We start from the raw sequence: 72,089 nt of genomic DNA on the forward strand, positions 1-72,089 counted from the left end.
CATTGTCACTGGAAGTGCCATTGTAATGTATTTTTGAAAAGAAGAGGAGGTTTTATGTCTCTGGGAGAATGGATTCAAATGGACATTCCACTCCCAGGGGCTTTTCCCTGCTCCTAATAAAAAAGATAAAAAAAAATCCCCATTGCAAATAACATAGGAGAAAATACGACTCGATACAATCGGCAAAGACCCACGCGACGACGTTCGTGGGGCAATATCAGGCTGGATTCATGGGTGAACGCGCTACAACGGACCAGATGTTCGCCACCCGCCAGGTGTTGCAGAAATGCCGCAAATACAACGTGCCCACACATCACTTGTTCATCGATTTCAAATCGGCATATGATACGATCGATCGAGAACAGCTATGGCAGATTTATGCACGAATACGGATTCCCGGATAAACTGATACGATTGATCAAGGCGACGATGGATCGAGTGATGTGCGTAGTTCGAGTACCAGGGACTCTCTCGAGTCCCTTCGAATCTCGCAGAGGGTTACGGCAAGGTGATGGTCTTTCGTGCTTGCTGTTCAACATTGCATTAGAGGGTGTAATAAGGAGAGCGGGGATAAACACGAGTGGAACGATTTTCACGAAGTCCGTTCTGCCGCTTGGTTTCGCTGATGATGTTGATATTATAGCTCGTAAATTTGAAACGATGGCGGAAACGTACATCCGACTAAAGAGTGAAGCCAGGCGAATCGGATTAGTAATTAATGTGTCGAAGACAAAGTACATGATGGCAAAGGGCTCCAGGGAGGAATCACCGCGCCCGCCACCCCGAATTTATATCGACGGTGATGAAATCGAGGCGGTTGAAGAATTCGTGTACTTGGGCTCACTGGTGACCGCCGACAACGACGCCAGCAGAGAAATTCAGATGCGCATTGTGGCAGGAAATCGTGCTTACTTTGGACTCCGCAGAACTCTACGATCGAATAAAGTTCGCCGTAACACGAAGTCAACCATCTACAAATCGCTGATTAGACCGGTAGTCCTCTATGGGCACGAAACATGGACCCTACGTGCAGAGGACCAACGCGCCCTTGGAGTTTTCGAACGGAAGGTGTTGCGTACCATCTACGGCGGAGTGCAGATGGAAGACGGGACTTGGAGAAGGCGAATGAACCACGAGCTGCATCAGCTGCTGAGAGAACCAACCATCGTCCATACCGCGAAAATCGGGAGGCTACGGTGGACGGGTCACGTCATCAGGATGTTGGATAGCAACCCGACTAAAATGGTTCTCGAGAGTCATCGGTACAAGAAGACGTGGTGCACAGCGAGCTAGGTGGGTCGACCAAGTGGAGGACGATCTGCGGACCCTACGCAGAGTGCGGAACAGGAGACAAACAGCCATGGACCGAGTGGAATGGAGACGGCTACTATGTACACTGTACATTGTACAGCAGAGGCCACTCCGGCCTTAGCCTGATCGGTAAGTAAGATACGTGCAATTGAGATTTGGAGTGGAGTTCTTGATGATTTCAAAACATTCAATTCGTACGGTAGGTACCGGAAAGACAGCAACGACTAGTTAAATGAAGCAAATTAAACATGAACTACAAATCATTAGTTATTAGACAGTAAAAAAAATCTCTACTGATTCATTGCAAAATTTCTTGAATTCTTGACGAATTCCAACAGGAGTTTCAAAAGGAGTTTGTTCAATAATTTTGTGAAAAATTTCTCTAAGAATCCATGAAAAATTTCCCATGACAATCGTAGCAGAATTGTTCTAGATATGTCTTAACAAATTTACAATGAGTTTCTTCAGAAATTCCATTGGGAATTCTTCCAAAGTGCCTGGGAATGCCTTCAGAAAATCATGGGAAATTTCTATGGGTACATAATACAGATTTTTATTAAATTTCCTCCAGCTATTTCATCGGCAATTTATTCAAGTATTTCGTGTTATATTTCTCAAGTGACTCTGGAGAATTTTTCCAGGGATTTCATTGAGAATTCCCCCAAGTATTTCAACACAAATTTATCCATAAATTGGGGATTTCTCCAAAGATTGCCTACGAAGAAACTTCCTTCCAGGAGATCGTTGGAACCACCGATAATTTCTTCAAGAACTCTTCGAAGAATTTTTCCTTCTGGAATTTCATCGGGAATTCCTCTTTGGTTTTCAACTGGAATTTATCCAGGTGTTCCTTTGGGAATCCCTTCAGGAATCTCTCCACGCATTCTCTCTGGAATTATGTTCCAAAATTGAACGTTACTCCAAGATTTCATTAAGAAATTCCTCCAAAATGGCTTCTGCATTACTGATGATGATGATGATGATGGTCCCGCCACATATCCCTACAAAGGTTTGAGCTAGACGATATATCTTTAAGGTAATTATTAATAATAAACAATGTAATCAGATTTGCAAACTTAATACGGTCTGATTATTTTCACAGATATAAACAACTTTATAATTTGTCACACTATACAGCAAAAACATAAATTTCTAAAAACATAAAGTTCTAAAATTTTATCTCATGTGTGCAACATATTGATAGGACGAAACTCTTCGCAACTTTTTGAATAGGAATCACTAAAGATTCCTTCCAAACCTGTGGCACGTGCCCAGTTTGCAGTGATTCATTTATCAGGTCCAGCAGGTTGTGGCCGATGACATAAAAGCAATCTTGTATTACCTTTGCATTTACATTATCTACGCCAGCCGTTTTTCCCATAGAAAAGCAAGTATTCCTAAGTTCTTCAATCGTTATTGGGTGAAAACATTCAAATCTACAATTATTGTTTATCGGCTGTTTTATTTCATCAGGTTCATCAACTAACTCAATGGATTGGTTAATTGCTGAAACACTATTGATGAAATACTCATTAAATTTACATGCTATTATTTGTTCATTATCTTCTAATGTGCCGTTAAAAGTTATAGACCGCGGTTTACAATTACTAGGTTTAAGCAAAGATTTTAAAATTTTCCATAACTCTTAGCTGTTGTTTTGATGCTGATAAATTTTCCTCTGTACATATTCGCAACGCGTTTGTTTTAACGATTGCGAATATTTATTACGCGCAACACAGTACCTCTTCCAATTATAATTATTATTATTTCTACGTAACTTTTTGTACAATTTATCTCTTGTGCGTTTAAGACGCAGTAGATCTAAATTGTACCAGCTGTTAGAATTTTTCAAAAAAAACAATCTTCTGTTCAACTAATTCATTGGTACAGGTTTTCAAAACGTCGGTAAGAACAGCTGATTTCCTATCCAGGGAATCCGTTGTTTGAAAATCCATGTTTCTCTCGACAAGCCTTGCTTGCTTTGAGTATTTTTTCCAGCACTTCAATTTCACCGCATATTATCGCACGCATACCAGGAACCTAAGTATTATCGAACTTGCATGAACCTAAAATCTTTTTCCATGGGGTTTCAGCTTATGGTCTAACCTTTCAGAAAAGCCTAAGTTCAAAATATTCTATCGGTGAAAATTGAAATAAATCAAGTTTGAAGATTTTCTATCAAATGAGGTACATTCAGAGCATAATTTTGATAATCATCCAGAATTGCAAGCAACAAGGCATCGCGCGTGACCTGTCACAGACCCGAAGGCCTCTTCATAGTTTTCTGTACACTATATTCACTTGTCATTTCTCCGGTATCTGTGTTATATGTTCAGCCCAAGGGAGTCTGCCGTGATTAATTAGCTTAACTTTTTTTTAATTCGTTGGGCTTCGTGGTCGATAAACGTTCAGATGAATAGTTAGTCTTGGAGTGAGAGTCGGAAGAAACGTTTCAGAATTCTTGGAGAATCATACTCTCAGACTTGTGGCGAAATCCCGCCTTGAATTATGTGGGAATATTTCCTTGGATTCTGAGGGAACCCCACACAAGATTCTAGTGGTATCCTTCTAAGGATTCTGCGTAAGATCCTTTTAAGTTTCTGGGGGAATATCACCAAGTACCCTTTCCAAGACTCTCTGAAAATTCGGCTTTCTGGGGTAATGCTACCAGGGAAAATTTCTCTCAAGATTCTGGGGAATTTGCCTCACGATTCCGGAGAAATGATTGGGATACAGGGGCTATATTTTTCAAGATTCTAGGGCACTTTCTTTCAGAATTATCAATTATTGAAGAATATCTCACGAGATTCTGGGCAGAGTTCTCTATAGAAATTGGGATTTTGAAGAATCCCTCGCATAGATTTTGTGATTCCTCTTAAGGTTCGGAAGAAATCCTTCTCAGCATTTTACGAGAGTTCCAGTAGAATTCTGTTTTCTGTATTCTGGAGCAGTTGCTCCCAGAAATCCCTTTCATGAATCTGGGAGAATCCCTCTTAGTAATCAAGGAAAATCCCTGACTTGATTATAGGAAGATTCTCTTGAAATACTGGTGTAATAATTTAAAGTATTCTAGAGGAATCACTCTCAGAGTTCAGGGAGAATCCCTTTCAGGAGTTTAGGGGAATCCTTTTAAAGATTCTGAGCAATGTCTTTCAAGAATCTGCGGTATTTTTTCTGTTTTATGTGGGTATACCTTTCAGAATTCCAGAGAATCCTTCTCAGGATGCTGGAGAAGTCCATTCTAGAAGTTTTCGTTATCCCTTCCAGGTAGGATCCTCATCAGATTTTTGGAAAAATCCCTCTTAGGTTTCTAGATATATTTCTCTCAAGAATCTGGAAGAACCCTTCTTATGATCGAAGTCAGGATTCTGGAGGAATCACTTGTAGAATTCTAGAGAATACCTTTCGGGATTATGGCAGACTTATTCGCAGCATTCTAAAGGATTCCTCCCAGAATTTTGGGGGAATTCTGGGAGAATACTTGAAAGATTTCTGGAGGTATTCTTCTCAAGTTTCTGGGGGAATCCTATAGCTGAATTTATTTCAAGAATGGGAAAGAAAAGCTCTTGGAATTCCTCTCATGATTTTGGGAGGATTCATCTTAGGATTCTTGGATAATTCTAGGTGTTTACGTGTTTGGAACATTTTAAGAGAATTCCAAGGAAATGTTTCTCTTAGGATTCTGAGACTATCTATCACAGGATTCTGGGAGAGTTCCTCTCGGGACTCTGAGACAATCCGTCTCATAGATATGGAGAGATTACTCTCACAGGATTCTAGCAAAATCCTTAATAGAATTCAGAGTGAATTCCTTCCAAGATACCGGAAGAGTCTTGTTTTCTTTTCTAGATAACGTCGCTCAGGATTCTGATGTAATCATTTTCAGCATTCTGAAGAAATATCTCTTATAATTCTAGAGGAACTCCTTTCAGAATTCTGAAGGAGTGCCTGGAGGAATTTCTCTCAGCAGTCTGTGGGAATATATTTCAGTACTATATGGGACTTCTACACTTCTCAGAGTTCTGGGGATGTTTCTTTCGATTCAAAAATATTAAATCTCATTTTTTTCAGAATTCACTTTTTTAACGTTATATTTATTTTCAAATCAGAGTCGCGGAGTGTTCTAATATTTTGATATTTAATTTATTTAGCCAAATAATGCTAATGCTAATAAATTAATAGAATTATAAGAGATATTTCTTCAGAATGCTGAAAATGATTACATCAGAATCCTGAGCGACGTTATCTAGAAAAGAAAACAAGACTCTTCCGGTATCTTGGAAGGAATTCACTCTGAATTCTATTAAGGATTTTGCTAGAATCCTGTGAGAGTAATCTCTCCATATCTATGAGACGGATTGTCTCAGAGTCCCGAGAGGAACTCTCCCAGAATCCTGTGATAGATAGTCTCAGAATCCTAAGAGAAACTTTTCCTTGGAATTCTCTTAAAATGTTCCAAACACGTAAACACCTAGAATTATCCAAGAATCCTAAGATGAATCCTCCCAAAATCATGAGAGGAATTCCAAGAGCTTCTCTTTCACATTCTTGAAATAAATTCAGCTATAGGATTCCCCCAGAAACTTGAGAAGAATACCTCCAGAAATCTTTCAAGTATTCTCCCAGAATTCCCCCAAAATTCTGGGAGGAATCCTTTAGAATGCTGCGAATAAGTCTGCCATAATCCCGAAAGGTATTCTCTAGAATTCTACAAGTGATTCCTCCAGAATCCTGACTTCGATCATAAGAAGGGTTCTTCCAGATTCTTGAGAGAAATATATCTAGAAACCTAAGAGGGATTTTTCCAAAAATCTGATGAGGATCCTCTCTGGAAGGGATGACGAAAACCTCTAGAATGGACTTCTCCAGCATCCTGAGAAGGATTCTCTGGAATTCTGAAAGGTATTCCCACATAAAACAGAAAAAATACCGCAGATTCTTGAAAGACATTGCTCAGAATCTTTAAAAGGATTCCCCTAAACTCCTGAAAGGGATTCTCCCTGAACTCTGAGAGTGATTCCTCTAGAATACTTTAAATTATTACACCAGTATTTCAAGAGAATCTTCCTATAATCAAGTCAGGGATTTTCCTTGATTACTAAGAGGGATTCTCCCAGATTCATGAAAGGGATTTCTGGGAGCAACTGCTCCAGAATACAGAAAACAGAATTCTACTGGAACTCTCGTAAAATGCTAAGAAGGATTTCTTCCGAACCTTAAGAGGAATCACAAAATCTATGCGAGGGATTCTTCAAAATCCCAATTTCTATAGAGAACTCTGCCCAGAATCTTGAAAAATATAGCCCCTGTATCCCAATCATTTCTCCGGAATCGTGAGGCAAATTCCCCAGAATCTTGAGAGAAATTTTCCCTGGTAGCATTACCCCAGAAAGCCGAATTTTCAGAGAGTCTTGGAAAGGGTACTTGGTGATATTCCCCCAGAAACTTAAAAGGATCTTACGCAGAATCCTTAGAAGGATACCACTAGAATCTTGTGTGGGGTTCCCTCAGAATCCAAGGAAATATTCCCACATAATTCAAGGCGGGATTTCGCCACAAGTCTGAGAGTATGATTCTCCAAGAATTCTGAAACGTTTCTTCCGACTCTCACTCCAAGACTAACTATTCATCTGAACGTTTATCGACCACGAAGCCCAACGAATTAAAAAAAAAGTTAAGCTAATTAATCACGGCAGACTCCCTTGGGCTGAACATATAACACAGATACCGGAGAAATGACAAGTGAATATAGTGTACAGAAAACTATGAAGAGGCCTTCGGGTCTGTGACAGGTCACGCGCGATGCCTTGTTGCTTGCAATTCTGGATGATTATCAAAATTATGCTCTGAATGTACCTCATTTGATAGAAAATCTTCAAACTTGATTTATTTCAATTTTCACCGATAGAATATTTTGAACTTAGGCTTTTCTGAAAGGTTAGACCATAAGCTGAAACCCTATGGAAAAAGATTTTAGGTTCATGCAAGTTCGATAATACTTAGGTTCCTGGTATGCGTGTATCGTCTTCTTGAGTATCTTCAACGTGAATAACTAATGTTTCATGATCAGTTATTTTTAAATCTAAACACGTAACTGTACTAACAGAGTCAAAATTAGAATAAACATGATCAATCAAAGTTTTACTATGGCTGGAAATACGCGTATACTCATTTACTTTTTGTTTTAAAAAAAATTCCGATAATCGTTTCAACTGATTCGAATTATGAATGTCACACCAATTGATATTAAAATCACCAGCAAGTACGTTTAATTTACTAGGATCTACGAAACTCGCAAGCCAGTTTTCTAAAATAGCAATAAAATGGTGATCACTTGAACTGGGAGAATGATATAAACAACCATAATTACCCACCTTCATGCCTCGCACAACTGTAATGCCCAAAAACCAATTACCTTCACAAACTTCGTTCAATTGAAGCTTGAATTGAATTGATTCTTTGACATAAATAGCAACACCGCCAGTGTGTCTTGAATGTGACAAACAAGCAGCTATATTATATCCCGGATTACTGTACTGTTCAAACGCATCCATATCAACAATATGTGTTTCTGATAAAAATACTAAAAGTGGACGTTTAACTTCTACAATCTGACGTAGTGCAACGTAGTTTGTAGATAAACCTGCAATGTTAAAATATAAAATATCAAATTGTGTCACATTACTACCGGAACTTGGTTGCTATTCATTGAAATGCAAGCTGCTTTTTTTTTCTTTGAACAAGTCTCTTATAGACTTCACATTCACTAACATTGAAAGCTGCGTGGTTAACGTCCAAGTTAAGTTTACGTTCGTTATTCATTTTACAACAATTAACACATTTCAATACAGTTGACGTGCATTCAGATGTCTTGTGACTTTCACTGCACTTAGAGCACTTAGTGCCGTTCTTGCAATTAGTGCTCACGTGCCCAAATTCTCCACACTCGAAACATCGTACAATACTATTGTCTGGAACAACAAGGCACCGATCAAACCTTATATTTACCTTCCTAGCGGTCAACATGCAACTGTACGTATTTTTATCAACTTCAATCACCGCGTTGTACTTGTTCTACTTGAAACGTGGATTTTCAAACATACGGATGACTTTCACTTCATTGATAGCGATGTCTTCATTCTGGTCCTTTAGGATTTGAATGAATTCATCGGAAGAAAACTGATCGCACATGCCCATCACTTTAAGTCTTGGCACCGATGAGGGAACAACAGCTTTGTAGTTTTCACCCAATTCACTTTGAATGCCATCTTTAACAACATTTACGTTATATCCTGTTGCACATTCAGCAATAATAGAGCCATCTTTCCCGTTTCTAAAGTTACTGATCTTGTGCATTTTTGGATCCAGTTTAGTGTACAAAAATTTTCGAGTATCATCGCTACTCTGGCTGGACTCTTGCGGCTTTATCACAATGACTGGACGAGCCTTACGAGTCACCTCAACCTTCTTTGTGACATTAGCGTCATTAGACTTCACGCTTTTCTTTCTACTAGTTTTACCGTTAGTTTGATTCCCAGAGTTGTTCTTAGCAATATCCGCAAAACTAACTTTTTCAATGAAAACATCATCTGACGTATCGGCACCGTCATCCTGAACTCTACGCTTTTTACCTCTGGGATTCGAGTTCGGCTCCGAAGCCGTGCTAGAAGTACCTTGTCTTACATTCATTGCAGCCTTTCCCGAAATAAATTGAGAAAATGAACATTTCATATATTCCATTTTGTTTAAACTTTTCCGTAGTCCGAACGTAGCGCGACTCGACTGTAAATATATTTCATATTTATAAATGTTTATAATGGTATATGATTGTCACTTACAATTTAAGTTAACGGGTATTGAAACGTAATGAACCCTAATCCGAAAAACGATGCACTGCTGTCTGGACCCTTTTTTAGTTGATGCGTTATGTTGATTTAGTTATGCGTTAACTTCGTTTCTATTTATAATTTTGGAGATCTTGATACTTACAATCTATTGAACTGGATACCAGAAGCAGGGTTTTAAATTGATTGTTCGATAGAAGTAATCTAGTGTGCCTGATAAATTGAATACACAAAAGGATTGGTTACGATGGTAGATAAGCGAATAAATGTAAGAAGTTTGCCTATACCTATTCTGAACCGAACATATAATTCAGGTTATCGGTTTTTGTTGGAGCACATACGTTTATATAAATTCAAGATAAAATCAAGGAAACTGTAAGAAATTACTATTATTTTGGCTGCACAATTCGTCCAGATACAGGCTCCAATCGACGGCATACCTCTAAAGGGCCTATTCGTCCGTAAGGTGCGTCAACACATTTCTTTATTAACTAATTCCCCAAGTCCAAAAATTGCCTTCTCCAATGTACAATTTAGATTTCTCCCCAATTGTTCAATTTCGCATTTCATTGTCTCGTTTATCTGAGCAGCAATGTGCTCTCGAACGCCACTAAGCGAATCGCCAAGTGAAGAAATCTTCTTCATCTCCTCTTCGAACTTTTGTGCGTTAGACCAAGCCCACTCATGGGCTCCATCAAGCGTTTTAACGTCAAGTAGAGCCCCGAACAAAGAAGCGAACCGCACCGGTCGCTGCTAAGTAGGGCTCGAAAGCGAAAAGTTTACGTACGGTTTGTAGCAGGGCTTAGAATATAGAGACACGAAAAGTACGGTCTCTATCCATAGGCTCGTGCACTCTCTCGCGTTTAGCTCTCTGGGTAGCGTAAAGAGGAGACGAAAGAACATGAGTATGGATTTGTTGTCAGGTATATAGTTTCTAGAGAATGATTTTCTTGTTTTGTATAGGTAGCAATTTATTTTAGTTTGCATCAAATATTTAAAATTTTTATTTTTACTTGCTTTGAAATTTTCAACCAAATAATATCATAGATCGTTACAAGAATAACACAACAAATTGTCTGACATACAATTGTGAAAGAGTGACAATACAAACGCAGAAAAATAATAGGTTTAAATTGACAAGCTTTGCTTAAATATGTTAAATATGTATAAAGTTTTCCCTTCTTCCCCAATTTTAGGATCATGCATAACAAAAATGTATTGATTTTCTCTTAAAAATAGTTACGATTGTAGTAGAGTAGTTACGATTTTTCAAAGATGCTTTGACTGTACCTAACTTAATTCAGATATCATAGAAACACTACAGTTATTTTTTTTTTTTTTGTAAAAACAAACTTAACCATACCGACAAAAATCTAAAAAAATGTAGTGGAGCTGCCAAGTTTCATCATTTAAAATAGGCGGAGTGCAGGACTGCCATATTGTAGGTTCCTCGTTATAGAAAAAGCAAGGTGTTGGATGTTAAAATACAACAATTGTTGTTTGAAGTGCCAAAAAGGAGAGTGGGCTCATTATGTACTTTGACAAATACGCAGTCTACTTCAAGCGCATTGAATCTGCTTCCAACAAAATATTCATATACCAGCATCCAAAGGATCGGAATGTATATTAAGATTTACGATTGATGCTTTGGAACTAAAAGGTTGTGACTGAGTATAGAATTAGCTGATGTTAAAATACACGTTGATGGAAAAAGGTTGCGCAAACTTATCGCAGACTGTCAGAAGACAGCTTCTACTATGACCAGGATTCAAGAATCTTGATCTACGCGAAGTTGTAAAGGAGACAACTACGTTATAAATGTGTTGGAAATGCAAGGGATGTAATTATTCAATAAACCTAATTATTAAAACCCCAGATTAATCCACCTAGTGGTGATAGAGCCTTTCTCGTCGAATATGTACTCAATTTTTTTTCCGGCCATAAGCCGAAGTGTTCCTGAATTTTGAGAATACTCTAGAACGGAATAAATCTCATTTTCTTCTTTTGTCACAATGCTCGTTGACTCGTCAATGGGGGTGGAGTTGATAAATGATAAATGTATTTATTTAATAAAATTCTTAAAAAAAAATTAGCAAACCGCTTAACTCATCGGTTTTGATAAAAAAAAACTTCTGGAAGACTCTAATTTCACTTTAAAATTAAAAAATTTATTGGTTTATTTATTTGTGCCCTTCTTCAAAATGTTGAATTCCGACCAAAATTTCCAAGGGCCCTCTGGACTTAAGAGTAAATCGAAATTTGTGTCAGCCTTATTCAGAACAGCAGAATTTTATCAAAGCCATAATTGAATTTGGAAACTTATTGATGGCTCATATTCCGACGCTATGTTAAACGTATAGGCTGAGCTGAAAAATATCAAATCTTTCAGTTGACTGCTTGACCACCTTCACTAGCACTGGATGCCGATTATTATCAAGACATTTCGGCAATTTTTTTCTGCGCACTTTATCCTATATTTTATTATCATTAGTTATAAGATTCATGTAAAATTTGACAAAAACAAAGTGCAAGCAAGCGAAATTCCCCATATTAAAGCCCATTCAAATTTCAAGCGTGTTACAGAGCGCGTGGGTTCAACCAGTTGCATCAAAATTGTTCGCAGTAATTTTAGATGTAAAAGGGGATTGGTGCTATAAAATTTAAATTTTTCCATACAACGTTAATCCTCAGGAATCTAAAATGATGTAATTTGACAAGATCGCTTAAATTTTTATCGAGATTTTGTTCTTTTACACATATTTATCGCTTGCATCGATTTTGTTCACCTGCGTTGTTCCAGCAATGGATCCAATCCTGATTCTGCAACACTGCCGGTAATCTTAAGTGTGGTCAGAGACTATTTTCTTTCTGCCCGTTTATCTGGTTAACAAACATTTTTAATGATTTGATGTTTCGCATGCATGGGTTTGGTTTAGTTTTTTAATTGCCCACTTCCGGCAGGACATCCGGAACCGGTTCCGGAACACAACCGGATCAAACATGGTCTGAAACTATTTTCCTGCTTACCGTTCATCTGGTTATCGAAAAAGCCGCTCTTTGATGTGTCGCATGTCTGGGTTTGGTTCACTTTTTTAATTGGCAACTTCCGACAGGACATCCGGAACCGGTTCCGGAACACTACCCGTTCAAACATGGTCTGAAACTATTTTCCTGCTTACCATTCAACTGGTTATCAAAAAAGCCGCTATTTGGCGTGTCACATGCATGGGTTTGGTTTACTTTCTTATTTGGCCACTTCCGGCGGGACACCCGGAACCGGTTCCGGAACACCTCCGGTTCAGATGTAGTCAGAGACTATTTTCTTGCTTTCCGTTCATCAGATAATCAAAAATGCCGTGGTTTGATGGGTCGCATGCATGGGTTTGTTGCATTTTCATGTCTGGCCCCTTCCTGGGGTACCGGTCCGGAACACCTAAATGGCCATAACTCCGGAACGGCTGGACCGATCTGAACCATTTTCAATAGGAAACAATGGGACAATGTACCCCGTCGAATGAACCATCGGTCGTTGAAATCGGTTCATATTTACTATCAAAAAATTAGGTGACCTTTTTGTACACATACACACACACACATACATACATACACACACACACACACACACACACATACATACACACAGACATCATCTCAACTCGTCCAGCTGAGTCGATTGGTATATAACACTTGACCCCTCCGGAGGCTCTATCAAATTTTCGTTTTTGGAGTGAACATATAGCCTTTCGGTACACCTTGGTGTACGAGAAAGGCAAAAAGATGCTCAAAATCTCAAATTCAGATAAATTTCTTGCGAGAAAGGCAACATGGATATCGAAGAGATGGATATTATTTTAGATAAAAATTCAGCCTACAAGTCGTAGAGTAAGCAACAAACATATAATTTAAAAAAAGATTGCTTGAATTGAAAGGGATTAAATACAATCATACATTATTGAGAAAATGATATCTTTAAACGCACCAAAACTGGTACAAATCTCCAAGGGAATTATTTATTTGAGTTCAATTTTTACTAACTGTTTTCAGTCTTATCCAAAACCCCTTCTTTCAAAATATGAGCACAGATTATTTTACTGAATAAGATTTGCTATAACACTAGAGAAATACACAAAATATGGCGATGATTTACAGAAGTGCAAAAACCGATGGTACGGATAGAATAGAGACCACCGGTGCGCAAAGGCGACCGATCATTATTTTACTCACATGGAAACGAACGACCGGTGCGAAAATGGGTGGATAACGAAATTAAAAATCGTTAACGACGTGCTGTTGCGTGTGTAGTATGAAGCCCATGAGTGGGCTTGGTCTTAGAAAGCAGTACATTCTGCTCGCCACAACACTGGCTTGATAAACAATCATCACATTTGAACGCTACATTTTCGTTCTCCGTTATTACCTTTGCCACTGCTTTGGTCAGAGATGTGCATTTGTAGTGGACTACTTTTGCACATCCACATCCCGAACAGCACAAGGGTAAATCGCTTGGAAGCACATTACCACCACATAGACCAGTGGTGCTCATCCTGCGGCCCGCGGGCCGCATGCGGCCCTCCAAGCCTTAAGATGCGGCCCGCGGAGTACTTTAAGACGAATCGAAGTTTTTGAAAGATTACTTGAAATAACTCGTTAAATTCATTAGGAAATCAAACAAAAAAAAATTGCTGATCAATTTCACAGTGTTGAACACAAAAAGAACAATCCGTTCTGGTTAGTTTCGAAATCGCAACTCCGAAATATTTCGGTATTTCAGTCACGAAGCCAGCTTACAGTTATTTATAAGTGGTACGAATCAAATAAAAGTTTGTTAAAAATGTAATCTTGAATCATTTAAAAATTAGTTGCAGTTTTTAAGCGCAGTCAATGCAATGCTGAGCAAATATTTCGCATTTCGCCTTTCCGAAGAACATTCAAACACAAAACACGAAGTTTTTGACAAAATTCTCAACAAATCTCAACTTCATTGCCAATATTGTTTCATTTTCACTGTTTGTTTAAATTTCTATTCTTACGAATTCAATTTGAATTGTCCAAGCGAAACACCTGAACGAACCTAAAGAAAAAAATCTCAGGCGAGATTCATACCGACTCATAGTAACAACCTGTGGGAGAATTGAACACGTTATTAGAAATACGGATGTTGGAGGATACAATTATGTTTCGATGGTGCTGATCGCCATTTTTCCAAATCACATTCAGCCAGACCGAACCAAATCCACTGCATTTTAGAATCTATTTATTCTCAACAATACAAAAATCAACTGGTTTTAAATACCTGCGTTATGTCGACACACCTCATACTGATAATTTAACACAGAAGCCGTCATTGAACAACAAGGCTAATAAGAATAATAAAGCTTGAAAAAAAAATCAAACATTTGGTTCGCTTTGGCTGATCGAAAAATGGCGTTTTCACGGAAACCATGCTAGAGAAGAATGTTTAAAACTTGATTCAGACTTAACGACTGACCTTCAGCTAGGCAAAATGACCTAGAGGTAGCGTGCTTGGTTATCACTTAAAGGACCCAAGTTCGAATCTCTTTAATATTTTCGATTTTTTTTGTCTTAGTTCACTTTGGCAGATCATTTTCATGGTTTTCTTCGACCAGTATAAATTTGAAGTACACAAATTGCTCCATTTTCACATCTCAGGACCTCAGGACATGCGAGGACATCATTTTATATAATCACTCTTGCTCTGTGTCTGCACATGTACCGCCTATAAAAAAAAACATAGGCGGGAAGGGCTGTTCTGGGAGGGCTTCCGCCGTTCATATTTCAAACTATTTTGAAACCTCCATGCCTCCATAATATACGCGTCCTCTCTGATTCATGTAAAGAATTGTGAGTGATAGACGATGAAAAATCGAGTTTTTTTTTCACAATTCGAATGGTTTTCTATGAAACTAAGAAACACAGTCAGCCACACTGAACTATAAACCATATTCCAATGTTTTTGTTCAGCCAGAGTGAACTGAGTGCGAAGTACTGAAAAATTAAATGTAATTATATCAATGATTTCAAATAATTTACATGTATTCTTCGTCTCTGATGATTAATAAAGGCTTGTAAGTTGCATGTGTGTTGAAAAGCTTCAAATAATCTTAGCTGTTGTTTATTTGTGAGTGGTTGAACTTAAAGCCTTATTATCTCGGAATAAAGTTTTTGGCGCTTAGTTCGGTTTAGCAGAACCCCGGCCAATTGTTAATTGTTAATTCCATCAACTATAGAAGAGACTTATGGAAAGAATTTACTAAAATCTTCAAGAAACTCCTGGAAAAGTTTCGGGAAAATCTGGAAGCTATTCTAGGAGAAATTCTTGGAAACGATTAATGAGGAATTTCTGAAGTAACTTCAGGGCAGTTCCAAAGGCAAATCTAAGAGGAGTTCTTGGAGATGTTCCTAGAGAATTCTAGAAAAACTAAAAGAAACTTCAAGAAATTTCTCGAAAACCTTCTGGAACAACTCCCCAAGAATTTTCAGGAGAAAATCCAGCAATCCTTTTTGGAGCGATTCAGAAGAAATTCTTGTAAAAGCTTCTTGACAAGTTCTTGAAATGGCTTCAAGGCAATTCTAGGGGCAACTTCTAAATTATTTGTTTAAATTTCAATTTGAAGTTCAAACGTTTTTCTCAACCAAACTTATGAATCTAAATTGAACAGTTCAGATTTTTAATAAATATGCTTTAGAATTGTTCTTTTTATTGTTTTTGTGCATCGATGTTTTATGCGGCCCGCAGGTCGATCCCGAATTGCGAATTTGGCCCGCGGTATCCTCCAGCATGAGCACCACTGACATAGACTACACTCAACTATCGCTGGAGCCTATACACAAATGCAAAACCATGCACACAACACAACACAGAACACAGAGAAGCAATAAAAAATGCCAAATTTGCTTTGCCGCCCGCCAGCAATTACTGCTGCTGGGGTGGCAGAAAAACACAAATTAAAGGCGAACAAACCCCACCGACAATTGGTCACCTGGTGTCGTCGTCGCAATTATCCAATTGGCACACGGTAAAACACTATTTCCCGCGGCACTTGCACTATTTCACAAGTAAATTAATTAATTTTGAAGCTGCACGGCAGAAACAAACTGCACTGTCCACCATTACATCAATCAGGTATTTTCTGTAAGATTCAAGAAAACTGCCAAGAATTTATTTAGTTTTTCTTTATTATCTTTCAGGAATGGTTAACGATTCGCTTGGGTTGTTTTCTGAAGATTCCAAGAACCACATTGAATTTTTATTCTAAAACATTCCAAAAGAAGTTCCAGAAGCATTGCTCAGATGAATCAAACATTCCCTGAATTATTTTGGGATTTTATTGAGAGATTTGAAAGAAATCCTAAGGATTTAATATCCTGACGGGATTCCAGAACAGTTCTATGAAGTAATTCTCCGCAGCATAATTAATAAAGAAATCTAGAAGGAATCCTTGCAGATATTCTCTAAACAATTCCTGTTCGTGTATGAATTTGGTCATAAAAGATCTTCTGGAGCAATCTATGCAGAAATTACTGAAGAAAATCATAAAAAAAAACATCCCCGAGCAGAGAATAATAACAAATTAATAACTTGTTAACAAATTTACATAACTTATCTCCATACCTTGTTTTGTTATTATTTACTTATCAAAGCATTTTCTTTTTTTAAACATGTTTTATTATGATCAAGCTATTGATTAATTGATTGATTTATCTTTATTGTAGAGACTTTCAGCGAAGCTATTGGTATACAAACATCCATTTAATAACATTTCAATAATATGTGCTGTTTGTTGTAGAACAAATTTAGTTATTATTGTATTGTACTGTACTATTGAGAGTGTAAAAATATGTGCCAACAATAACACAAACATAACAAGTTTCCAGTCTTAATGTAGATGGTAGCCTGGTTTCAGCTAAAATTCCACTTCTTTTGTCCTCAACTAAACGAATGGCAATCACTGTAAAGCTCCTAATATAAATCTACCTGTGCATCAATGCTTATTTATGTCATGTTTACCGAATTATTTACTTTTATTTTCTCCATTTTTATATTTCAGGTAACGCGTATCTCAAACGGAAAAAGGACACTTGTGGTATGTAATTGGAATATCGACTGAGTATGATTGCGAGATTGAATGCATATATGATGATCAAGTCAAGCTTCCTGATTGCCACAGCTCCGAAATATGAAAAAAACCATTTGCGTTAAAAAGTAATTTCAAAATGCCATAAACAACACGTGTTCTCATTACCGTTCGGGCTTGATTAAATAACGGTGCACCATGCTGAATTGTCCAAATTACGGTCAACAAATGCAATTAATGTAACTGTGCGGTTGGATATTGACCGAATCTCATCAGTATGACACACAACTGGACAACAAAAAAAAAAGAAATGCACATCCACCCACTTATCAGTGCGTGTGATGCACAATACAACGCACTTTGATGCAAAATGCTCGAGCAAAAAAACCAACATCATGTAAAGCAACGCGTAGGGTCCAATCGGGTGCCACCTTTAACCTTTTTTTTTTGGAGCGTTTTTATCGTCGCCCTCAGCGACACGCGGCTCATCATATTCACGCTGCACTTTTCCGATGGTGTGACACGCCGGTACGTGACAAAATACGAAACACCTGTGCTCGTGCTTCGATCCGACCACCAGCAACAACAACAACAACAACAACGACGTCGACGTGCGTGTAATGTTGAGCCCAATAAAAAAACGCAGGATAATCCCACGCCTTCAAAACAGAGGAAAGTGCTTTAAATGGTGGGATATAATGGGTTTTTGTGAGAAATTATGCTGGAAGTGTTTACCGTTTAGCGTAAATGTTGGAAGCGATTTATTTAGTACTGGGTCGCAGTATTCTTGGACTAAAGCTTTAAGAATGGGCTTGTTCTTGTGAATAGCACAAGGACTCCATCACGCTGACCTATAACATCTCAGCGTGATGCAAGTGGCACATCTATTGTTAAGGATTAATGTGATTCCACATCAGCATTAAAAAAATCGAGTAATTAGTGGATAAGCCGACATATCAGCAAAATGTTATGTTACAAAACATTCAGCATTTTAAAATTATAAATTTTGGCAGTAATAACTTTTAAGATTTGAACAGAAATAGACATTCTCACAAAAAAAATATCTAAATCTAATATTTTCCGCATTTTTTGGCTTTTCAGTCCGATTGTGAGATCAAAAACAACCTTATATTCTCTTACTCCAACGTTTCGATCCGTATCGGATCTTCCTCAAGGATTCTGTTAATTGATTATAATTATTTTCACAAATTACATTTATTTCGACAAGACACTTTACAAACATTTAACACATTACCGAGTTATCGATTGTTTTCTCGTCATTTGGCTTTTTCAATCTCTCAACCGTCATTTAATTTGGTCTACAAATATAATTAACTGTCAGTGTTTTCTAGAATTAAAAATTAAAACCACAATTTTAAATTCAGTTATCGGGATTTGGGCCGCTTTTATGAATATTTCAAAATGACGGTTGGCGATTTAAATCTTCGTGTGTTATGTGTTCGGTTCGTAGTCTGTTCGAGTGACTAGCTTGTGTTGTATTTACATTCGTTCTGTTTTAATTACTCACTTTCATCATCTCTATGTTTTTATTATTGTGTGCAGTAAGGCAGCGTACACACCAATTTTTTTGAAACGCTTCCAGCACAAAAAAATCAGCAAAATAAATTGCTGAGTTTCAGCAAAATTTTTGCTGAATTTCAGCACAACGATGCTGATCAACTGTCAAAAATGCTGGATGGTTCAGCAAGTTGAAAAATAATTGCTGATATTCAGTAAATTCGCATTGCTGAATGAAATCAGCACAAAAAAAAATCAGCAAAGTTTGCTGAATACCAGTAAACAAAATTTGCAGTGTAGAGTACGTGAAGGTTGTCTGTGTCTGTACGTTTGTTCCAAGGAGAATACATTTTACTAAGGTGGCGCAGATAAACATTGCAAACCACTGGTTGTCTCTTCCATTCTTCTGGTGTTCTTATGGAACTGAAATAGTGACGTCACTATTTTAGTTGCATAAGAACACCAGAAGAGTGGAAGAGACAACCAGTGGTTTGCAATGTTTATCTGCTCCACCTTAGTAAAATGTATTCTCCTTGCGTTTGTTCCTCGTGTGTGGCGTGTTTTTGATGTAGCAACTTTTCAAAATGATCAGTCGCTGATCAGTCGAGTAATTAAACGAACACAACAAAACAGACAAATAGATACAGCTATGGAAGCGAACGAACACAGAACAGATAAGAGTGAGACAGTATTTTGTTCGCTCATCAATATTGAAGGCCTTTCACTCTCGATAATAACATCGATAGGACATCGCAGCAGAGGTAGACCCAGGCCCAGGCCCAGGATGGAGATCTTTCAATTCAGCCCTCTGCATCACCATAGTGGCTTATTTCAAACGAAAAAACGGACGCATTTCAGAAACGTGTTTTCAATTTATGGAAAATAGTGTATCTTATGTAAAAAAAAATGCGGGGAATCCATTGGTGCCAACCCCTTTTCCGAAAAATGTCAGGATGAATCCCATTTTGCCCTTTTTCCCCTATAAATTAGGCATATTTTGATATATTGGGCCATATAGAAGCTTGAACTAGATAAAAACATGCAACAAATATGCTACTTTACGTAAAAAAAAGTCCAAGGTATCGAATGCCGTTATCCCCTTTCTTGTCAAACATCGATAAGTGGCCCAATTCACCCCTACTCCTCTATAAGCTCGTCTTTTTCGAAATATTTATTCAAAATAATGCACAACTTTGATAAAGGCATTCGAAATGATGGTTTTATGTAGAAATGTCCAAGGAATCGAATGCCGGATACCCTTTATTGTCCAACATCGATAAGTGGCCCAACTCGCCCCTATTCCCCAATAAGTTGATCTCTTTACAAATATTGATTAAAGAAAGGTAGAATCTTGATTGTTGCAATAAAAAATGATGGCACCTTATGTAGAAAAAACTAAGAAATAGAATGCCAGCATCCCCTTTATTGGCAAATATCGACAAATGGTCCAATTCACCCCTATTCCCCTGTTCGGGAAAATACTTGCCGTTCCACGTGGCAAGTCACACCGATAACTTCAAACGAAAAAGTTGGGATTTCGGAGTAGCGTAGAAAAGGTGTTTCTTGTTTGCTGGTCGTTCTATAACTAATTTATTTCTCCTACCGTTTTACAATTCTACTGTGAGATCGTATTTGCGAAAGGTGAGTGAATGTTGAGAGTGAGTGTAGTACATTAGGGTGTTATGGGTATAAACTAAGTATGCAGGAACATGCCGCCCCCCGTTGAAACGTCCCTAGTTTCAACCAACAAAGTAGGTCGTTAGTTAGATCCGATGGCTACCTTATGATTGTCCGATTGTTCTTCATCGGTTGGAAGAACTGACACTTCTGTTATTGCTCGTTTATACTGACCACTTGAAGTTTTTACGATGACAACTCGGATGTGCCCGTCTTTCCCAGGGATTGTCTCAACGATACGACCCAATGGCCAATGGAGCGGTGGAGTGTTTTCCTTTAAGAGAACGAGTTGTCCCACTTGCACTTCATCCTGTTGCTTCTTCCACTTAGTCCGTTGGTGTAGATGGCTTACATAATCTCGTGACCACCGGGCCCAAAGGTCTTGTAACGTCTTCTTCATATCCTGTAAGCGACTCAGACGTCCAGGATTAATGTGGCTTAAATCGGGCTCGGGAATAGCGACAAGTGGCTCGCCAATCAAAAAATGACCTGGAGTTAGAGCAGCCAAGTCATCAGGAGAGTCGGTTAGTGGTGATAGCGGGCGAGAATTCAAAACCGCTTCCACTTGCGTTACGATTGTATGGAACTGATCTATCGAAAATGCCTTCAATCCCATGATGCGACGGAAGTGGTGTTTAAATGACTTAATTCCGGCTTCCCAGATTCCACCAAAATGAGGCGAGCGAGCAGGGATGAAACAGAATTTAATTCCGCTATCAAGGCAATAGTTTCTCCATTCGCCTTCTTTGAATTGTTGAAGAAACTGTTTACGCGAAACTGAGAGCTCACGGTCCGCTCCGACGAAAGCGGTTGCGTTATCGCAATAGAGCTCTTGAATTCGACCGCGGCGCCCGACGATGCGCTTAACTGCATTTACACACGACACGGCGGTTAAATCAGCGACGATTTCTAAATGAACGGCCTTCACCACTAGACATATGAACAACGCGACGTACATCTTTACCGAGGCTCCCCTCCCATTGAGCGGACGAATAAAGAACGGTCCGCAGTAATCCATTCCCGAGAACAGAAAAGGTCGTGCTTGGGTAAGGCGTACCGCTGGTAATGGTGCCATTATCTGCGTTGTCGATTTAGGCTGGCATCGGAAGCACGTTACACATCTGCGAACTGTTCTACGCGCTAGATCACGCCCACGCAGTGGCCAGAAGCGTTGACGCATAGTTGCCAAAACTAGCGACGGTCCTCCATGAAGAGCTTTGATATGGATCGACCGTGCTATCAGCAGACTTAGCTTGTGGTCGGATGGAAGCAGGATTGGAAAACGAGTATCATAAGGAATGTTGGCGTAACGTACCCGACCATCAATACGAAGCAACCCATTTTCATCCATGAAAATATTCAATCCTCGAAGTGGTGACTTCGGACTAGGGAGAGTTGATGGACGCTGCTGGCGAGTGTAACTGTTCACTTCTATTGGAAATGAGGAGCGTTGTGCAAGACGTACTAGAGCCTTCAAAGCACGATCACATTCGTCCGGAGAAAGCGGACCAAATGAGCGTTGTGCTCTTGGCAGTTGGCAGTTTGTGCTAAATCTGAAGCAATAAGCCAAACATTTCAACAGCTTAGCAAGTTCCGAAAAGCGGCTGAACAATGTATCTTCCTCACTACTAACATGTAGCGCGACCACACTACGCGTTTTTTCTTGGACATCTTGATCTGCTGGTTCTGGAAATGCCGAATCTGGCCAGAGTTCTTTCGATAACTTTAGGAAATGTGGACCGTGGCACCAAAGGTCGTCCTTTATGATGCGACTCGCTGGACAACCTCTGGAAATCCGATCCGCTGGATTAGCGTCTGTAGGAACATGTCGCCACTGAAGTTCCTTAGTTAACCTCTGAACCTCGGCTACACGGTTCGAAACGAAAACCTTCCAATTACTGCTTCTAGATCGAAGCCAGTGCAGCACTATGGTGCTGTCGGTCCACATAGTAGCTGATATATTATATTCTGTCGTATTACGAAGATTGTCGATGCACTGACTTCCAAGTAGCGCTGCACAAAGTTCTAATCTAGGAACCGAATGTCCTCGAAGGGGTGCAACGCGTGATTTGGAGGTCAACAAATGGCAATGGAGCTCTCCGTTCGCGTCAGGCGACACAAGGTAGATGCAACAACCATACCCTTTGGTGGAAGCGTCACAAAAACAATGAAGACTGTATCGGTGATTAGAGTTAGCGAGAATTCTTCTGGGGATCTGCAACGGGTACAATTGTTGAATATCCGTCCTGTAAGCTTTCCACCACATTTGTGCGCTTTCTGGAAGCTCCTGGTCCCAAGGCAAATGTTCCGCCCACAATGTTTGTACAAATATTTTGGCATTTAAAACGACTGGTCCAAGAAAGCCGATGGGGTCAAACAAGCGAGACATTTCGGATACAACCACTCTTTTCGTTATAGCTGTCGTATCAAGGAACTCTGGTATCTTGAACATAAACATGTCCGCTTGAGGAACCCATATGAGTCCAAGAGCTTTGACGGTAGTTGGCCGATCTATTTCAAGACTATTTGACGTTTCCCACATTTCCGATGGAACGTTCGCCAACACTGCTTTATCATTTGCTGCCCACTTACGCAATACGAATCCTGCACCGCCGAGTAAGGCAATGAGCTGAGCACAAGTTTCCTGAATGGTACACAGATCATCATCCCCCGTCAACACATCATCGACGTATGTTCCTTTGCGAATGACCGGAACTGCAAGAGGGTAATTAGCTCCATCATCAGTTGCTAGTTGATTGAGCACCCTAGTTGCGAGGTAAGGTGAACTGGCTAGACCGTACATAACTGTTTTCATCTGATATATTCGAATCGGTTCGGCCGGATGGTCCCTCCACAAGGTTTGTTGAAACTTGCGGTCCTCCGGATGCACCCAAATTTGCTGAAACATTTTCTGTGCGTCAGCTGAGACAACGTAACGTGGCATTCGAAAATTAAGGATGATAGCTTGCAGTGAGGGTTGAACTGTGGGTCCGATCATCAGAATATCGTTTAAAGAAACGCCGTTGATGCCGCGACTAGATGCATCAAATACAACTCGAGTTTTTGTTGTCGTGCTATCCGGACGAAGGATGGCATGATGGGGAAGGAAAAACTGGGGACCATTCAACACACGCGAGTTCACCTCCATATGCCCTAGCCTTTGATACTCCTCCATCACCTTTCGATATTCTTGCCGAAAGTTTTCATTACAGCAAAATTTCTTCTCAATAGACAAAAATCGACGAAGGGCAGGGGTATACGAATCTCCTATGCGCGGAACCAACTCTTCTCTCATTGGTAAACGCACTACGTAACGACCGCTGTCGTCTCTAGAAACGGTCCGTCGGAAATGCCCTTCGCATAACTGCTCTTCTTCGGTATACGCCTTTGTGCTGTCGAAATTCTCTATTTCCCAAAATCTTTCTAATTGAGAGTCCAACGATTCTTCAGTACAAACGTGGCTAGATTGCACAACAACCGAGTTTGCTGACTCTGCCACTTTACCACAAACGACGAAACCGAAAACCGTTTTTTGGAGAAGCGGAGACCCAATACCCAAGCTGATCTGTTGATTTTCGAGTAGGGAATAGAATAGTTCGGCTCCAATGATGACATCAACTCCCTGACTAACGTTGAATTGGGGATCCGCAAGAAGTAGATGGCGTGGAATTTGCCAGCAGGTGACATCTATGTGATAGCTGGGAAGTGCAACGGTAAGTTTTGGTAATACCAAGCAATCTAGATTGGCAGCAAAATCCCCAAAACGAGATGCGATGGATACAGTTACACTATAGCGTACGTTGACCATGGATTGTCCAATTCCGCTGACTGGAGAGTGCACTTTCGTCCGCTTCAAATTAAGGCGTTGGCAAAGCGCCTCCGAAATAAAGCTGGGTTGAGATCCGCTATCCAAAAGTGCTCGCGCGTAATGATAGTTGTTGTCCGCGTCCAAGACTCGGATCACGGCTGTAGAAAGCAGCACTGAACTTGGATTTTGTTGTTGAGATACTTTGGCGGCTTGGTGGGCAGTGGGAGGCAAACTTTGAACGGACGAGACAACCGACGACGAAGGAGGGGAGTAACCGAACGACGAGGATGGTTCGAAAGACGACGAGACGAGTGGTGAGGCATTTCGAAGCTCACCCGACCGAGAGCTTTTTACAGAAACGTATGGCGGGTTGTTTTGCGGATTGTTCGAATCCGCGAAGAAGCTATGTTGGGACGGTTCCTCAGGGTTGTTAACGTTAATCAACGATTAACGCCGTTTCGTTAATTCGTTAACGTTAATTGTAACGTTCAACGATTCTTCCGTTGATTTTTTGAAAGCGTTGATCAACGTTAACGTTAACGCGGAGCGTTGATTTAACGTTAACGACTCCGTTAATTTTACGTTAATTGTAGTACATATTTAATTGATACTAGACTGTACATTTAAGTGAATCTACTTGGGTCCAATCAAATATTTCGGTAAATTTGTCGGAAAGGTGTGCAAAATCGAATAATTCAATCGAATTTTCAATTTAATTCTCTAAGTAATCTGGATCCTGAGATATATGGGATGGAAATTTTGTCAGTGTTTCATCTGCTTGTCTAAGATATCAAATAAATCACAGACTAATAGATGTGACACTAACGAAATTTCAATCTCATATATCTCATGATCCTGGTTACTTAGAGAGTTGGTGTCTTCTGCTAAGTTGTTTGGCTGGTTAAGGACTAACCGATAATAAGACTAATGTTTCAAAATTCCACCGCTAGGCGGTGCTAGTGAGCTAACAAATTTTGTTTTTCATATATATCAGGAAAATTTGCAAAAAATTGCAACTAGCGCCGCCTAGCTGCAGAAACTTGAACCAAACGGTAATTATTCTGAAAGCCCTTAATCTACCAAACAATATTGCCGAAAACACCATCTTTCTACAAAATCAGGATGCTGAGATATGCGAAATTTAAAATTTGTTTGCTCTCTAGCGCCGCCTAGTGGTGGAATTTTGAATCTTAAGTCTTATTATCGGTTAGTCCTTAACCAGCCAAACAACTTTGCCGAAGACACCAACTCTCTAAGTAATCAGGATCGAGAGATACATGAGATTGAAATTTCGTTAGTGTCACATCTATTTGTCTGTGATTTATGTAATATCTTAGACAAGCAGATGCAACACTGACAAAATGTCCATTCCATATATCTCAGGATCCTGATTACTTAGAGAGTTGGTGTCTTTGGCAAAGTTGTTCAGCTGGTCAAGGGCTTTCAGAATATGGGCCGTATGATTCGTGATTTCACTGCTAGGCGGCGCTAGAGAGCGTACAAATTTTACATTTCACATATCTCAGCATTCTGATTTTTTAGAAAGATGGTGTCTTCGGCAAAATTGTTTGGTAGATTAAGGGCTTTCAGAATAATTATCGTTTGGTTCGAGTTTCTGCAGCTAGGCGGCGCTAGTTGCAATTTTTTTGCAAATTTTCCTAATATATATGAAAAACAAAATTTGTTAGCTCACTAGCACCGCCTAGCGGTGGAATTTGGAAACATAAGTCTTATTATCGGTAAGTCCTTGACCAGCCATACAACTTTGCCGAAGACACCAACTCTCTAAGTAATCAGGATCATGAGATATATGAGATTGAAATTTCGTTAGTGTCACATCTATTGGTCTGTGATTTATGTGATATCTTAGACAAGCAGATAAAACACTGACAATAGGGCACTACATGAAATTCTCGCCTTCTCTTTCACTCGTACAGAAATTTTGTAAACAACAAGGCCAAGAAACGTCAAAATCCCATACAAAATCAAAACAATGCAGTGCCTTTTTTGCTAGGAAAATTTTTGACATTTGCATGGATGGCTACTGTGATCAACTCAATAGCTACTTAAGATGAGTCACGTTTTATAATTGTCCACAAACAACATGTGGACAGCCTAAAAACACCGGGGAAAAGTCATGGACGAAATTAGAGCGCTTTGAACAATTCCAGTCCCAAAGACGAGCGCGCTGGGTGTATTGCATAACAAGCGCGCTCAGTTTCACAGCTGAAGGTTCATAATGCACCAACACCATTACTTCCGAAGCATAAACTCACGCATCCTGAGTAAGTCGGCAATGCATTTTGCAGGTTCTTAACGTTGACGATATAGATTCAATTATGACACTGTAGGTCAAATGCCGGTGCACAAGTTTCTAAAAAAAAAATTCTTGCTAGTGAGTAATGAAAAAAAAAATTGTCAAACACAAATAATAATCTACCCAAAAATTGAAAAAAAAACACAAGTGTCACACAGATCACAAAGCATATCACATCAATTAACGCCAAAATTAACGGCATTCGTTGACGTTAATTTAACGCATTCCGTTGACGTTAACGTTAACTGGCTAGAAAATTAACGCAACGCCGTTGACGTTGATTCGGAAGAAAATTAACGTTAACGGCGTTAATCGTTGATTAACGTTAACAACCCTGGTTCCTGATGATCACTTGTTGAAACTAGCGAAGTCAAATGCAGCAACGTATGATGCCGTTTGGAGCAAGTTTTACACGTTCCACTCGTACAATCCTTGGCCAAATGCGTTCCCTTCATACAGTTGATGCATAATCCGTTTTTCTTTACTACATCGAACCTTTCAGGTGGCGTAAGGGAAATGAATTGGTCACACTGAAACAACATGTGTTGCTGCTTGCAACAAGCGCACTTTGTAGAACTTGTTGAGCTCACATGAGCTGTTGCAGCGCGTGGCTTTTGCTTGTTTTCAATAGTCGGAGCTGTGATTCGGAGCTGAAGAATTCGGGACCTTTTGCGGATGAAATCGAGAATTTTCTTGTAGTCAGGCTTGACTTCGCCCGCCGATTGAGTTTCCCACTCTCGCAGCGACGCAGGGTCTAAGTACGAGCTAAGCCGCTCCACCAAAAACGAATTCCAGTGGTCTTCGGCATTTTCTAGCTTGTCCAAAAGTTGGACATGACGGTCGAATTCATCCGCCAAGTCTAAAAGGCCTGTGGCAGATTCTTTCTTCAACGGAGAAATCAATAGCAAGCCGGCCATGTGACGCTTAATCAGCATGTGCTTGTTTTCATAGCGTTCTTTCAACAAGTTCCACGCGACCAAATAATTGTTAGCAGTGAGATCGAGAGGAGCGATCATACGTGCTGCTTCACCTGTAACTGAAGCACGTAAGTAGTGCAATTTCTGCACCATCGTCAACTGTGGATTTGAATGGATCAGTGATACGAAAAGGTCACTGAATGATTCCCATTCATCGTAATTTCCAGAAAACTCTTTAAGTTTTATTTCCGGTAGTCGAAGATTCGGAATTGAATGCGGTACGAGATTAGAAACATCTCGTGATGCTGAAGGGATAATCGGTGGGGGAACCTTACTTGTCAACGATGCCTTCAGTGTGTAGTAGAGGTTTTGGAACTCCCTTCTATCTTCACTAAACCCTTCCTCATCTTCCAAATCTTCAATTTTGTCTTGAATGCCCTCAAATTCCCGCCACAATTCATCCAGATGCTGGATACGAATTGGAAGTTGGTTAGCTTGACCTATGACGTACTCGGCATCAAACGTCTGGATCAGAGCCGCGGAATGTAATATGTTCGACCGCTTACGATAAAGAGTCTTCAATTTGGTCGCCTTGCCAATTCGCTTTGACGGCGCCATCTTCAGGTATCCCTCGGAAAATAAAAGGAAAATTGTTACCTTATAACGGCGGGCTCACGTGCCGTTCAAAAGATGGACTTCCAGCGAAGGCGTTATCTTCCGGAACGTACTGGTGTGACCAGCGGTAGCAGCACGTAGCCACAAGAGTCGTGAGTGAGCTACTACTCGGTGGATGGTCCGGAGAGTGATGAGCACCTATCGTATATCACAGCACTCAAATCGAGTTATTCGCCTATTGGATGTATTTGTAGCGACTCTTGTCGTTGATATCGAGACACTCTTTTTAGTTCGAGCTCAATGCTCACTGTTCGATTCTCACTACGAGAGCAACGATAACGACGCGGCGGCAGCAACAACGACGAGAGCGATAGTACCGACGACGACGGCAACGCTGGCTAAGTAGCGACGCGGGTGGCGGGTATGACGACCGGAAGGGGTATAACACAAGATTTCAAAATAAAACGAAAGTCGTGAACTTCTGTCAACGACCAAAATTTTTGAAGTATAATTTAGCACTGATTTCGAAACCGTGCTTCAAAAAATTTTAAGTAGAGCAGTTTTTGAGTTTTAGCTCAATATTGAGTTTTACAACTTTTAAAAATATGAAATTTACCAAAATTCAAATATCTTGCGTTTTGTTCAACAAATTTCTAATCTTTTTCCATAAATTAAAAGCTGAATACAATACCATTCGATCATCTGAATGCAGGTTTTGCGTCAGATTGATGAAATTCAAGATATTGGCGAGCTTTAGGGGCGATCTCCTTAAATTTTAGCCAAATTTCCAAAAATATATGAAGAAATGTATTTTTTTCAATAAGAAAAAAACAGTCTAAAAATTCTTTCTCAACGTTTATTTGACATATCATATGTAGACGAGTTACAGTAAAAAAAATCAGCTCAATCGGAGCATTGATTACGGAGAATGAGATGTGTGAAGTGAGCGACGTTGCTTAAAAATAGAACAAAAATCAATTTCAAATCATCAACCTTGTATGGAAAGTCGAAAAAGTTTCCGCTCAACTGTAATTTTTTTCCTTCGCGTTTTCGAACTTAGGGCATGATTCTACACCAAAAATGGTCATCAGCTTACCGAGTTCAAAAATGCTGTAAACTAGTGTAACCAACGTGGTTGGTATTTCACAACGCGGCAACTGACAATAGAACACAATCGGCTTCGGTTTCTGGATTATTCTTCTATCGTTTTCACTTTTTTGAATTCGAATGCACTGAAACAAGGCTTGTATCTGTGTACAATGCGATGACCATGAATATTTGCGCAACGTGGTTGCGTGAGCACGTGTTTGCTTTCTTCGTGTCTTGGACACCACAGAACTGAATGTTGCGACAATTTACGACACTTGCTGTTAAGCTGCGCACTAGTAACCGGTAACGCGACGACGCGACAAAAAACTGGGACCGGTATTTCCGGGTTTCGGCACCAAAAAATGTTCGGGAAAATACTTGCCGTTCCACGTGGCAAGTCACACCGATAACTTCAAACGAAAAAGTTGGGATTTCGGAGTAGCGTAGAAAAGGTCTTTCTTGTTTGCTGGTCGTTCTATAACTAATTTATTTCTCCTACCGTTTTACAATTCTACTGTGAGATCGTATTTGCGAAAGGTGAGTGAATGTTGAGAGTGAGTGTAGTACATTAGGGTGTTATGGGTATAAACTAAGTATGCGGGAACATCCCCTATAAGTTCATCTTTTCCAAAATATCGATGCAAAACAACGCACAACTTTGATACAGACATTCAAAAATGATGCTACCTTATACATATAAAAATGTCCAAGAAATCAAATCCCGGTATCTTCTTTATTGTCGAACATCGATAAGTGGCCCAATTCGCCCCTATTCCCCTACAAGATGATCTTTTTAATAATATTGTTTCAAAATACTGCACAACTTCGATAAAGACGTCCAAAAATGATGGTACATTATGTAAGAACGCCCAAGGAAGCGAATGCCGATATCTCCTTTATTACCAAACATCGATAAGTGAACCAATTCACCCTCATTCCCCTATAAGTAGAATTACTTGAAAATGTCGATCTATTACAATGCACAACTTCGATAAAGATATTCAAAAATGATTCTATCTTATGAAAAAAAGTCTAAGCAGTAAAATGCCGCATCCTTTTTATTGTCCAATATCGATAAGTGGCTCAATTCGCCCCTATTCTTCTATAAGTTCATCTCTTTACAAATATCGGTTGAAAAAAAAGGTTCAACTTTGATTAATGCAATCAAAAATGATGTTACCTTATGTAGAAGAGACCAAGAAATCGAATGCTGGCATCCCGGCATCGTATACAGCGCGAGCGCGGTGCAGTTTCAGCTGCTTGATGACCTGCGTCCTTAAAGGTTAAGAGGATACCGGCATTCGATTCCTTGACTTTTCTACTTAAGGTAGCATCATTTTTGGATATCTATCAAAGTTGTGCATGTTTTTGATTCGATATTTAAAAAAAAGATCAACTTATAGGGGAAGAGGGGTGAATTATGCCATTTTTCGATGTTCGATAATTAAGGGGATACCGGCATTCGATTCCTTGGACTTTTTACGTAAGGTATCATCAAAATGATGGCATTAAACAAAGTTGAACTTTTTTTGAATAGATATTTTTAAAAAAGATTAACTTATGGGGGAATAGGGGCCAATTAGGCTACTTGTCTATGTTGGACAACAAAGGGGATACCGGTATTTTATTCCTTGGACGTTTTTACATAATGAAGCATCATTTTTGGACGTCTTTATCGAAGTTGTGTATTATAGTAGATCGATATTTCCAAGTTATTCAACTTATAGGGGAGTAGGTCTGAATTGGGCCACTTATCGATGTTTGGCAATAAAGGGGATACCGGCATTCGATTCTTTGGACATGTTTACTTAAGGTAGCATTATTTTTGAATGTTTTTATCAAAATTGTGCATTGTTTTGAATCGATATTTTGATAAAGATGAAATTAAAGGGGAATAGTAGTGAATTGGACCACTTATCGATGTTTGTCAATAAAGGGGATGCCGGCATTCTATTTCTTGTTTTTTTCTACATCAGGTGACATCATTTTGGATTGCAATAATCAAAGTTGTACCTTTTTCATTCGATATTTTGTAAAGAGATCAACTTACAGGGGAATAGGGGCAAATTGGGCCACTTGTCGATGTTGGACAATTAAGGGGATATCGGCATTTTACTGCTTAGACTTTTTTCCATAAAGTTCCATCATTTTTGAATGTCTTGATCGAAGTTGTGCATTGTAATAGATAAATATGTTTAAGTAATTCTACGTATAGGGGAGTAGGAGTGAATTGGGCCACTTATCGATGTTTGGCAATGAAGGGAATACCGGCATTCGATTCCTTGGACATTTTTATATCTATATATATAAAAATGAATTTCTGTCTGTCTGTCTGTCTGTCTGTCTGTCTGTCTGTCTGTCTGTCTGTCTGACCGCTATGGATTCGAAAACTACTGGACCGACCGGTGTGAAATTTTGTATGTGGGTGCTGTCGGGGCCGGGGAAGGTTCTTAGCTTGGTGCGGGACCTCTCCGGTCTCTGGAACGGGGGGCTCCCATACAGATGACTTCGCCAGGACGTCTACATGGAGCTGCATGTCAAAAAACACAGTAGGCAGGCAGAACGACGTTTGCCGGGACAGCTAGTAAATTATAAAATAAATTTATAAAATTATGCTACATTTTGAAAGTCTTTATCAAAGTTGTGCATTGTTTAGCATCGATATTTTGAAAAAGATGAACTTATAAGGGAATAGGGGTGAATTGGAACACTTATCGATGTTTACCAAAAAAGGTGATGCCAGCATTCAATTTCTTGGTGTTTTCTACATAAGGTGCCATCATTTTTGATTGCAATAATCAAGATTCTATCTTTTTTTAATCAATATTTGTAAAGAGATCAACTTATAGTGGAATAGGGGCGAATTGGCCACTTATCAATGTTGGACAATACAGGGTTTACCGGCATTATATTCCTTGCACTATTTTTTCATAAGGTGTCATCATTTTTGAATGTCTTATTCAAAGTTGTGCATTGTAATAGATCGATATTTTCAAATAATTCTACTTATAGGGGAATAGGGGTGAATTGGGCCACTTATCGATGTTTGGAAATAAATGGGATACCGGCATTCGATTCCTTGGACATTTCAACATAAAATACCATAATTTTTGAATGTCTTTATCAAAATTGTGCATTATTTTGAATAAATATTTCGAAATAGACGAGCTTATAGGGGAATAGGGGTGAATTGTGCCACTTATCGATGTTTGACAAGAAAAGGGATAACGGCATTCGATTCCTTGGACTTTTTTACGTAAAGTAGCATATGTGTTGCATGTTTTTATCTTTTTGCAATCTTCTATATGGCGTAATATATCAAAATATGTCTTATTTATAGGGGAAAAGGGCAAAATGGGATACTTCCTGTCATTTTTCGGGAAAGGGGTTGGCACCATTGGATTCCCGGCAATTTTTTACATATGATACACTATTTTCCATAAACTGAAAACGCGTTTCTGAAATGCGTCCGTTTTTTTTCGTTTGAAATAAGCCACTGTGATGGGTGCTCAGGACTGAAAGTAGTAAGTAGTCTACTGAAAATTTACTGAAAATTTCTCTGGAAGGTTCATCAGAAGTCTTTTCAAAGATTGTTTTCGAAATATCTTCGAAAACTGCACTAGGAAATGCAAAAAAACCCTGTATGGTTTTTGGCAGAAATTTTCTCATGAATTGCAGCATTTTATTTTTAAGAAGCACCGCTTAGAGTAGTACGGTACCCGAGCAGAAGGTCATACCTTACAAATACCATGCGAAGAGCAACATATGCTCTAATAGGGCACTTGCTGGCTTTGTTTAGTGTCCCCAACAGACCCAATTGATTTTGCTGTGAAACGTTTCGTAACGCGATTCTTATTACAAAGCGTTACCAGCAAAATCAAAGGGTCTGTTGGGCACACTAAACAAAGCCAGCAAGTGCCCTATACCGAAAATTGTTATTGCTGCGGTATTCTACGAAATGTTATGAGAACATTGTTTGTTTGTTTGTGAAAATTTGTTGGTTTAGCAGTGAAAATAATCGAAGAGCAAGATTGGCCATTGCATCATGAAGTCATCGAGCAAATGAAGCATTTAATAACAAGAAATGTTATTAGTTTGTTACTTAATAACTTTGGGATAACTAACACAGCACTTGAATTTTTAGGTATGTAATTCATTATTGAAAAAACAAGACTTGTTATTTCCTAGGTGTTATTTATACAAAATTTTGGTATTCGTTTTTGTTATTTTGCCTCTTATTACCACCTAATGAAGGGCATATCAAGGTATGGTAGTATTTAAGATGGCACTCTATCTAACAGGCGTCACTTTGAGGTCTCCGACAAAATTGTTTGGCATATAGTTATCTACAAGAATACCAAAGGCTTAGACCATTGAACGCTTACAGCGCCACCTAGCGGCCAAAATCGAAAATTTAAGATTTCTGCATACATTTAGCCAAGTTTTCCCATACATACTTGAAGCTTGATGAGCGTCCCCTTTGACTTAAGGAAAAACTGGAAGGATTCCTCATTTTTTGGGTTTTTAATATTTTATTAAACAACGAAGCAATATTCGCAAAATCGGTTCTCGTACACATGTAAAGTATGGGTCAAGGTATCTCCTGATTTTTTTTTCCTGGTGGAAAATGTTTTCGTTTTGAAAAAAACATTTTTAAACAAAATTTCACAAAAAAATGGTTTCTGCAAAAATGGAAAACATTTTCCACAACGAAAAAACAGGAGATGCCTTGATCCATACTCTGCATGTGTACGAAAAGCGATTTAGACAATATTGCTTCGTTTTTTAATAAAAATCCAAAAACCTTAAAAATGAGAAAATGCTTCCAGTTTTGCCTTAACCGATTTCATTCATATTTTGAACGTAGCTTCTTGTAGTGCAAAACAACTGATTTTGGAAGTAAAACTTGGAATTTTTCGAATTTTTGGTTTTCCATATAAGTGTGGGTCACCCCAATGCTGGGTCATTAGGCAGAAGGAAATTAGGCCGAATTATAATTGGGCTGAACTGCCGTAATTCTGCAAAGTGACGTAAGCGCCATTCAAAATGTCGATATTTTATGGTATATTATATACAGGGTGTTAGGTTCCTGAGTGCAAACTTTTTAAAGGGCGATAGAGGACCATAAATGGTGAAAAAAAATGTTCTACGCATATGGTCAAATCTCAACCGTTACGTAGTTATTGAACTCCCCATGTTTTTGACTCTTATTGCCTTAACTGGCTATAACTTTAAAATGGTCAAACTTATCGCTGTTTTTTTACCCTTATTCGAAAGATTATTGAATTTTCTATCAAATGACATCTTTCAATCGATTGGTTAAGTTAAATAACTAAGTTTTCTAGAGCAAGTAGCCTTAAAGTTGTGTGTTTTAATTTGTTTTTGTCAATTATCTTTGAAAAATGCGTAATAAATTAAAATTCTTTCTTTGGCAAAGTTGTGGCCCCTGTTCCACTCTACAATTCGTTTTTTGACATCAAACTTCTTTCTCTTATCGTTTTCTTGCAATTTTGATTTGAACGTCGCATTTCAGATAATAAATTTGCAATCGTCATGGTAAGCACCTTTTTGCGCACTGTGCCGCACATTTAAATCAAAATTGCAAGAAAATGATAAGAGTAAGAAGTTTGGCATCAAAGAACGAATTGTAGAGTGGAACAGGGGCCACAACTTTGCCAAAGAAAGAATTTCAATTTATTACGCATTTTTCAAAGATAATTGACAAAAACAAATTAAAACACGTTATTTTTAGCTATTTTGCTCTAGAAAACTTAGTTATTTAACTTAACCAATCGGTTGAAAGATGCCATTTGATAGAACATTCAATAATCTTTCGAAAAAGGGTAAAAAAACAGCGATAAGTTTGACCATTTTAAAGTTATAGCCAGCTAAGGCAATAAGAGTCAAAAACATGGGGAATTCAATAACTACGTAACGGTTGAGATTTGACCATATACGTAGAACAATTTTTTTCACCATTTCTGGTCCTCTATCACCCTTTAAAAAGTTTACACTCATGAACCTAACACCCTGTATAATATCTGGTGTAAAAATAACTCTGCGGTATGCCTGCTGTATTAGAATGCAAGATCTAGTCGTAATCTATCATCTATGGAAAGACAATTAGAGGATGGGCAAAAATTGTATGCATAATAACCAAAAAATGTGCCAAAACTATCAATGTCGCTTACGTCACTTTGCAGAATTACGGCAGTGAATAGATGTTAAATCCTGTTAGACCGATCGGATAATGGGCTTCGAAAGATCTGGCTATTTTAAGAAAAAGTAGAAAGATCAGAAGAATGAATAATCAGTTCACCTATTATAAAAAGGAAAACAATCTATGGAGTTAGCAGTAAGACCACCAATAACAGTGCAGGGGCTGGTTCATAACGCATTTGGGGCCATACTGCCCCAGTCCTTTTGACGCATTTCCATACGAAATAAAGTTCAAAACCGTGTGCCTTTGATTGTATGTCATTCCCCAGAAACCCATTTCCCAGAACGACATTCCCCAGAATGGAATTCTCCAGATTGACCCAATCCCCAGAATGGGACATTCCCCAGAACATCAGAAGTTTTAAGGGAAGACAGATGAATTGTTAGTTTGCATGGCTCTTCTAGGTCATTCGACCGAACACAATCGCCAGCGGAAAACTAATACTTCAGCTAGGTCCATATCACTCATACTTGCTAAAAAATAAATTATCATAGAATGAAATAACTTTCGAATGAGAATGGTTTTATGAAGTAACAAGCTGTCCCGGCAACCCAAGCAACACGACTTGTTTCCAAGTCAGTAGCAACAACCTTAGTGCAATTTATTCACTGTCCGTATTATAGACGATAGAACACAATTGCTTCTTCTTTGAAACCCAAAAAGTGCAGATTCTGAATCGTCATGCAACTTGAATGAGAGAGAATGATAAAAAAAAATGAAAAATCAGATTTTGTCCAGACTCGAACCATGGACCCCAGGAGTTTTAACTACTCACCTTACATACTACACCAAACGCTCTGTGAGAGAATTGCTGCTCAACACATCATAAAAGCTACTGAAGTTACTTGTTACTTTATTGCACCTTCTTTGTCACAAATTAGAGAACTGTCAAATGGAAAGACGCGCATGTTTTTCGCAACACATTTGAAACATAATCTGAACAAGCAAACCAGAGTTAGATGATGCATAACTGTAACATAGCACGCACATTTAATGCAAGCTAACTGTTTCATCACTTGTGAGGAATATGTAAGCTCTGCCTTCACGAATCGATGTCAAACACAAGGTATTTGGTGATTTCTATGAAACAAAGCCGAAACTTTACGAAATTCGGAGTTTAAATGCAACTCAATTGACAAGATGGAAGTTGCGTGTGCTTTCAGTGCAACTCATTTAGACCAAAGCATAGAAAGCCACATTTTGGATGATTGTGCAGGTGCTGCTTGGGAAACGTCGTACTGCCTGCCTACTATGTTTTTTGACAAACTCCATAGAGAAGTTCCTTGCAAATGCATCTGTAAGGGAGCCCCCCTTTCCAGAGGGGGAGGGCTCTCAGACCATGCTAAGAACCTTCACCTTCCCAAAAAAAAACCGGTATACAAAATTTCACAGTCTTGTAGTTTCTTAATCCATAAGGGTCAGACAGACAGACAGAAATTAATTTATACATATATAATATACTGCCATTCCATAAAAAAACGATATAGTGCAACTCCGAATGTCGCGAAACTTGGTATGTTCGTAGTTCTTCGAAAATATTTATTTCGTCATTAGGGTGACCAATTTTCATATAGGGTGGTCCTAAAAATCAAGGTTTTTAAAAACTAAATTTTTTCAAAAAATCATAACTTTTGAACCAGTTAACCGGTTATTAACTTCTTTTTTTTTGTTTTGAAGCTATTCAAAATCATATCTCATAAACTAAAAAACATACATCTCTGATTTTTTGATATGTTTCGCCAAATTTCCTGAATATTCTGATAAAAAAATAAAACCAGGGTGCCTCTTTGTTCCCGAGGCCATAAAAACGTAAAAAAAACTAATATATTTGCATATTTTTTGCACAAAAAGATAATTTATCCTATTCAACGTATTTTTCCTAAAAACAACAATTCAACAGCTTTCAAACAAAAAATGGAAGTTTAAAATCGGTTAACCGGTTCAAAAGTTATGATTTTTTTTGAAAATTTTTAGTTTTTTAAAACCTTTATTTTTAGGACCACCCTATCTGAAAATTGGTCACCCTAATGACGAAATAAAAAAATACGAGTCTAATTATTTTTGAAAAACTACGAACCCACCAAGTTCCGCGACAATCGGAGTTGCACTATATCGTTTTTCTATGGAATGGCTATATATATAGATTCCTTTTTCAGTGTATCTGAACATTATAATTAGTTAAGAAAAAGAAGCGCGGAAGTTTTTCTCAGAAGAAGGGTGTATTTTTGTAGGACTATAATCATTATGATGATGTCAGTCACTGTATTAGTAAGATCAATTTTAAAAAAATATCCATTGAAAAAAAAAACTGAATTTAATTTGTCGGACAATTGTCAACATTCAAAAATAACCCAAAAGAACAGCCTATTAGTTAAGGAAGGGAAATTTCCTATGAAAAAAGTCAGCCTCACCTCTCAATGATGGTTATTATTATTATTATTATTATTTTTACTGATTATTATTATTGTGAAATTATTTATTGATCTATTTTATTCTATTCATTTTAAATGTTGAATAAAAAATTACACAAAGAGCTAAAAAAATACCTTTTCACATTTTTTATGGGTCATACTGTACCTTGGTTATATCTTTTCCTATGCTTGAAATAACAGCCTACCCTACCATAAAAAGAGGGAGGAGTCTTTTATGGAATAAGCAGTTTGCCCGCCAATAAACTACATAATATTGCACCTCGACATAACAGCCATTGATGATAAGAATGAACGATCTCTGATATAAATTTAGGCAGTTTGACCGCCAAAGAACTCCCCAACAATCAAACTATAAATAACAGCTTATTTCAAAAAGAAGGGAAATTCACAGATGAAGTTAGTAGCTAGGCCACCAAATAGTTCTGTAATGGTATATGTAGCCGAACACCAGTGCCTACCCAAGTAACAATTCCATTGCTGATTGGTTTCATTCGATTTTTGTTTTATGACTACTTTTATGAAAACCATTGATGAAATATTTTATAGTATACTTGAAGATATCCATAAAGCCAAGTTTTAAGAGTAAACAAAACTCTCCGATATGTAAACCTTCTGGCATTCATTATTACCACAATAAAACAGTTCAAACTCTCAACAGATGGCGATCCGTTCGATTAGTAACGACATCTGTTGGTGAAAAATCAGAAACTACGACACTGCTAAGTTTATCGCGGTCATCATAAAAGTAAACTTGCTTTCGTTTTATTTTCGCTAATTATGGTCGTCGCCATATTGAAGAATAGCTAACGCGAATGTAAAATAGTTAATTTTGCTCAAATTAGCATTGAATTGATAGTTTGCCGCCATTTCCATAACATGCTCACATAAATAAACTGTCTCAGCTGAGTTTTACAAAATCAACAAATTGATTATTTCATTCCAAGATGATAATATTCACCATTTTCGAAGCGCATTAATTTTATGTTTCTGCAACCCCAATATTCACAGGTAAAATTTAATGCGCATAAGCCTACCAACACAATAACTACTAAAATATTACTTAGAAATGATCGCTTTCTACTTAAGAATGATGTATCCTCATGAACTTTACGTGCCATCGAAGAAGCTTCTCTGCATCTTGAGCTGTCATAGTTTTTGTTAAAAAAAAAACAACAAAAAACATCATAACCTCTTTTCGAGAATGGGAAATTTTTCAACTAGGTTTTAAAACGGTTTTATTGTTTCTCTTAATGCAGTTTGCAAAACCTCTCCGAGAGTGGTCCACTTAGCCGGTAGATGCTCTTAAAGAGGTTATCAAGAGGTTTTGATGTATAAATCAGTTTTATTGCAAGTTATATAAAATAGGTCATGAAGATCTCTTATAGAGCCGAACAAAACTTAAAATGTTACTTGGGTAATACTGCTTAATCTATCTCAAATTTATTTTTGCAATATGACCTTCGGATGGCATTCAAACATAAGACCTCAACGATTTCATTTACCTCCTAGACAATGACAGTGTACTAAACCGCCGAACCCTTCATTTCCCCTATGTCATTGATATTCAAATTTGATCCCGATATTTGAAAAAAAAAGATCAGAAATAATTCTGGGGAATATCAAGTTCTGGGAAACGGCTTTCTGGGAAATGGGTCATTCTGGGGATTTCTCTTCTGGGGAATGTGCTGTTCTGGGAAATGTCCCATTCTTGGGAATGGGATTCTGGGGAAAGGCATTCTGGGGAATGGGATTCTGGGAAATGACCTACAACCGTACCTTTTCCTAGGACTATTAGGAGGTATGGAGCAGAGTAAAACGCGTCCAGTAAGTTTGAGCGATTAACAACTAATGAACATTTATTATGTGGAAAAATCATGGCTAGCTTAGTCGGTTCTTGATGTTGCTAAGCATCGGCATCGCTTCAAGGACTACGTGACGCATTTGAATGTTTGGACGTTACCGTCAGTGGGGGTGTCATTGGGCCAAAATTGCATAGTACATCTCTTTGTAGGTCGTTACAACAATGTTTTAGCTCTAAATGAATGTTGTATTCGGTAGACACGTTCATTTTTATACTGTTTAGGATTGTTTAAAGTGAAAATGCTTTAACTTTAATTTTGACAATGATATAGCTTAAATGAAATTGGCCCAATTCCACCCCTTCTAGGGGGTGACAAAATTCAAACAAAACAGTTCAATGTGAGATAATATCGCTTGAAAATCGAAACTATCAAATATATAGATACTTGCCCACAACTTATCAGTGTCTAGTCACTTCAAAATAACATCACAGACAAACAAACGTGACAATTTTACCACATTCATTGTAAACGATCAACGTTCCTACACTATTATCCGCTATCCCATAAATATAACTCCAACTAACATTCTCAAAAGACGAAAGTAATGTTTCTTTATCATCTGCCTAGCAACTGATATGCGTGAATTTTAATTTTGCATGAATCTAACATTTGTTTCCAAAATTTTACACCGTATTATGCATAAAAAAATGTGAATACTCTCAGTCGATTTAATTCACATTTGTAAGGTTCTCGTACTGATTGCATTGCTTTTATATGGCCCAAAGTCACCCCCAAAACGAAGTATTTGTACTACAGCTTGAGTAAATAAGTTTTTCATGCAAAATAGCATACAAAACCAAGAAAATTTATTATACTTTTTAAAACAACTACCCAACACACCGAGAAAACAGTAATTCATTACATGTTCGGTTTTCAGCTGTTTTCTGCTGGGCATTTTAAAACAACGATATTGTACAGTACGCCTAACCATAAAATTCACATCAAGTTTTCTTAATAGAAAATTGACTAAATGTGACTTTTTTCTATATCGGATGGTCAACGCAAGTTATATTTACCGTTTACCATCCACTTTTTGATAATCACTTTGATAAATTTTAGTATTTTGAGCGAAACATCTTTCTTGATTTTTGGCCCAAAGTTACCCCCCAGGCCCAATGTCACCCCGATTGGCGGTATGTCACGGAATGCTTCGTCAAAAAGACCTGAGACTTTATGGCCGCGAACGATTATGATACTGCGCCAAAGCAACTCTCGAAAGAACAATCTTTGATTAAAAGATGGAAGCGTCTTTTATGAGAGGGATAAATAGCAGTTTCAAAATTGAATCACTGTGCCAGAATGGCTCATTTTTGAAAGAAGGGAAATCTCAGATGAAGTCAACAGTTTTGTCGCTTCCCAAATCTTTAACAGCGTGATTTGAAAGAATATGGTATTATCAAAAGAAGGGCAAACCTCCTACAGAGCAGCTTGAGCAGTTTGAACGGCACAATACAACAATTACAGAAAAAAAACATCCTTTGATGAAAAAAAGGAAAATCGTCTAATGGAAAACTTATCAGTTCGACTGCCAAACAACAATGTCATGATAAGAAAACCTTTTTCATAAGAAGATAAAATCGCATATGGAGTTAACAATATAAATACTACATGTGTGACAAATGTGGCTTGATCACCGTTTTGTCATATGTTCATTCAGCCTGATGACCTTCTGGCTTTTAGTCTGCTACCAAAATGGTTTAGGTGTCTGTATTAGAGAGGTTTTCCGTGCAAGGCTGGTTCATCTCTCAGGTGACACCAAAATATCAGTAACTCAAAGATAACTATTGGTCTTTACGATTAACACTCTTTTCTAGAACAGCCCCCGCTTAAAAGAAGGGAAATGTCGTGATTAGAACAGTTTTAACTCCAACAGTGATTTTAAACAAAGAACAGCCTAAACAAAGATGTATAATTTACTTTTGTAGCTTTTACACTACTGTCAGAGACTAAATAAAAATGAAAAATAAAACTTTTGCCAATACGCAATGAGGTGAGCTCACTACTGATTGTAAACTAGAATGTGATCATGATTTTCAGTCATTACTATAACTAAAGCCTGTATCCGCAATAATCGGGACACAGAAGTACGGCTGTAGCTCTGTAATGAATCGGTAAAATTGCCCAAATAATTGGCTGAGAACTATTTGGTGTATGTTTATTATTTGTGCCAAATTTCATAAAAATCGATGCATTACTTTTAACTGCAGATTAAAAAAAACAAGCAGACGTGGTTTCAAACATTTTGTACAATCATGACCAATTTTCATTCGCATTATAGATGGTTCTTTACCGATACAGTTCAAAGTTCTGTGATGATAATTATGAAATTTCGTTAGCAGTTATGATACTTGTGGAGACACTTTCTTGTAAAATTTCATCAACTTTGATCATTTGGTTTGAAAGCTACTGGTGTTAATAGGGGTGATGGTTAGTTAAAATATTTCGTAATTTTTATGTGCGATGTTTGCCTATTCACAACTTTAGAATTTCTCTGCCAATTTTCATGAAATTTTCACAGAAGGTAGTTGATAATGTGTATATTATGCCAGCAAAATTTTATGATTCGTTATATAGTACTATCAATAGTACAATCGAAACAACAAAGGGTGCTGACTAATTGCTGTCTGAGGCAAGGTGTTTTTAAGAAAGGTGTTAGCGTATAAGCAGTAAGTGGATGCGGGGAGTGCGGTACACTGCGGGGGATGGAGATGACAGCTGGCCAGTGTGTGTGCTACGGAACGCTACAGAAGCGTTGCTTCGCCGCATCGGCTACAACATTCTCAACACGGATAACCAATGTTGGCATATTTCCATGGCACTCATAAAATGAGTAATGTTCCCCCAGGTTTAAAATTAGCTCATGCCCCCGCATTTTTGTGAATTATGAATACAATAGTGATTTCTTAACCAAAAGATATTGCTATGCCGAAAATATTGCAAAATATTTGCTTAAGTGGGTGTACGAGCTAATATGCAATCTGTATTAGTAGGAAACACTCGATGGATGTCATGGAGTTTGTCCGATTTTAGTGCTGAGAAAGTTAAGCGTGAATGGTTTCTGTGGGGTTGCTACGTTACTAGGGCTGAAAGTTTTTGTTTGTTATCTCACTAGTGAAAAAAAATATACACAAACTTGCCAGCTGTCGTTAGGTTTTCCAATATGGCGGATGGTGCAATCTGACATATTGGATTACCTTCCTTTTACTTACCTTTGTCTGAGGGGCTAAAATCACGTTCAGTCCCAATACATGTTTCCACTATAAAATTGATGATAGTGTATTGATTTTTTTGAAATTTTGTCTATACAACAAATGTAGATTGAGAGTTTTGTGTTCAAAATTTCAGCAATTTTCTTTGCCAAACTCAAAAGTTACAGCGCTGACAAGCAAAACTTGGTGCTGTACAAAATTCAATGGCGCACATTCAACTCTTTCATCGCTACAACAAAAAGTACTGCACCGATTAACATGAAATTTTGTAGGTGACATGAACACATCATCAGATGTTATTAGGCCAAGTTTGAGTAATTTTATTGTAACTATTGCAGAGTTACAGCTGTATTTCTGTGTCCCGATTATTGCGGATACAGGCTTTATTCCTGGAATCAACGAGCATCAAATACTGTTCAAACAGAACTTTGTTGAGCCAATGTCAAGGCTAATAATCTGGCCAAACATAAAATTAATATTTATTCTGATTAATACAACTTTTCTGGGGAATGTCCTTTCTGGGGAATGGTTTTCTGGCGAATGGTGCATTCTGGCTAACTGATTCTGGCATGTGGTATTCTGGCAAGTGGCGTTCTGGAAAATGTCATACAACCGTTCAGATGTTCTAGGTTGTCAATGAAGTCCTGATGATGATGAAAAGGTCTCCATTTATTGTAGCACGGTAACTAAGCCCGATAGCAGTGGAATGTCCACCCAATGTGACTTGACCAAGCAAAACATTATTACTATACTCAACTTGATATTTTTTTTAAATCAAGATCATACAATTATATATAATGCAAGCCATCGCATTGGAGGATGCCCCAATGAATGTGAAGAAGAAGAGCACGCCATTCTCTACATAATGGTTTTAAAGGGAAGTTGGATTCTCCACTCTTCCAATCGGCGGATCTGATTACCCTCCTCCCCCAAAATATGTTATGTAATGTTTAATATAATAATTTCATAATACGTAAAATCGCCAATTGAATAAATATAAAAGGAAAGATCTCACCAAATTAGAAACAGTTTCGTCATCTACGGTTGTCTTAGCTTGCCCTTTCCAGTCTCCGGAAAGAAGTTGGGGTCAATGCCCAGGCATTGTTAAGCGTCACGAGCAGCCGTCGGATGTTCGCCCGACGTTCAACTTGAGCTCTTCGTTGCCCATCAGCTTTTTCCACTTTTCCTCCTTAAGCCGCATCGTCTTCAGGACGTAGCCCCCGGTGAACGCGCCACACGGATCTTCCTTCTTCTCTGTCGGCCATCATTCATTCATTTATTTAGTATTACATCAAATTCAAGATAAAACTGAATCAACAATATTTTCCCATAGATAATACACGGTTCGTGGCTGCCGCTCTCCATCCTCGGTCGCGTCCGATGCTCGCCAAGTCACGCTCCACCTGATCCGCCCATCGTGCTCTCTGCGCTCCACGCCTTCTTGTGCCAACCGGATCAGTTGCAAACACCAGCTTTGCAGGGTTGTTGTCCGGCATTCTTGCAACATGCCCTGCCCACCGTATCCTTCCGGCTTTGGCCACCTTCTGGATGCTGGGTTCGCCGTAACGTGCAGCGAGCTCGTGGTTCATTCTTCTCCGCCACACACCGTTCTCCTGCACACCGCCGAAGATCGTCCTTAGCACGCGTCGCTCGAAAACTCCGAGTGCTTGCAGGTCCTCCTCGAGCATGGTCCATGTCTCGTGCCCGTAGAGGATTACCGGTCTTATTAGCGTTTTGTACATGGTGCATTTGGTGCGTGGGTGAATCTTTTTCGACCGCAGTTTCTTCTGGAGCCCGTAGTAGGCCCGACTTCCGCTGATGATGCGCCTCCGAATTTCACGGCTCATGTTGTTGTCAGCCGTCAGTAAGGATCCGAGGTAGACGAATTCCTCCACCACCTCGAAAGTATCCCCGTCTATCGTAACATTACTACCCAGACGGATCCGGTCGTTTTCGGTTCCGCCTACCAGCATGTACTTTGTTTTTGAGGCATTCACCACCAGTCTGACCTTTGCTGCTTCGCGTTTCAGGCGGGTGTACAGCTCTGCCACCATTTCAAATGTTCTGGCAATAATGTCCATGTCGTCCGCAAAGCACACAAATTGTCCGGATTTTGTGAAAATCGTTCCCCGGCTGTTGAGCCCGGCTCGTCGCAACACACCTTCCAGAGCGATGTTGAAGAGTAGGCATGAGAGGCCATCACCTTGTCGCAGTCCCCGGCGAGATTCGAATGACCTAGATAGTTCACCCGAAACCCTTACGCAGTTTTGCACACCGTCCATCGTTGCTTTAATCAGTCTAGTCAGCTTCCCAGGAAAGCCGTTTTCGTCCATGATTCTCCATAGCTCTGCGCGGTCAATACTGTCGTATGCCGCTTTGAAGTCGATGAACAGGTGATGCGTTGGGACCTGGTATTCACGGCATTTCTGGAGGATTTGCCGTACGGTAAAGATCTGGTCCGTTGTCGACCGGCCGTCGATGAAGCCGGCTTGATAACTTCCCACGAACTCATTTGTTTTAGGTGACAGACGACGGAAGATGATCTGGCAGCATTCAAAATAGTGATCGCCCTGAAGTTCTTACATTCCAAATGGTCGCCTTTCTTGTGAATGGGGCAGATTACCCCTTCCTTTCACTCCTCCGGTAGCTGTTCGGTTTCCCAGATCCTGACTATCAGCCGATGCAGACAGGTGGCCAACTTTTCTGGGCCCATCTTGATGAGTTCAGCTGTGATACCATCCTTACCAGCTGCTTTGTTGGTTTTGAGCTGGTGAATGGCATCCTTAACTTCCCTCAGCGTGGGAGTTGGTTCATTTCCGGCCTCCGCTGCACTGACGTCGTCGTTTCCTCCGTTGCCGTGGGCTCCCGTGCCTACGTTCTGCACGCCGTTCAGGTGCTGATCGAAGTGCTGCTTCCACCTTTCGATCACCTCACGTCCGTCCGTCAAGAGGCCTCCGGCTTTATCCCTGCATATTTCGGCTCGCGGCACTAAGCCGTTGCGGGATGCGTTGAGCTTCTGATAGAACTTCCGTGTTTCTTGGGAACGGCACAGCAGTTCCATTTCTTCACACTCCGCTTCTTCCAGACGGCGCTTTTTCTCCCGAAATTGGCGGGTCTGCTGTTTCCGCTTCTGTTTATAACGTTCCACGCTCTGTCGAGTCCCTTGCTGCAGCATTACCGCCCTCGTTGCATTCTTCTCCTCCAAAACCGTTCTGCACTCTTCGTCGAACCATTCGTTCCGTCGATTCCTTTCCACGTACCCGATGGTGCTCTCGGCTGCATAGTTGATGGCTGCTTTCACTGTACTCCAGCAGTCCTCTAGAGGGGCCTCATCGAGCTCGCCCTCGTCTGGCAACGCGGCCTCGAGATTCTGCGCGTATGCTGAGGCGACATCCGATTGCTTCAGTCGCTCTAGGTTGTCTGTCGGCCATCATTGGACACAAAAATGGTCCGGGTTGACCTGAACACACCAGAGTTCATATGCACTTGCTCTGGCTGGCACCTTCGTCCGGGAGTACGAAATATTATGCCTCTCGAGAAAAATCAGAATATGGCGATTATCTCCCTTCGGCTTCTGATATAAGCGCGGGAGTTACTAACCATAACAGCGTCACCAGTTTCCAATAGAGTTCGATCTCATTACATGGGATTTGACAGCAAGCACACTCATCACACTGAGCCACTCTTGCCGATCATCACAAATTCAATCAAAAACATCTGTCACTTCGCGAAACCCACGTGCTTTTGTGTTGGGCGGGAACATATTTCCCTTTGTTTTGCCTTGCGAGGGTCACTGCGACGATATGCCTTGCGAGCGTACGACCGCCGCCGGACTCTAAAAAAAGATAGGCGCGACAATATCTCCACGATTCGGAGTAAAACTTCTAACGACGTCGGATATCGGTCAACAAATTCACTTCACTTTAACAAATATTTCACGCTTTCACGGAAAAAAAAAATCCAACTAATAATCTTCATCGTAAACATATAGTTCATTTCAAAATTCTTGTGCATTCGATAACCTCAAAATCTGATACTATCATCGTCGATGTGTATAATGAATAGGCAAAGAAAATGGATTTGTATCATCCATTTTAGTAAAAAATATCCTCCAACCCCTTTCAATTCATCCAACATTGCATTGGGATGAGAAGGAAACACAAAACCAGTAATGAGCAAACTTTCGGTACTTTGAGGAGAGAAAAAAAATATCAAACCAACCATGCAGTGGAGGTACGCGCGGGAGCCTGTGAACGTGAATAAGCTGTCGGTATATGTACTGATTCAATAGAGAACCCTCATGGTAAACAATTTTCGAGAACTAGGAGCTGTGCACCACGAAGCTAGGCGCAATGGAGGAACGGAAAAACGGGTTGAACGAGGGCGAAGGTAGAAATTAATTAGACAAGTTTGACTTTGTGGAAAATGTTACGCGCGGGTTGTGCATCAACCGAAGTGTTTAACGCTTTTTCATCCAACCTAACAACGGTGACTGGTGGAAAGTGAGTGTGAAACCAAATATGCCGACATTATCATTATCACCAACAACGACGTCGTCAATTATAACCGAAGAGTTAGGAGAATGTGAGCTTGACGGTTGGGGAGTGTGGGTTGGTGGGAAGGTATTCAAAAGTTTGGAGTATATGTTTAATGAGAAACTTGACACTGTAATTGAATGCGGAATGTTATTAATAAATATTGGGATGACCTTTCGCAAGGAGATGGATTTTTTTTTTCATTAAAACTAAATGAAAAACTTACAACCAAAGACTTCGAAATGAAAACCGTGTTATTTTTTTTTAAGGATACACTCAAACAGCAGCTTTGTGGAAGAACAGCTGTGTCAGAGCATTTTGTGTGATACGAATGCCAAATAATAATTGGCAGAGGAAGCTCTCCCAAGTAACATTTTTTAGTCAAATAGACTACAAGAGTTTCTTAAAACCACCACATAGCCAAAATAAATGAAATTTGGTTTTATTGCGGTTTTCAAAACCTCTACAAGATTAATTGGTCATCAAAATAAAATGTTACTGGACAAGTGCTCAAAGAGCACCAAGCTGAGTATAGCAGAGTCTATTCCACTGAAGCGGGGATGCTACGTCAGGTATCAGTGGGTCGACTCCAGATGCACGTTCTCCTCCATTTGGGAAATGTGTGCCTTTTGCGTTACCCCAAGAAGAAGAAGAACAAAAAGAAGAAGTTCAGCCCGAACTCGACCCAAGGCTCCCTCGATATGGAATGGCTAGATAGTTTTGTACACTGTATCGTTGTGAGAAAAAAGATTGTTTGCTCAAAAACATCAGTGTGGAGCGGATCTGGTGTGATGGTTAAAGCACGTGACTATCACGCCGAGGACCTGGGATCGAATCCCACTCCCGACAAACTCACACAAATGTGAGTTCTTCCTTCGGAAGGGAAATTAAGCGTGGGTCCCGAGATGAACTAGCCTACACACCAAAAATCGATTGAGAGTTTCAGTAAAATTTTGCTGAATTTTGCCGAGCTGAAGGCTTCAGCAAAAATTTTGCTGAAATTCAGCACAATTTGCTGATTTGTTCAGTAAACTCTGTTGATCACCAGTAACGTTTTGCTAATTTCAGCAAACTTTGCTGAAAGTTCAGCAAAAAATTTTGCTGGGCCATTCAGCTCGGCAAAATTCAGCAAAATATTGCTGAAAGCGTTTAGTGTGTAGGGCTAAAAATCTCATTAATACAGATAATAAAAAAAAGTCAGTGTATGATGAAAATTGAAAACGCGCACTTTCCAGTTCACAATTGAAGGCGAAAATGGAAGCATATCCTCATTTGTTTTGTTTTAGATTTTTTATTAAATAACGAAGCAATGTTTTCAAAATCGGGTTTTGTACACATGTAGAGTATGGATCAAGATATCTTCTGATTTTATTTCGTGTTGGAAAATGCTTTTAATTTTAAACATTCTCTACCAGGAAAAAAAAATCAGGAGATACCTTGATCCATACTCTACAGGTGTACGGAAACTGATTTTGAAAATATTGCTTCGTTATTTTATAAAAAAAATCAAAATCCTAAAAATGAAGAAATGAATCCAGTTTCGCCTTATCCTTCCAATCCTCTAGCTAAACAAAACGTCTCAATTATAGTCAATGGTGCGAAGCGTGGAGCAACACCCACAAAAGCAACCCATACTGCAAATAAAAGCCCAATACGCCAACCGGTTAACCTTTCCCACCTGTACAAATTTCCCGCACACCTACCTAGAAAAGTCAAACACCTAGGTACATACACCTAAGTATCAGCTCAGCACCGCACGACTTCTTCTAACGACGAAGACGACGACGACGAGGATGTCTCTCCCTGGCCAAAGGTTATGCAAATTTCTTCGAACCAATTTCCCATGCAAGGCACACCTCACTTTGGCAGGGTACTTTTACGAGTTGTTACTCCCTGCGGGTGAGACGGTAGGTTAAGAAATTCTTGGTTTTACCTGTTTGAGTCTCAATGTGGGGGTTGTAAAAAGAAAAAAATAACTGTTTTATTTTAGGAAGGAAAAGGAAAATTTACCCGAATGTGAGCAGTTCATTCATGTCATTCTTGCGCATTTATTAAAAAAAAAACAATTTCATATGATGAGATATTACCATAATATCACTTTTGCACTTCACACTTGCGGAAGTACAATCATGGTGTGTATAGATCATCTGACAAGCATGTTCAAGGACAAACTCCCTAGAATCAAAAAAGGTCTGCAATAACAACAACCTTACATTCTACTCGAATTTCCAATGCTGAAATTGCGATTCCTTGCTAGTCATCAAAGGCGTAGCCAGCTGTTCGGTCAGGAGGGGGGGGGGGAGGGGTCAAGCACCCTCAGCAACTTTTTACCTACTAACTATATAAACGCAACATGATGAAATTGAATGCAATAGCAGTATATTCTAAAAGCATTGTTTAACCCTTCAGCAGTCACGCTGTTGTATTTTGTAAAATACGTTGAAAAAACCTCGGCTGTTCTACACAAATCAGTGTGGTGCTGGTAGCAGTGAAAAATTTCTGGAAGATTAAGCATTTTACTTTACTCGTGCCATATTTCTTCTGGAGCTCATAATATTGTTTTTGTCAACATTTTCTCCAACATAATCGAAACCCATCCAACGATATTTTTTTTTTTTTTTGAAAATGTCTTCATTATGTCTTCTATGACTTATTGGAGTTCTTTCAGTAATTATTCATTCAGTTTGTCTATGCTTTTTTGGCAACCTTGAAATGTCCAGGATCTGTATTCCTCTAAGAGAAAACCTTCAGTGGTATTGTTCCGACCGGAAGGATCCATGGAATAATTCTTGAAGATAATCTCGTAAATGCCTTGAAACTATCTTTAGAGGAAACCTTCGAGGTATGCCTTCAAGAATTCCTGAAGGGAATCCCTACAGAAATTCTTGGTATTTTCGGAGAACTCTCAAATAAGGGGATCCTTGGAAAAATTCTTGAACTCACCTGAAGGAATTCCGGGACGAATCGCTGCAATATATTCAAAAAGAAATGTCTAGAAGTATTTAAGAAGTAAATCCTAGAGGAATGCATTCAAAAAAAATCCAGGAGGAATCCCTGAGAAAATTCTGAAAGTGTCTTCCCTGGGTGAATGTCTAAAAAATCCCTGGAGGAATTATTGTAAGAATGTGTAAACTCCAGAAGAAACTGCTGGAGGGACTCCCGAAAGAATTCCTTGAAAAAGTTATAGGCAACTTATTGTAGAAATTCAAAAAAAAAAATCTGAAGAAATCCTTACACAATTTTCAGATGGAGATCCTTGGTAAAAAACTGGAAGGAATCCTAGGATAAATCAATCGTTGGAGAAACCCTCTGTGGCATTTCAGGAGAATTTTTGAAGGAATTCTTTGACATTTTTTTGGAAGAATCTCTGAATGACTTTCTAAAGGAACACCCTCAAGACATCCCTGACAAAAACTCCTAAGGGAATCTCTGAAGGAGTTTCTGAAGAAATCCATGGATGAGAAAAAAAAAATCTCAGGATACATCCCTGAAAAAATCGAAGGACGAATATCCGAAGAAATTATTTTTCAGGAGCTGCAGGGGGTATTCTTGAAAGAATTCGTGGATAGCTGCCTGAACAAATCTCTGGATGAACTTCTAAGGGATCTCTTGTAGAAAATTATGGAAGAATTCCTGAATGACTTCTTGGAGAATTTCCTGGCTCCTGTCGGTTCCTGTCCTGTCCCTCAAAAATAATCTTAAAGAATTCCTATACTAATCGCTGGAGAAATATTTTCTATAAATCCTTGAAGTAATTTAAAAAAGTCTTCAGGTATTAATTCAGTGGATAAATTCTTGGGTGATGATGGAAGTATTTTCGAAATTCATGAACTAATCGCTGAATACATTTTTGAAGAGATCCTGAGAGGAATTACTGAAAGAACCACTACTAGTGGAGTTCCTGGAGCAATCCCTGGAAGAATTCCCGGAGCATTCGCTGGAGAAATTCCTGGAAAATCGCTGGAGGAAGTCATTGAGGAATTCCTGAACGAATTCCTGGATGAATGCCTGGAGGAATTTCTGAGGAAATTCCTGGTGAATGCCTGGAGTAATTTATGAAGGAATTCATGGAGAAATCATTGGAGAAAATCGTGGAACAATTCCGGGAGGAATCCCTGGAGGAATGCCTTGAAAATTATCTGGACAAATTGCTGGAGCAATTCTTGGTGGAATCCCTGCAGGAATTCCTGGGGGAAGCACTGGAGGAACTCCTGAAGAAGTTCGTGGAGGAATTCCTGGAGGAATCCCTGGAGGAATTTACGAATGAATATCTGGAGGATTTCCTGATTTTTCCTGAAGGAATTCCTGGATAAATCTCTAGAGAAATGCCTGGATGAATTCCTGGGACAATCCCAGGATCCCAAATGCTGGAAAAATCTCTGATTGAATTCCCGGAGGAATTCGTGAAGGAATCCTCTGAGGTATGACAAATCCCTGGGGGAGTCCTTGGGAGAATCATTGGAGAAATTCCTGGAGGAAGCTCTGGAAGAATTCTTGAAAGAATTCCTTGAGGAATTCCTGAAGGTAATCCTGGAGGAATCCCATGATGAATTTTCTGAATATTCCTGGAAGAATTCATGGAGGAATCTCTGGAGAAATACCTGGATGAATTTTGGAAGCAATTTCTGAAAGAATTCCTGAGGAAATCTCTCATTAAATTCCCGGAGGAATTCAAGGAGGAATTCCTGAAGAAATCCCTTGAGGAATTTTTGGAGGATTTCTTAGTGGAATTCTAGGAAGAATCCCTGGAGCAATCCCTGGATAAATTCTTGGGGGAATTTCTGGAGGAAACACTGTAGAAATTCCTGGAGGAATCACTGAAGGAATTCTGGAAAAAATTACTACAGGGAGAAACCCCTGGAAAAATATCTGGGGGAATCCCTGAGGAAATACCTGAAGGAATGCCTGGAGAAATTACCAGAGGAATGCCTGGTGGAATGCCTGAAGGAATGCCTGTCGAAATTCCTGCAGTAATTCCTGAAGCAATTCCTGAAGGGATGTCTGGAGGAAATCCTGGAGGAATTCCTTAAGAAATTTCTGGAAAAATTCCAGGAGGGATTCCTGAACGAACTCCTATAGGAATTCCTGGATTTTTTCCCTCATCTGTAGAGCCTTTTAAACACTGCGTCCATTATTTAGGAATATTGTGGTATGACCCATATTTAATTTGGTGCTAGTCAAGTATCCTGTCACAATTGAGCTGTGATGGACAATGGTTGATGTAACACCTGATCCCAACTAGGCACAACTCGTTTTATAAAGTTTATTACCCTGTTGGGATTACTTCTCTAAATTTCCAAGGGCTCTAGAAACCCTTTACCAAATATCGCAAATCTGCGATGGTACAGCACTCCGCAGTTGCAGAGTAACTGCTCGGCAGTTTCGTTTTCCGTTTGACAGAAACGACACTCGGAGGATTGGATTCTTCCAATCTTACTTAGATGATATTTACTCGGGCAGTGGCCAGTCATCAGACCAGTAATTACCCTGAGATCTCTTTTGTTTAGATTCATTATGGACCTGGCTTTTTCTGCACTGGGTTTTATGAACCTTTTTGCTTGCTGGATGTATCCGTGGCATTCCAATTAGATTCAACCGTGGACATTTCCCAAGTTTTTAGTTTCATCCGAAGAGCACACTCAGGAACTCCACAGAAAGGTTCAGGGCCTACAAAGCTTGATGCCGCACCCTGTCTGGCTAAATTGACGGCGTTTTCATTTCCCAGAGTTCCACAATGACCGGGCACCCAGTATAAAGTTACCTCGTTCCTACTGGCCAATTGCTTCAGAGAAATAATGCATTCCCACACTAGCTTTGATTGACAAGTGTAAGCTTTTAGCGCATTTAGAGCCGCCTGACAGTCCGAAAAATACAGATCTTGGCAAACATATAATTCCTTACCAGACAAATATTGGCACACTCTAGAATGGCTTGAACTTCCGCTCGAAATACAGTGGGACTGCATCCCATTGCTATAGCCTTACTGATACCAGGGCCAAAAACACCAGCTCCAGTATTTTCTCCCATCTTGGACCCATCAGTATAATATACAATAGAACCTGGACGTAAACTTGGCCCACCAGCATCCCAAACATAGCGACATGGTTTCACCACTTTGAAGGGAACATCATAGTTGGTCTTCGTTATCATCCAATATTCTACTGTTTTTATGACCATGTTTAATTTGAAGTCTTTGATGACCCTCAAATGTCCAATAAGATCCCCATCTAGGAGTTTATTGTAACGTATAAACTGCAGGGTACTTTTTGCCGCTTGTAGTTTAATAAATTGATGCAATGGCAGTATATTGAGAAGGGCATCCAAAGCAACTGATGGAGTGCTTTTCATTGCTCCTGTCATAGATATACATTACAAGCAAGTCTTTGTAGCTTACTTAGCTTCTTTTGACAGGTTACCTCATTTGTTTTGGGCCACCAAACAAGTGAAGCATAAGTAATTTTAGGCCGGACTATTGCAGCATAGATCCAGTGAATCATGTTAGGTCTAAGACCCTAGCTTTTTCCTAAGGCTTTACTGCAGACAGAAAGGGCATTGGTACCCTTGGTTAAAATATTGTTTGAATGAGAATTCCAATTCAGTCTTTTGTCCAAAGTTACCCCAAGATGTTTAACTTCTTCTGAGAACTGAATTTGAACTCCATCTAAAGAAGGTTTAGTAAGATTTGTTTTTAACCTTCTAGTAAAAGGTACAATTACAGTTTTTGAACGGTTTACGTTTAATCCCTCCTCTCGGCACCATTTGATGGTAACATTCAACGCAGATTGTAGCCGGCTAGATATCGTGTCATCATATTTTCCACGTATCAGAATAGCTACATCATCTGCGTATCCAATAACCTCAAAGCCTTGATTGATGAGTTTTTAAGGAGTTCGTCCACTACCAAAGACCACATTTAGGGCGATAGTACTCCTCCTTGAGGACAGCCCTTCACAGATCTTACTGATAGTTGCGCACCTCCAAGAACGGAAGAGATCTCTCGATCTCTAAGCATCGATATTATCCATTCAATAATGCATTTATCCAAGCCCCTTGCTTCCATTGCTGAACGCATTGAGCTGTAGGATACGTTATCGAATGTTCCTTCAATGTCGAGAAAGGCAAACACGGCTATTTCCTTGGCTTGAAACGATTTCTAAATTTTGCTGACTAGCGACTGTAGCGCTGTAATGGTAGATTTACCTATTTGATAAGCAAATTGAAATTTACATAGAAGCATTTCTTCTAAGCTGGTAGACTTGACTAAGTCATCCACTATTTTCTCCATGGTCTTTAACAGAACACAAGAAAGGCTTATGGGTCTGAAGGCTTTTGGAGTTGTTTTGTCCTGTTTGCCAGCCTTTGAGATAAAAACAACACGAACCTTACGCTACGCCTTAGGTATGTAAGCTAAAGTAATATTGGCTCTGAATATTTCGGTTAAGAGCGGACAAATCGACTTGTTTTCATGTTGAAGTAAAGCTGGGAAAATTCCATCTTTCCCGGCAGATTTGAAAGATTGAAAAGAATTCAATGCCCATTCGACCCTCGACGGTGTGAAAATTTCACAAGCTTTTTGTTCTTCATCCGAATAAGGAATCGACCCTGGGAAGTGAGTTCTCATCATAACTTCCAATGTTTCAGAAGAATCAACAGTAAAACTGCCATCTTCTTTTTTAAGGCTTCCAAGACCATCTGAATGGTCTTTCGAAAGGACTTTATGGAGCCTTGCAGCCGTAGGAGCGTTATTGATGTCTTCACATACCCGTCTAAAGTCCTTCCGTTTGGCTAGCCTTAATTCTCTGTAGTATTATGTGAGGGCTGTTTATACAGAACCCAATCAGATGTAACTTTTGCTCTATTGAACAACCGTCTAGATTTCTTCCTCAGATCTGCCAGCTTATCATTCCACCAAGGGACATCCCTGTTGGATTACCTCTGTTGGATTGGGCAGCTAGCATGATATGATGAAATCGTTTTATCAATAATCTCATCAGAGGCATTTTCCAACTGTGAAACAGACAAGATCTGCTCACCCTTATATGAATTTCCATTCATTAAAAAAAAGCGGTAGAGGTCCCAGTTAGTTTTCTTTGGGTTTCTATAGCTTTCAATTAAATTTGATCCGGCTTTATAATCGAACCTGATATGTTTGTGATTCGACAATGATTTCTCATCAGAAACATGCCAGTTCGTGATCATATCTGATAGCAGATAGCTAAAAAGCGTAACATCTAAAACTTCCTGTCGAATAGCATTAACAAAAGTTGGAGAATCCCCCTTATTACATATGTCTATGTTATTAGACGACATGTAATTCAGGAGATCCTCACCTCTTTTATTAATGTCTGTACTGCTACATATGGTATGATGGGCATTTCCATCGCACCCTATTACAAATTGGGCGTTTGTGTTTTTTTTTTTGCAATAATTAACAAAACTTACGACCAAAGATGGAGGCACATCATCAACGTATCCCGGAAAATATGCAGAAGCTATGCATACCTCAGTTTTTCCCTGGATTGTTGGGACCTTCATTTTAATCGCAACAATGTCATTTCAAGTGTCTTTGTAAACATGGCTTATTTGTAGCAATTATCTATTTTTGTTGTGCATTTTAAATAGGCTTATTTTTCTGTTCATTAAGGGAAGGGATCATTATACTTTTTTTTCTCTCTTTTCAGAGAGCGAGTGAGGCTAGGACACATGGAGAAATGCCTGTGTCCCATCCCAGGAGAAGAGATGCGAACGGAGTGTGCATTAACCTCCTTAGCAGCACCACTCCCAACGATTTAATGTTCCAACACCGTTCCCTTAAAACGAAATGGACGGTTGTCCCCGTTTCTTTCTTCATTCAATTCAAAAAAGTTTGTCAATTATGTCATTCATAAGTGGATATCCTGATTGCCTTAAGTTTTTAAATTATCTCCCAAACCATTAGTCTACACAGTGGGCCCAAAATTTATAATTACACTAGTTTACAAAATAAAACAAAAGTCGTAAACTTCTATCAACGACCAACATTTTTGATGCATGCTGATTTCGAGACCGAGCTCAAAATTTTTTAAGTAGAACAGTTTTTTAGTTTTACCTAAGAATCGAGTTTGACAGTTTTTAAAAATATTGATTTTACTAAAATTCAAATATCTTGCAATGCAATCAACCTATTTTTATTTTTATTTTTATTTTTTTTTGAATAGAAAACTAATTATAACATGTCTCGATCGTCTTAACACAGTTTTTGCCTTCAAATTGGTTGACGTCGGGATGTAAAAATAGAACAAAAGTCGATTTCAAATCGACAGCCTTGTATGTAAAGTCGAAAAAAAATCCGCCCTAATGTATTTTTTCCTTCAAGTTTTCGAACTCAAGGCATGATTCTACACTATAAATGATCATCACCTTACCGAGTTCAAAAATACTGTAAACTACTGTTATTCATGTAATCTTTTACCTTTAGCAGGTAGAACTGTATTGCCTCTAATTAACCCAATTTGCAGGTATGGGTTCAAGCTTTAAATCAAGTATGTATTTAAACAAATGGTCACTGATATTAGGGTGTATGCAAACGGAAACTCATGAAGATCTTCCAATCGGACTGTGAAATGAGCAACTGCCACATCATTTCAAGGTTAGGACAGAAAATGAAGGCGGCAAAATAGCAACCATATAATACTTTCCCATGTTTGTTAGTGTAGCGTTCAAAATTATTGTAATCGCTCTTATAGTGTCCTAGGGCAAGAGATATGTAAGTTAGAATGAAACAACAAAAAATATCGTTGCAAAGGCAACAGTTCTCTTTCCAGGAATTATGAGGGATTTTTTTTATTTTTAAGTTTGTTTCGAACTCTGGAGATTTCGAAGCATACAAGTTCTTTGTAACATTTCCTGCCAGAATCACATAGGTAATCGCGCCACTTGGGCGGTGGCTTCTATTTTCGTCTGTTTTCCGCTATAACTCAGTCAAATATGAACCAATTGACACATTTTTTGGAATGCGGTGAGATAGGTATAGTATCTACCCGTGTACAACATTTCAAGTCAATTGGTTCAAAATTGACTGAGTTGTAGTGGAAAACAGACGAATATAGAAGCCACCGCCCAAGTGGCGCGATACCCTAAAAAACAAAACCTTCCAAAATTACCAATCATTTGTTTTGGAATGTTTGTTGGATTTTACCCCCTCTATTTCTCAACTCAGCCTTTGGACGGGCGACGGGGTATAGATTGAGCATTTTTATATTGTGGTCTGGAGCCAATCAAAACTTTTATATTTTTGACTGATATTTAGGACTATACAGAATTAGCGTGGATCAAAAAATCGTTTTTGCTCCACACCGCTCAGTCGATTCATAACCAGATTCTATGCCTTTTCCTAAAATTTGAGCTCATTTGGTGGAAAATTGAGACTACACAAGCCCTTCAAAGTTTGTGTGGAAATTACTATGGGAAAACGATGTTTTTCATTAATTCAACCGTAGCATTTCCCCAAGTGCCCTTGAGGGTTATCTGATCCTCGGTGCTCCTAGGCTACTCTATCAGCTACAGCTTTGCCGAAGACCGCATTCAAATCGCATGTTTCATTAATTAGCTATCGATCCCAAGTAACATTTGAAGATTTATGAAGCTCTATAAGTGGTTTTCGTGACAAACTTTATAAAACTGCTAGTAAAACCAACCATTCCATCACAACCTTCTGATAACAGCTATAAGAACGCATTCCAACCAAATGGATCACACTTATAGAGGCTTAGAAATCGGCATTAAGAGCAACAATAAGTTCGCAATATATCAATCATGTTGTTCATTTCGGCTCGAAAAATTTGGACATCCAGTTACTCTTTCATCGGCGCTGGAACAGGTAAACAAACTATTTTCGTGGTCGTAAAACATATAGATTTGAAATTGATTAAAAAGTAGAAGTAGTATTCTTAGAAATATGTGACTTTATGATGATTGTGACATCAAATAATTATGTGCGAGTGTAGTTTTACCGCAAATTTAGCAATTATAGGTGCATATAATTAACGCGCCTTGTAAACAGTGCAGTTTAGGGAAATAATGTGCATACAGAATGCAAATAAAGTGCCTGATTTTTTCATGTAAGCCTCCAAAAATATCTTTTCTGGTGGCGGGCACAGTTCTACTTCTAACAAGATGCGTCACATCATCAAGGTATGTAAAATTTTGCAATTTTTATCGATTCTGCGCTGAGTACAAGTGTTGAATTTCAATATGGCAGTAACTGCTACGCAGTAAAAAGGCCACGTTCGACAATAAATCCAATGCATCTTCATTATAGCCGCAATGGGTGTTATTCTACGTAACGTTGCCATGTTAAGCTGCCAATAAATGCATTGATGGATTTCGCTACTCTTTATGAGATGGCGCTCTGGTAGATCATGAACAGCATTTCACAATGGTCGACTAAGGTTGGCCAAAACAAATTACGGAATGTATGAACAAATTACAATTATTTTCATAAAGTTATGAGAACAATGCATTATGAATCAAAGAATATTAAAAATAATAAATAATTTAAGCCCAGATTACGATTGCTTTCAGTTGTGGCCACTTAACATGGCATAGTGCATCTGCTGCCATAGTAAACACGCAGTAATTACTCTTTTATTGATTATTTTATAGTACTTTTGATGACTGTTATAAAACCTTTCATAAACCAAATAGATTGCAGTGTTGATAAGTTTTGTAATAATTTTATTGATGCTTTGTGAAACGCTTCTAGTGTTTAATAAAACTTCTACCGATGGCATTATCTATGGTCATTATAAAACTCTAATAAAACCAAAAATAAATCTATTGTGCTCTGAAAATGTCACTTGGGATTTTTATCCAGAACCAAAATCTTTACTCATGATGGTTAAACTATTCGATGGGCATCACTGCATGCTGCAGTGAAACATAGTAGCCTTGATATTCTGTGTAATATCTTTGGCGCCGTATGCAACAATGTTGCCTGCTGGGAAGCTGGAGAATCACTGTTAAAGTTTCTCCGGTCGGATAAAAATCGATAACTAAATATTGAGGCGTCCGATTTGAATGCGGTCTTCGGCAAAGTTGTAGCTGATAGAGTAGCCTAGGAGCACCGAGGGTCAATTAACCTTCTAGGGCACTTGGGACAATGCTACGGTCGAATGAATGAAAAACATCGTTTCCCATAGTAATTTCCATACAAGCTTTGAAGGGCTTGCGCAGTCTCAATTTTCCACCAAATGATCTCAAATTTTGGGAGAAGGCATAGAATCTGGTCACAGACAAACAGACGTAACACTCTGATAATTCACATCGTACACCGACTTAACGGTCTACTTAAAAATTCAATAGCTCTCCAACTCACCACACGTGGCGCTCGCATCTGTTTTGTTCGAGTTTGACGTTTGCCCACTACCGCCATCTAGGAGATGGTTGGCCAAACTCAGTCTTTTTAGCATTGGGCGAATATGTTTCCGTGACTATAATTTGAATTGAATTTTTTTCGAAGTGTTACGTCTGTTTGTCTGTGATCTGGTTATGAATCGAATGAGTGGTGTGGAGCAAATACGATTTTTAGAACCATGCTATTCTGTACATCTAAAAATGGATTTTGATGTCTTTTAAAGCGTATCTTCATTTTTTTATATCATTGAAAAATTGAAGTTTTGGTCACCTTCCAGACGTCATTGTTTCTTTTGCATTGAATCACAACAAATAACATGTTTTATTTTTTTCCCCAATCATTCTATCATAGTAAAAAGCTTAGAGGAGTTTAATGCACTCTAAAAAAAATTCCTAAAAATTACAAAGAAAATAAAATTTTCCTTTAAAAAATTTAAAATTAAAAAAGTCCATAATAATCATTAAATCTCAAAATGTTTTTGTCATTAAAAATCAGTATCCCAAATAGGCTACCAGGAAAAATATGAAGTGCAGGGTCGTTCGAAAATAAAAATAATAAAAATCAAAACCCAATATTCACAACATAGAGATTTAAAGAGAATTTTCCGCAATAAATCCTGAATTTTTTCAAGATTTAATAAGAATTTCGCCAAAACTACATTTTTTTATTTGTATGCATTGAGATCTCTCATTGGAATCACACTAGCACTAGCAACAATATCAACAGAATATCACAAAAAATAACTAGAAACAATGAAAAAAAATCCAAAAATATAGAACCTTCCGAATTTTCAGAAACAATTTCTTGTATTATTGGTTCTATTTTTTTTTTAATTTATTAAGGAACTTTTACAAAATTGTACTATACATTCAGAAAAAAAAATCTCTACAAAAATCCACTAAGAATTGTCTCTAACAAATTCATATCACCTATAAGGTTTGCAGGAAAAGTTTCACGATTTTAAAAATTATATTCAGATTTTTTTTAAAAGGAAGATAATTTTTAAAAAATCTTCCATTATCTATCAATTAGAAATACCGGTGGAATTGTACAGTTTGGCTTTTAGAAAGCTGCTCAACAGCTTGTTAGAAGAGACATTATCATCTGAGTCTGAAGCCCATTTGATTAGACGATACACTAATAAGATATTTACTTTTGTTTAATACGTTGACAGTTCAATTGAAGAAATAACAGCTCACCTAGTCAAAAAATGTTATCGAACAAAATGTTAATACATTTTCAAACAATTCTAGGGTACTAACAATAATGAAGATTGAGATTTTGTTCATTATTTGGGATAACTTTCGAGCCAGACACCTGTCTCATTATCCTACGAGATATGAATCCGTGAAACGCAACCATCTCACACCGGCGTAAACCCGATACTTAAATAGAACATACATACATGTAGGTACGTGTTGAATACGAAAGCGCGACGTGAGTTGTGCTCCAATGGTGATGATGATGATGATGGTGGTGGTAATTAGCGAAGCCCTGGCGAAGGAAGAAGTTAATTTTGTAATCCCTTGAGATTAGCGTGGGATTAGAGTGAACACACGAGGATGAGTCTCGGAAGGAGGGCGAGTTTAGGAAATCGCAACGAAAGGCTTTTCAGTATTCTCTTCATACTTTTACCGACGTAGGTTTAAGATTTGAAATGTGCAATTGCGTGGGGTATTTGTAGGTGTAAGAACTTAAACAACCAAAGCTAAACTAGATGTTTAATCGTAGATGCAATTTTGTCTATATATAGCATGAATTTAGCCACTTAACCACGCTAGAAGCTTGTAGGGTTGGAGACATATGACGATTAGATCATATTTTGTACGAACATGAGGTCACGTTGGATAGATTAAGGAGTTTTTTTAAGCTCACTGGAGCAAATTTGTGATTCTTGAGACACGTCGAGAGTCAATGAAAACCGATGAATGTATAAATATGCAACTATTTTTGTAGTGGAAGCTTTACAGCGCTGATAAATTAGCAGATAAGAATAGTACATACCGCAAATCCAATTAAATAGCACAGCCTAGAAAGTAGAACCGAGCACAATGTGGTATAAATGATATTCTTAGATGAAAACAGACAAGATACATACTAAGAAAAGCAGCCTCGCAGCGATAACCCGAAATCGTCCATGGATCCAATCTTCCCAATCCGCAGTGGAGGCAAAAGCTGATGGAAGAAGATTGGACCGATTCCGACCTACGCGTCCGACAGATGATACCCGCACCACCATTCCGCGTCCGATTGGGTTGACTTGACCTTCCGAGGGAAGCTCGGATCAACCCGGGTTCTTTACGTGCCCCCGGCTAGCCAGTCAGTAGGTCCCCGTTCGTGTCGGTGTAATGTGATAATTTTCCAGCAAGCAAAACAAATAGCTCCAAGCAAATAATTCTACGGATGCGTGCTTTGTCCGAAACGCGGTGTGTTCAATGTGGGTTTTTTTTGTTAAAAAAAATCCACCACCTGACCACCGTGCCTTAACTTTTCGGAATCGGCAGCTTCGAGTGGATCATCTTTTTACGAAAACAGAACGAAATGACGCTCCATCGGTGTTGACTTGATGGAAGGTTATCTGGAGCCACATAGAAAGATGCACTGACACAGGGACTCACAACGTCTGGTATGGGGTCACCAAAAATTTAAATTCTCTTTTTACAATCCCTTCAACCACGAAAAAGTCTTATGTTACGCATATGATGCCATATATCACAAGAAACAAAACCTGTGTTTATTACATGAATGACCAACTTACCACAAAAGCTTGGACTCCATGATATGTTATAAATAACATTGCAATAGATAACATTGGAAACAAACGTTGCTAATCACTGAAACAGAAGTTTTTGGAATCATAGAGAGAGAGGACCTGCCAGGTACCTAATTCGTCCATCATATAAATTGAGACGGATGCGTGCGCGGCATGGAGAAAGGTAAAAGTGTCAATATTTATGCGCCCGGCGTCGTCGTCATCGTTGTAGGTACCACCATCATCATCCGCGCCATTATAATATTTCCGAACAGAAGGGGTGGGTTTGTGTGGGAGCTGGCTTAGGAGAAAGATGATAACCCCGGCTTTTTTTTCCCGATGATCGGTTGACGAAGGATACCACTAACATGAATGTGTGGATATGGCGAATATGGGATTTTGATACAGACCCAAAACGAAAGATGAACAAAGCTGTTGAAATGCTTTGCGACGAAAAGGTCAGGACGTGCGCAGCGAAACCTGGGAGGATGATATGTTGGGGATGATGACTGGGTTGGAAATAGATTAACCCTCTAATACCCAAATTTTTGATTTTGATCTAAATATCATTTTTCGTCATCTAAAATCGATTAAAACATGTTTTGGAAGATGATTCTTTTTAATTCTCGATTTTGTGAATTTTAGTTTTTGATTTTTCTAATTTTTATTTTTGAACATCCCCACACTTTTATATTTTTCCTGGAAGCCAATTTGGGGAACGGATTTTTTGAGATGAAAACATTTTGAGATTTTATGATTATTGTTAAAATATTATTATTTTAAATTTTTTTCAAACAAAATTTTATTTTCCGTGTAATTTTAAGGAAAATAATTTTAGAGTGTTTTCGATTCCCTTAAACTATTAAACAAGGATAGAATGATTTGGGAAAAATTTAAAATATGTTAATTGTAGCGATTCAATACAAAATAAACAATGACTTCTAAAAGGTGAGTAAAACATCAATTTTTCAATGATTTTTAAAAAATGTAAATACGCTTTAAAATACACCAAAAACCATTTTGAGATATACAGAACAGTCCTAAATATCAGCCAAAAATATAAAAAAATTGATTTGCCGGGAAACAAAAATTACAAAAATGCTCAAACTATACCCCGTCTAAAGGCGGGATTGGGTATTAGAGGGTTAACGAAATGTAGGTAACGAGTCCCTTCATATTTTGTGCCGCCAAGGAAGTTCCGCATATATACTGCTTTGAATATGAGCCAGATTTCAACGCCCTGAATTACCTGTCTTGATTTTACTCTGACAATTGAAAAATAGTAAATTGATATTGAACGGATAAGAAGATTTTTGTTGCATTTATAAATGTTTCAATATTGTTGAAACAAGATGTGCCACTTTCGCTAAACAGTAATAAACTTTATGTGGACAGACAGAAAGTTTCAAGTAAAATACAACATGAAACGAGCTCACCAAAAAACGTAGTAAAACTGTATTCTAAAGTTCAACGTTATTTGTTTTATCCGCCTAGATCGGAAGCTATTCCGAGTTACATGTTTTACTTGTACTTCTTGTTTTGGCGTGATGTCCCCACTGGGACAAAGCCTGCTTCTTTGCTTAGTATTCTAAGTTATTAGTCGAGAGCTTCCTCTGTCAATGACTATTTTTGCATGTGTATGTCTGTATGGTAGGCACAAAGATACTCTATGTCCAGAGAAGTCCAGGATATTTCCATGAACTAAAGTTCCTGGACCAACTAGGAATCGAACCCGCCACCCTCAGCATGGTCTTGCTGAATACCCACGCCTTTAAAGCTGTTCCAGACAACCAGTAGTCGTATAAGATGTTGCATAAGATGATAAAGTGGAGGCCATATACGTACATGCCTCCATTTAGGCACATCTAAAATGTACGCATATCGCCCCCACGTTAACATCTTATACGACCACTGGTTAACTGGGGTGGCTCAATATATGAAAGTCCTCACATGCCACATACGATGCAAAATTTTCAGTATTCTTAAGTTTCAGTATTTCTTTTTCAATCATATGCACGACCAATCGTTAAATTCAACCAGGATATTACAGCATTTCCACCGAAAATGTTATATGATAAAAGGGGGGCAAGATGGGTCACCTGAGCGACAGACTCCTGTTACTTTCTGAATACAAATTGAATTTCTCTGTTTTCTACCACGACTGCTAAATACACTAGTCAGCTATGGTATAAGATGAAAGAAAGATCATAAAGTCTGTAACTTGTTTTTTGACAAGCAATTTTCAAAACGTCACCCATTTTACCCCACCTCATTTTCACGGGGGCAAGATGGGTCAACCATCAGAAAAATAAATTTTCTCCGACAAAAAAAACACCATATCTTCTATTTTTTTTTCTCTGAAAATTTTCATGTGAAGCTTAAATTATAATTTAAGCTTCACATGTGTACAAATAGGATGAAGGCAGTAACGTAGTGTATTCTAAAAACTAGAAGATGTTTGTTAGGGCAGCCGGGAACGGACTACAAAAATCTATGTTTTCTTTAGAAAAATATTATAAATATTTACGCAAATTTTCAGCGCTCTCATCGCTTCGATAATGGATGTCACAGAAAAGGCGTTCAATGAAAAAAAAAACATTTCTAAATACTTTGCAAACATGCCGAAAACTAAGAGTGACCCAACCTGCCCCACCAGCACATTACACGAATGTACAACATAAGGAGCATAACGAAAAAACATTTTATTTTTTACTGTGCAAGAAACATGACGAAATTTGAAATGAATAAATCACTTTTTTGTGGATTCATGTTGTTCATCTGGAAAAATTATTGAAACATTCGAAAAATATATAGCACTTCAAAAAACTGCACTGATCCATCTCACATACCATATATTTTATTTGTTTTTTTTTTATTATTATTTAAAATTTAGTATTAGCATTTTCCGTGACCAAAACGTACAATTTGCATCATCAGTTTGCCATTTTGACTCTATATTGTTACTTTTGAGAAGAGCATAAGCAAATTATCATTGAAAATTATAAAAAAAAAAATATTTCAGAAAAGGGTTGTCCATAAATGACGTAGCTTGTTAGGGGGGAGGGGAGTCTCGGCTACAAGGGGGAGGGGGGTGTCAAAAATCGTCAAAAAAAATCTACGTCATTTATGGACGGCCCCAAATGGTTTGTTTGGTTGGATAGCTGTCTTCGGTATTATTTCTGACAAACCTTAAAATTAAATATCTCAAAAAAGGTAAATTGTTAATTTTATTTGAAAAATATACCTTAAAAATTAATTATCTCAAAAAAGGTCATTTTTATATGTTATAATTCATTGCATTATGGGTTAGGATGGAGAAATTATGGATAAAAGTAGTTTTTGAGTAAAAAAAAATTGCATTTTTGAAAATTGTTGAAATACGCTTCAAAATTTTTGTTGACCCAGTTTTAGGAAAGTACGCATATTTTGCAATAAAAAAGGTTTTCGGAAAAAAAAAGGTTGAATGCTACCGTTTCCGAACTACAGCGGTTTTACTATATATTTTTTTAAAGACACTATACCGTCTTCAACCAGAGGTTGAACAGACTGAAGGTGATTCCCTGTATCACTCCTATTTCAACACTTCTTTTTCGATTCTTATTTCTAACAATCATCGAGCGCAACAGTAGTGGTGTTGCCGTTTTACATTTGAGTAATTCTCGCTGAAACCAGGCCGCCATTTACATAAAGTCTGGGATTTCAATTTTTCTTGCTTATTAGCTAGAATATGATAAAAAAGGATGAAAACCACTTTGGTTGGGTTAAATTGATGGACCCCTCGCTTGGCAAGGGGCTGACAAGGTGACAAAAATGACGATTTTTTATCAAATTGCACCTAATTTATCGCATAATATCTCAAAATTTAATGTTGTAACATGTACAAAACTTCACTTTTCTATGAAGGGGAAGTATAGACCTTTCATTTGAAGTTGACAAATTTTTGGCAGTCATCTTGGATTTGGTCGCTATTTTGAATTCTATCATTAAATTGCGATTTTCGCTGTGTTCGCAACCACCGATTTCAAATCCGAACTCATCATTAGAAACCTGAGAGTCTAAGCTTTCCAAAACATTCAAAAATTTAGGTTTTATATTGACCGCAACAATGATATATCGATGAAAACGTTAGGCGACCTCCTATTCTCCCATACATTTTGCTGCAGACGCCACGCGCATGCATGCGATTCCACCGATCCCGTTATCGCACGATCAGATGCGTGCGTGAGAATACGAAATCGTTATGAATTTTTTCAAGAATACCTTCAGAATTTCTTTCAGGCATTTCTTCAGGAACTTCTCCAGGGATTCTTTCAGGAATTCCTCAATGGACTTCTTCAGAAAAGCCTTCGTGAATTCTTCCATTGGCATCTTTCAGGGTTCTGATAGTGATTGTTTCAGGGATTGTGCTGAGAAATGCATCATGAATTCCTCCCACGATTTCTTCGGATTTTTTTTTTAAAGATACTTCTACAAGGATGCATCGATGAAATCCTCTAGGAATTTTTCATGATTCATGGATTGCTCAAGAATTCCTCTCGGGGTTTCACCAGGTATTCCTTAGAAAGATTCTTCTGCGATATCTATAGAGGTTCCTCCAGTGATTGTTCCAGTGTTTTTTTTTTCGAGAATTCCTTCAAGATTTTCACCAGGGATTCCCAAAGAAATGTCAACTGAGATCATTTTATGTATTTCTGCAAATGTTCCTTCAGAGATTTCTCAGGATTTCTCCATATATTCCTTCAACAATTCCACTAGAGATTGCTCTAATAATTTAATCTGGAATAATTTGAAGTATTTCAGCAGGAATATCTACTGGAAACCCTTTCAGAAAATTGAACCAGAGATTATCTAAAAATAAATTCAGGAATTTCTTAAAATATTGTACAAAACATTATTGTGGGAGTCCATCCAAAGATTCCAAAAATAATTCGTCCAGAATTTATTGCAGATATGGATTTCTTCATATTTTTTTTTTCAAAGTATACCTACAGAAATTCTTCCAGGAATTTGTTAAGAAAGCTTTCCTGGGATTCCCTAAAGAATTCCCCATGGGATTTCTTAAGGATTTTTTCCAAGGATTCACCTGGGAATTGCTTCTGTGTTTCTTTTAGAAACAACTCCAGGTATTATTTTAAAAAATTACTCCAAGGATTCCCCCAGGAACTCGTTTTAGAATTCCTTCAGGAATTCCTTTTGGTGATCTTTCAGGAACTCCTCCAGAAATTATTCCAGTACTTCCTCCAGGGATTGTTTAGGGATTTCCTTAAGAATGCCTCTTGAAATTACTTCCAGAACTTCTCCTGGGGGTTCTTCAGGAACTCCTGCAGGGATTCCTTCAGGAACTGCTACAGGGATTCCTCAAGGAGTTCCTTCACGAACTTTTCTTAGGATTCCTTCTGAATTTCTCCAAGAATTCTATCTGCGATTTTTTCAGGAAATGTTCCTAGGATTCCAGGAATTATTCCAGGGATTCCTCTGGGAATTGCTGCAGGGGTCTTCTAAAAATTCCTCCAGGGATTCCTACAGAAATGCCTCTAGAGATTCCTCTAAGAATTCCTCCAGAAATTCCTACAGGAATTCTTCTAGCGATTTTCCAGGAGTTTCTCTAGAGATTCCTCCGGGAATCCCTACAGGCATTCTTCTAGGATATACTTCCTCCAGGAACTGTTTGGGGGTTCCCTTAGGAATTTATCTTGAAAATGCTTCCAGGATTCCTTCTGGAGTTTCTTCAGGAATTACTCAAGGGATTCCTTCAGGAACTGCTACAGGGATTCCTTCACGAACTCTTCTAAGGACTCCTTCAGCATTTTTCCAGAAATTTCTTTTGGAATTTCTCCAGGAATTTTTCCAGGAATTCCTCTGGGAATTCCTCCAGAATTTCCTCCAAAAACTCCGCCAGAAATTCCTCTCGGAATTACTCTAGACCTAGAGATTTCTCTACGATATCCAGGGATCCTTCCAATAATTCCTACAGGATTTTTTTCAGAGATTCCTCCATGCATTCCTTCAGGACTTCCTCCAGGTATTCCTTCAAAGATTCCCCCCTGAAGGAGTTGCTTCAGGGATTCCTCCAAGAATAGCAGGAATCCCCCTAGGAATTCCTACAGGAATTTATCAAGGAATTCTTTAAGGGATTGCTCCAATAATTTTTCCAGAGACTCCTACAGGAATTCCTCCAAAGATTTCTCAAGGAATTACATCAGGGATTCTTCCAAGACTTCCACCAGAAATTTTCCTAGACATTGTTCCAGGAATGAATCCAGTCATTCTTTCAGTAATTCCTCGGAATCTTGAACTTATGGAGTTTTCTCCAGGAATTCTTTCAGAGATTCCTCCAGGATTTCTTCCAGATATTCCTTCAGGAAATGTTTCAAGGACTCCTCTAGAAATTCCTTCAGGAATTCCCCAGGAGTTTCTCCTGGGATTTCTTCATGAATTCTTCCAGGGATTCCTCCAGGAATTCATGCAGGAATTCTTCCAGAATTTCATCCAGGAATTTCTCCAGGGTCTCCTCGAGGAATTCCTCCAGAAATTACCCCAGGAAATCCTTCAGGGATTTCTCCAGGAATTATTCTAGAAATTCCTTCATAAATTCTGTCTGCAATTTATCTAGGAATTTTTCGAGGAAAACCTTCAGGGATTCCTTCAGAAACTCTTCTAGGATTTTCTCTAGGAATACTTTCTGGAATTTTTCCAGAGATTCCTCCAGGAATACTTCCAGATTTTCTTCCAGGAATTGCTACAGGAATTTTTCCAGGAATTCTACCCGGAATTCCTCCAGGAATTCTACCCGGAATTCCTCCAGGAATTCTACCCGGAATTCCTCTAAGAATTCCTCCATGAACTTCTTCCTGGATTTTTCCAGGGATTTCTTCACGAATTTTTCCAAAGATTCCCTCAGGGATTCTTTCTGAAATTCTTTCGAGGATTTCTGTAGTAATTCCTCCAGAAATTCCTCTAGTATTTCCTCCATAATATCCTCTAGAAATTCCTTCAGGAATTTCTGAAGGAGCCGGGGCCCGTGGCGTAGTTGGTCACACGTTCGCTTCATATGCGGATGGTCAATTGGTCATGGGTTTGATTCCCAGCCCCGACACTTGCAATTTTTCGTCAGTTGCTCTTCACCGAGAGCGGCTGACACTGACCCTCTTCTGAAGCCCCATGGCTCAAACGGACCCGAATACCTGGACATCGGCGAATTGCTACTCATAATGGACCCCCAATCGGACTGGAAAGGAACAACGGCCACCAATCATCCTTGTGCTCATCATTCTACCATGTAGAGTAGAAAAGTGAAAGCAGCAGAAAGGCAACCAGTTCGATAAAGGATAATAGAATACATCTAGGCTCTGTACAATACTGTAGGTACAGCTGTCAATTGAAATCGCTCACGTAGTGCCCTAGTGGACAATAGAGCTGTAAATTAGGTTAAGTGATTAAGAATAAAAAAAAAAATTCTGAAGGGATTTTTTTTTTCAGAAATTTATCCTATAGCTCCTCTAGAGATTCATTCAGAAATTCATCCAGTAATTGTTTCGAGAATTCTTCTAGATATGCCTCCAGGAATTCCTCCAGGGATTCCACAGGAATACCTCCAAGAATTCCTCCTGGCATTCCTCCAGGATTTTATCTAGGCATTTCTCCAGGAATTGCTTCAGGATATCCTTCGGAAATTATGACCGAAATTTATCCAGGTATTTCGCCTGGAAATCCACTAGGGATTTCTTCAGAAATTCTTCCATGAAATTCTCCAAGAATACCTTCAGGATTTTTTCAGGAATTTCTCCAGAGTTTCCTTCAGGAATTTCTTTCCGTGATTTCTCCAGGGTTTTTCCACGAATTTATCCAAGGATTACCCCAGGGATTTCTTCAGGAATTCATTCGAGGATTTCTCCAGAAATTATTCCAGAAAATCCTCTGGGAATTCCTCCATAAAATTCTCACGTGATTTTTTTATAAATATTTAGAAAAAAAAATTAAATAAAAATAAAAATCTCTCAGAATTTCTCCAGAGATTCTTCCAGAAATTCATCCAGTAATTCTTTCAAAAATTTCTCAACAGATTTCCCCAGGAATACCCCTTAAAATTCCTTCAGGCATTCCTCCAGGATTTTATCCAGGAATTTCTCTAGGAATTCCTCCAGGAATTACCCCAGGAATTTCTTCAGGAATTCCTCCAGGAAATCATCCAGGAATTTCTCCTGGAAATCATCTAGGAATTTCTTCAGATTTTCTTCCAGCTAATTCTCCAGGAATACCTTTAGGAATTTTTCAAGTATTCCTCCAGGCATTTCTCCAGGAATTTCTTCAGAGATTCCTTCAGGAACTCGTTCACGGATTCCTTAAGGGTTCTGTCCACGAATTTCTCCAGGGATTTTTCTAGGGACTCCTCCAGGAAATCCTTTCAAGATTCCTTCAGGAAATCCTGCAGAAATTCCTCCGAGGATTTCTCCAGGAAAACATTTAGGTATTTCTTCAGAAATTCTCCAGTAATACCTTCAGTATTTTTTAAGAGATTCCTCCAGGCATGCATCCGGGATTTCTCCTTAGATTTCATCAAGGATTCTCCCAGGGATTTCTTCAGGAATTCATTCGAGGATTTCTCCAGGAATTCATCCATGAAATCCTCTAGAAATTCTTCCAGAAATTTCTCAAGGGTTTTTATCCAAAAATAGAAAAATAATTGCAATAGAAATAAAAATTGAATTGAATTCCTCTAGAGATTACGCCAGAAATACCACCCAGTATTTTTTTTTTCAAGAATTTTTCTAGAGATTCCTCCAGGTATTCCTACAGGGATTCCTCTAGCAATTTCCACAGGAATACCTCTAGGAATTCCTCCTGGCATTCTTCCAGGATTTTATCCAGGAATTTCTCTAGGAACTTCTCCAGGAATTCCTCCAGGAATCACCCCAGGAATTTCTCCAAGCATTTCTCCTGGACATCGTTCAGAAATTGTGTCAGCCAATCCTCCAGGAAATTCTCTAGGGATTTCTTCAGAGATTTTTAGGAATTTCTCCAGGAATTGCCTCAGGGATTCTTACTTACTCTTCTCCGATAATTTCTCCAGGAATATTCCCAGAAATCCCTCCAGTAAATCCTGCAGAAATTCCTCCAAGGTTTCTTCCAAGAAATCAACCTGGAACTTCTCAAGGGATTTTTTCAGAAATTTTTCCAGGAATTCCTCCCAGAATTCCTCTGGAGATTTCTTCAGGACTTCTCCAGAAATTCTTCCAGGAACTACTCCTAGAATTCATCCTGAAATATCTCAAGGAATTCCTGCTTCTTATCCAAGAATTGGTCCAGGAATTGCACTCCGTATTTGTTCAGAAGTTCTTTCAGGCATTCCTCCAGGATTCTTCAAAGATTTTTTCAGGAATTGCTTCAGGGATTCCTCCGGGAATTGTTTCAGGGATTTTACCAAGAATTCCTCCAAGGATTTCTTCAGAAATTTTTCTAAGATTTCCTCTAGCAATCCCTCAAGAGATTTATA

The 72,089-nt window shown here is 38.7% G+C and overlaps 1 long non-coding RNA gene across 1 annotated transcript; it reads right to left on the reverse strand.

Annotated features, from left to right (window-relative positions):
• Positions 1–8,057: 8,057 nt before the first annotated feature.
• Positions 8,058–9,642, reverse strand: LOC134291687 (uncharacterized). Its single transcript, XR_009999227.1, has 2 exons — positions 9,443–9,642; positions 8,058–9,368 (listed from the first exon to the last, which is right to left on the reverse strand). It is a non-coding gene; the product is annotated as an uncharacterized LOC134291687 (long non-coding RNA).
• Positions 9,643–72,089: the final 62,447 nt, after the last annotated feature.

Source organism: Aedes albopictus, chromosome 3 (assembly GCF_035046485.1).
Source record: "Aedes albopictus strain Foshan chromosome 3, AalbF5, whole genome shotgun sequence".
NCBI classification, from domain to species: domain Eukaryota; kingdom Metazoa; phylum Arthropoda; class Insecta; order Diptera; family Culicidae; genus Aedes; species Aedes albopictus.